We start from the raw sequence: 72,089 nt of genomic DNA, 5'->3' as shown, positions 1-72,089 counted from the left end.
TCCCCTCACAAAAGAATGTTTCTTTGTGTGCATCACGGTGCCGTCTTCCCTTTGACAAGGATGCATTTGGTCGGGGAGACCAGACTGGGGTGAGCAGCGGCCTCACACCAGAAAAGCAGACCGGCCCATTTGAGCTGGACGCGGTTGCAGCCGCACAGGGAGCGTACGACTGCATGATGGAGAAACCGCCACGTCTGCTGTCTTGTCAGCTTTCGTTATACTTGGACGAGCGGTCTTCTGCGTGGAGGATGCTGCAGCGCCGACTGGTGCTTTTGGACGCACGTTTTTGTGGGTCTGAGTGAGAGAATGACGTTTTGATGTTCTTATAGGGACGGGGAATATTCTTTTCCACTCCTACTTCTTTCCCACCCACCTCCCTGTTTCCCCTAAATGAAACCCTAGCTACCGCCTTGTCTCCTCTTCTCACCCACCCCGCCGCCGCAGAAGGAAGCCGCCGGGCACACCTTGCGCTATAGGAATCCTTGTGGCTGGAGCGTTGCGGCGACTACACACACATCAGTGGAGATCGAATGTCAGGGTGGTGGCTCCAGACATGTCGACGATGGCCATGTTGCAATGGTTGCGAGGGCAATGAGCTAGCCAGTCGTGGCGTCAATGACGACGACGGTGATTTGTGGTGGAGGCCTTCCATTTCCCCATTCGCGGCGACGGTGAATTTTTCTAGTCTTGTTTTCTGATGATGGTGATGACGACACATCTTCATTGTCCTTGTATGGAAGTGATTTTACATACTGGTGTAGTTGCATGCACAATGGTTTATTTTCCTTCCGACGGCATGACAATGGATTTTAGCCTCGGTATTGGAGGTTCCCGGCGGCACGCTCAGGTAGTGTTTTTTTTGAGTGTAGGGGCTCAAGTGGCATCAAAACTCTAAGTACAACCTTCATTGATTGAACCTGGCAATGTCATCGTTGATGTGGAGTTCCCATGTTGAAGACATTGTATAGAGTTTGGACTCCTCTTCGAGATGAAAACTCATGATCTATCCTCAATGTCAGATTCATTGATGAGAGAGCTTGTGCGTCGTATGTTGGAGGATCTGTCCAGTGGCAACTTATCATTGATGGTTGTTAGAGGCCGAGTACCCGGTCCCGCCAGACATGCGGGTGCCCGGGGCGCGGAGGATCAGCGCCGACGGGGTTCCGGTGCCACCACCGCCCACCGGAGCGGCGCGGCGTGCGGAGATCACACGTATCCGCGCCTCTCTGCCGCAGGCGGCGAGGGAAGGTCCACGGTACGTCCCCGACAGCCCGCTGTGGGAGCCCTACTTCCATCGCCGCCACGCCGAGCAGCTCGACGCCACCAACGGCGTCGTGCCCTCTAGGAGGCTCTACTCCGAAGGCCGCCGCCGATGGTGGGGCGTGCCCGGCCGCACGCTGGAGTCCGTCCTCGAATACATCGAGGGCGGCAACACGCCCAGGCTGGAGTACCCCGCTCCACCGTCCTTCTCCCGCCGGCATGGGAGCTCGTGGACGCCGAGGCACATGGACCCGGGGGCATCCTCCTCCTCGTCCGGCCGCTCGACCGGCTCTCCCTGCCTCCACCCCGTCAAGTCGGAGCCCCAGCACACGCCGGTCAGCCACCGCACCCGCAGCGCCGGCGTCCGCATCGCCAACCCCTCCCCCACGTCTGGACGCCTTGTCCTCGTCAGGCCGAAGGCGGAGCCTGGCCTCCCCGCGGAGTACGCCATAGCCCGGCGCGGCTTCTCCAACGAGGAGGCCCTAAAGTGGGCGCGGGACGACTACCTCCGCGACGAGATGGTCCGGCAGCGCCGAGCCCTGGAGGAGATAGCCGCCCGCAGGCGTGGGCGCGAAGACGAGCACGGCGTGATGATCCTCGACAGCGACGACGACGAGGACGCCCCCGGATCGTCCAACCCGCTGCACCAACCTGGGGAGGGGTGCAGCAGGGACGGCCGGCGCGGAGGCGACGGCGAGGACGACGACGGCGGCGGCGGCGACTACACGCAGTTCTACAGGCGCCTCGGCATGTAGAGCTTCAAGGGCGCGCAGGCGGCGAGGAGCGGCGAGGGCGACGGCGGGCCTAGTAGGGTTTTTTCTTCTTTTCTGTAAAATATTTTAAATATGTATGAACTCGCCGAAGTTTGGTTGAATTTAGCCGTGTTTTAAACGAACTCGCCGAACATTTTCTTAAAAAAAAATAGACGCGCCTGGGGCGGCCCTGGGGCTGGCGACTGGACCAACTCGTCCCCAAGCCGGTTTTTTGCGCCGGCTCGCCCCCAGACGGCGATTTTAGGCGCCTCCTGGGGGGCCAACGGCTGGAGATGCTCTTAAAGAGGAGCCGAGTTTCGTCCTCGTGAAGGTGGCGGAGGCCGAAGCCGTTTGCAGCCGCGCCGTCGCCTGGGAAACGCTCGGCCATGGCTGAATTGGAGATGGCGAGGGGAGAGGGAGTAACGGGGAAGGAGCGGGCGTCGGCGATGCAGTGTCTATGGTCACCGGCGCGCTGGGGGCGGCTTATATAGGCGGAGGCGCCGCGCGTACGCGTGGCCGCCGTGTGTACACGTGGCCGGCGAGGAACGCGCGTCGTCCGGTCTTCACTGCGCCGCCCGTGAGGCATCAATGAAGGAGGCTGACCGGCGCGGCAGCGCGCGGTAGCTTTGGCATTATTCGCCGCGGGAACTGAGACGATGAGGACGACGAAGCGGCGAGAAGAGCCGAGTCGCTGCCAAGGAGGGCCCGCCGGTTTCCGCGCCAAAAACGTTTCGGCCGGCGCCCCAAGCGCCCCCAGCGCGCCAGGTTCGGCCTGGGTCCGCCGGCGCCAATTTCGGTCCGAGCCGGCGAAAATGGGCCTTTGGGGGCGCGACTGGACCGTTTTCTCGGCGCCGGCGCGAAAAAATCGTCTGAGAAGGCCGTTCTGGGGGCACAGCTGGAGATGCTCTTAGTGTTGTTTGTTGCGGTTGTTTTGCTGATTACATCTTTTTTACCTTTTTTAATAAAGTGGCAGCGTGCATCCTCGATGTCTTGAGTCGTGTTGATGTAGATGCGAGTGTAACTGATATATTGTCGATATTAATATTTTTTAATAATAATAAAATAATAATATTCCTGCTGTGTGCGAGAATGGTTGAGCATTATTTAGATAGTGAAAGAGTGGCATCGAGGGTGTGTCGACCTGTGGTTGATAGCTACGTGTGCAGCCTGCGGGCAGCAGCGGCAGTCGGCTCAGCACGGGCCAAATCATTTCAGTTTTGACGCTTGTAGAGTGATTTTTGGACCGATAGTTACGCGTACGAAGGACTGCAACGTGCGCGGGTATCCTTTCCACGGGGAAAATATCAGGTGCTCCCGGAGCACCTAAGCTTAGGTGCTCCGGTGCGACCTTGATCGTCGGATCGTGATCCAATGGGCAGCAGCATGGGGGATCTGGACCAAAGCATCATTTCAGAAATGTTTGAGGCGTCTTCTGCAAAACATTTATGCTGGATTTGTTTTTTTTATCTCAATGTTTATTTCGAATTTTGATTCGAATTTTTTAGGGATAGTACACTCATGTGATGTGAATATCCACAATCGTTTTTGGAATTTTTTGAAACATTTAGATGCGCATTTTGAAAATTTGGAGCACGGGAGCACCAAAATGAATGGGAGCACTAGATATTCTCCCCCCTTCCACGTTCATCTCTCTCAGCAAATGCTGGCCGCAAGCATGTGCGACAGTGAGGGCAGTCCTAGCTCGTCGGAGCGTCATGGTTGTTCGCGTACCTTTTCATCGCTGCCAACGCAAAATGCAAACTGAGCGAGTAAATCGTTGGAAACCATCACATTTGTGGATCATAAACCGAAAACCACCATGTTTTTTTCTTGCAAAAACCGGTCACTGACAGTTTGTGAAAAATGTTGATTAAACAATGAGAGCAGTTTGAGTAAAAATCTAACAAATGTGTCCCTTTGTCAGGTGCCACGTGGCCTTGGTGACGACGGGCTCGACACAGCGCCGTTAGATGGCATCTACATAGTGTTGAGTAAATAAGCAATTTTTTGATTAAATTAATCAAAAATAGATCATTGGCATGACATAAACAACATTAAGCACATACTGATAATTGACTATATTACCGCGTATTAGACAGAGAGTAGAAACATATACGCAAATCACTAGTACGGCTAAAACAGTAATAACAAGAGCGGGATAAGCGAGTTATACCCTTCGATCGGCCAGGCAGTGGCCGCGACGGCGGCGGCCTCAGTGACCTTCTTCTGGGCTTCAAGCTTCTCAGCAGTGGCACGGTCGCCTTTGTTGGCGGTGGGCATGGTGACGATGAAGACGACGCAGACGTGGACAAACGGCGGCGAGTAGGAGACGCTCCCAAAAAACCTAGTCGCCCTTCTCCCATACAGGATTCAGAGAGGCGGGTTTTCAGAGGTCTGCCCTCCCCTCAACCGTGTACGCGGTGGACGGGATGGGATCACCGGCGGTAGGAGTAGCAAAAGAAACAACGGTGGGCGCGGAGGCAGATACGATCTGTTTTGTGGCGGCTAGGGTTGGTCGGCGCCTCCAATATATAGGCGCGGATGTGTGGATAGACGTGGGCTGGACCCATGTTCGGATCGGTAATAGCCCACGATTTGACATCTCAGATCATGGCTCTTCTGTTAGGGACTCTCCATTTCTGACCGGCAAAAATAAGCGCATACGTGTGACCTCGGCTAGGCTCATTCCCGCAACCCGTTGTGACGAGATGTGGCGTGGTGAGGCGGGCGGCGGAGGAGGAGCGCACGTGAACCACATCTCTTCTCAAGCTCCAATAGCATGTGGAAGAGAATCCCTTATAAGGAGGTCCAAGTCCTCTCCAACTAGTAATGTGGGACTAAACTTCCCATCATACCCATTTGCCATAAAACCCACATGGGCTGTTGAAGATTTTCTGAAATTGTCAGATGGGCCCGAGGCCCACCCTCATATTTCAACAATCCCCCGCTAGATTTCAAGGACCCATTTTGTCCTTTGTTGCAAACACTGTTTTGATACACCAGTATTTAAGGGGTGATCTGTTAAGGTTAAACTCCACCTAGAGCAAGTAGCTACACTCCTTCACAATTGAACAATGGACTATGCATTGAATTATCAATTTGGTATAAAGAAGTTTCACCACATGTATTACTAGTACTAAACTGCCGAAGGCTGACCCCTCGGGTGGAGCATATTAGTCACACTCTTAGCCTATTCATGAGCTTGCTTGATATCACCCCAATCTCATAGACAGTGACCAACAGTCGGGCTCATATAGGTGTGTTCCTCCAAAGATCGTTCCGTAGGAAATCATCTTGCTTGTGAAGCTTTGAAACACATTAAAACAGTAGTCAACCTACCATATAGTTTTCGAGAGTATTGCATCTCCAACGGAGTGGGTTAGTAAAGTTACTGTCCTTAGTTCACCACTGATTTGTTTTCCAAGGTCCTACTTCAAGGGATCTCCGATCACATAGGTTGGGTTACCGCCATGGAAACTCATATGGGTCTCATACCCATCTCCCTCGATGCATTTTCTATCACAACACGTGATAGCCCTTTAGTAAAGGGATCTGCCAGATTCTTAGTTGTTTGGATATAATCCAACGCTATCACTCTGTAGTTTCTTAAACATCTGACAACTTTCAGTCTCATTATTATATGTTTGTTGGACTTCATGTTGCTCTTTGAACTCTTTACTTTGGCAATAACTGTCTGATCGCCACAATTCATAAGGAGAGCCGGAAACGGCTTCTCAACCACTGGCAAGTCCATCAAAAGATCTTGAAGCCATTCTGCTTCGACACAAGATGTGTCTAATGTTGTTAATTCTGTTGCCATTGTCGGTCTAGTTAGGATTGTTTGCTTGCCATACTTCGAGGAAACAACGTCACCTCCAAAAGTAAGCATATGCCCAGTTGTGGCCTTCATTTCATCACCATCAGAGATCCAATTTGCATCACTATACCCTTAGTACCGACGGGTATCTAGTATAGTGAAGTCCATAGTTCATAGTACCTTTCAAATAGCACATAATTCTTTCAATAGCATGCCAATGTACATCACCCGAATTGAAAACAAACCAACTATAGGACCTTGAGAAGAGGTGTCTAGAGGGGGCGGGGTGATTAGACACAAAGTACCAAAGTTGCACTTTTTAACTTCTTTAAGTTTAAGTGAAGTTTAGGCACAAGTTTAACATTCACATCATATAGCAAGCAAGCATGCAAAGAGTATATGAGCAACGGAAAGTAAAGCATGCAACTTGATATAATGTAAAGGGAAGGGTTTTGGAGGATTCAAACGCAATTGGAGACACGGATGTTTTTTGCGTGGTTCCGATAGGTGGTGCTATCGTACATCCACGTTGGTGGAGACTTCAACCCACGAAGGGTAACGGTTGCGCGAGTCCACGGAGGGCTCCACCCACGAAGGGTCCACGAAGAAGCAACCTTGTCTATCCCACCATGGCCGTCGCCCACGAAGGACTTGCCTCACTAGCGGTAGATCTTCACGAAGTAGGCGATCCTTGCCCTTACAAACTCCTTGGTTCAACTCCACAATCTTGTCGGAGGCTCCCAAGTGACACCTAGCCAATCTAGGAGACACCACTCTCCAAGAAGTAACAAATGGTGCGTTGATGATGAACTCCTTGCTCTTGTGCTTCAAATGATAGTCTCCCCAACACTCAACTCTCTCTCACAGGATTTGGATTTGGTGGAAAGAAGATTTGAGTGGAAAGCAACTTGGGGAAGGCTAGAGATCAAGATTCATATGGTAGGAATGGAATATCTTGGCCTCAACACATGAGTAGGTAGTTCTCTCTCAGAAATAGGATGCTGGAAGTGTAGGCTTGTTCTGATGGCTCTCACCACGAATGAACATGAGGTGAAGGGGTATATATAGCCTCCACACAAAATCTAACTGTTACACACAACTTGCCAAACTCGGTGGGACCGAATTGGTAAACTCGGTCGGACCGATTCAGCAAATCTAGTGACCGTTAGGATTTTCGGTGGGACCGATATGCAACTCGGTAGGACCGATATGGTTAGGGTTAGGGCATCACATAATCTCAGTGAGACCGATTACACAAACTCGGTGAGACCGAATTTGGTAATTAGCTAACCAGAGAGTTGGTGAGGCAAACTCGGTGGGACTGATTACTCAAACTCGGTGGGACCGATTACTCAAACTCGGTGGGACCGATTTTGGTAATAAGTTAACCAGAGAGTTTGCATTGTAATCTCGGTAGTACCGATTACACAAACTCGGTGAGACCGATTTTGGTAATGGACATACACAGAGAGATTACAATCCCATCTCGGTGAGACCGAGATCCCTATCGGTGAAACCGATTTGCCTAGGGTTTGTGGCAGTGGCTATGACATCTGAACTCGGTGGCGCGGGATAGAAAGAATCGGTGGGGCCGAGTTTGACTTTAGGTTTAGGACATATGTGTGGAAGTGGGAAAGTAGTTGAGGGTTTTGGAGCATATCACTAAGCACTGTGGAGCAAGAAACTCATTAAGCAACACCTCATCCCTTCTTGATAGTATTGACTTTTCCTATAGACTCAATGTGATCTTGGATCACTAAAATGTAAAATGAAGAGTCTTGATCTTGAAGCTTGAGCCAATCCTTTGTCCTTATCATCTTGAAGGAGTTCCCACATCCTTTAGTCCATGCCACTCCATTGTTGAACTTATCTGAAATATACTAGATAAAAGTGTTAGTCCAACAAGAGATATGTTGATATTAATTACCAAAACCACCTAGGGAGCACTTGTGCTTTCAGTCTCCCCCTTTTTGGTAATTGATGGCAACATACATCAAAGCTTTAGATAAAGATATAAAGAATAGCAAGTAAAGCTTTGGAAAGACATGTAACAAGCATAGGCTCCCCCTACATGTATGCAATCATGTGAATATGGAATATAGAAGCATGTGAGAGCATAACCATGACAGAGTAGGCAAAGTGTTACATGTATCTTGGCCATATGCATCAGAGCAAAGAATATTAAAGAAAATACCTTCATGCCCATGAGTCCTTCTTGCAAACAGTAGGTACATCAGCAAGAATTCCTCATACACATGATTGTGATGCATATACTTACCTTGTAGTCTTGAGTTGGCTTAGGATGGAATGAACCTGCGTAAACAAGGTTAGATAACACAGGTACATCTACTAGCCAGAGCAAATAGAAGAAACCACAAGAATTCCAAGACTGGGATGACATGTAGAGAGTGAGTACTAAGTACCACATTGGATTAGACATGTCCCCAAGAGTAAAGATATGCAATGAATTTAAATGATTTCTTTCCCTTAGATGTCTTGCTCCCCCTGAATCTAGCATGGGATACTGGGAGAAGATAGGGAACAGAAAATCAGAGCTGAAAGATATAAATGAACTGAGCTAATGCAAACTAATGCAAATAAGCACATATGAACATGTCTTTTCTCCTCAATAAGACATGTGGCATCTCTCCTCTTGAACACCAAGCATCTGGGATCCTTGAGAAATACTTTCTACTTGAGTATTCTCTCCCCCTGGAGATCTCTTTATCCCCCTGAGGAGGTGATACTATTCCTCTCTGATGTGATCTCTCTAAGTGATAATCTTTGATGTGATCTCTCTCTCCCCCTTTAACATCAATTTCCAAGAAGGGCTTGATCCTTGAGTCACAGCACAAAGCATTTATATAAATGTGATGCTTGTAGAGGACAAGATTCATGGAGTGGAGCTGGATCAGAAGAAACACAGAATAAGTGGCAAACTGTTTTTCCTGTTGTGAAATCGGTGGCACCGAGTGGTATGCTTCGGTTGTACCAAAAGGATTCGGTTGGACCGAAAACAACAAGTCGGTGAAACCGAGTTCATCGCAGAGAAAACACTTGTCACCTCAACTCACTAGACTAGTAAGATCTCACAAAGATTTTCAAGGAATTTACTGAATGATATGCAATGAATTGGATGCAGAAAATGCAGAGCAAACAGAAAGAAATCTAGATGAAGTTTTTTTAAGGGAAACAAATATGCATGAGACAAATGCAAAAGTACAGAAAAGAACATAAGAGAACTTCATCTAGAGATGGTCGGCGACAAGTCACCTATGTTAGAGTATATTGACTTAGGAGTCAAGTGAGATCACTTGATCATAGGTCATACTCATCGTTCAAGCTCAAAATGGGGTTGCCATTTTTCGTTTAAGCATCTTGATGTATTCACATCTTGTCGAGTTACTTTAGCTCATGACTTGGAGTAAAGCTTCTCTAAGATGGAATACATACCTTGGTTGGTGGTGTTGAATATGTAGTTGAACTTATGTGGGTTGCTCAAGGTTGATGTAGCTCATCAAGAGTTAGGAGCACCACTTGGAATTTGAATCCATCTACCTACATGGGTTAGTTCTTGCAAGGAAGAGCACTTGTGTATCCAAAAATGACGATCATGAAGCTCAACATAGAATTTGTCAAAGGATATGTTTGAATGGTTTCATGCTTCCTTGTCTTCAACCACCATTGTGTAGAGACTTGGTGATGTAGGGATTGCTCAAGATATGAGTAGGTTACAATCTCATGGAATTTGATTCAACCAAGTACCTACATGGGTTAGATAACATGCAAGATACAAATATATCCAAGACATAAGATTTTCATCATAAGAGAAAAAAAATCAAGGATTAGTCATAAGCTCATGTCTTGCATGTATCCAATGGAGTTTCTACTCCAAATTTGAAGCATCAATGATGTTCAATTCTCCTCTCAACCTGCAAAACACTTTCTCATCAAGAGGTTTAGTGAATATATCCGCTAATTGCTTTTCGATGCGAACATGCTTAAGATCAATGTCACCCTTAGCAACATGATCTCGAATGAAATGATGACGAACTTCAATATGCTTAGTTCGAGAATGTTGTACGGGATTATGACCAATTTTGATAGCACTTTCATTGTCACAAAGCAATGGAACATGTTTCACATATATCCCATAATCTTTAAGAATTTGGGTCATCCAAAGTAATTGAGCACAACATGAACCAGCGGCAATGTACTCCGCTTCGGCGGTAGATAAGGATACCGAGTTTTGTTTCTTGGAGGACCAAGACACAAGAGATCTACCAAGAAATTGACAAGTACCCGAAGTGGACTTTCTATCAACCTTGTCTCCGGCATAGTCCGAGTCGGAGTAGCCAACAAGATCGAAAGAGGCCCTCTTAGGATACCAAATGCCAAAATTTGGTGTATGGATTAAGTATCTCACTATCCTTTTCACGGCCTTAAGATGACATTCTTTAGGAGCAGCTTGATATCGTGCACACATGCACACACTTAGCATGATATCGGGACGTGAAGCACATAGATATAACAATGAACCAATCATAGAGCGATAAACCTTTTGATCAACCGGTTCACCATCTTTGGTCAAGTCAAGATGTCCACTAGTAGGCATGGGTGTAGACATACCTTTGCATTCTTGCATATTGAACTTCTTGAATAAGTCCTTGGTGTACTTCGTTTGAGAAACAAAAGTACCTTCCTTAGTTTGCTTGATTTGCAACCCAAGAAAGAATTTGAGTTCACTCATCATAGACATCTCAAACTTCTCCGACATTAGCTTCCCAAACTTTTCACTAAAATGAGGGTTAGTTGAACCAAATATAATATCATCAACATAGATTTGGCACACAAATAGTTCTCCATTAACCCTTTTAGTAAAAAGTGTGAATCAATTTTCCCAATTTCAAAGCCTTTTTCAATAAGGAACTTGGTCAAGCATTTATACCACGCTCTAGGAGCTTGTTTAAGACCATAAAGGGCTTTGTGAAGTTTGTAAACATGATTTGGTTTCTTAGGATTGACAAAGCCGGGAGGTTGCTTAACATAAACTTCCTCCTCTATTTCACCATTTAGAAAAGCACTTTTAATGTCCATTTGGTACAAGGTGATATCATGATGATTAGCATAGGCAAGTAAGATGCGAATGGACTCAAGTCTAGCAACGGGAGCATAAGTCTCACCATAGTCCATACCTTCGACTTGTGTGTAGCCTTGGGCGACGAGACGTGCTTTGTTGCGAACTACTTGTCCATCTTCATCTTGCTTGTTGCGAAACACCCATTTGGTACCGATGATGTTGTGGTTGTTGTCGGGCTTCTCAACCAATGTCCAAACTTGGTTCCTCTCAAAGTTGTGTAGCTCTTCATGCATAGCATTTATCCAATCCGGATCTTCCAATGCTTCTTCGACCTTCATAGGTTCAATGCTAGAGATGAAAGAATAGTTTTCACAAAAGTTAGCTAAACGAGTTTTAGAGCGAGTGATTCTCCCGGTTTGAATATCATTGTAGATTTGCTCGACGGGATGGTCTTTAGCAATTCTTGCTCGAACTCGTGAAAGCTTTTGCTTGGTTCTTGGTTGAACTTCTTCTTCATCTTGTTCTTCTTCTTGGCCTTCTTCATTGTTGGCGTTGTCGTTCTCTTGTCGTGGTGGAGAAGGAGGTTGTTGACGTTCATCTTGATGCACTTCCTCGTTTTCTTCATCTTGGTGTGTCCCACTTGTGGATGCTTCCGTATCAACTCTTGGTTCACCTTGTCGTGAAGTAGAAGCTTCCACTTGGACGGACGAGGTACTCTCCTTCACCTCCGTTGGACGAACCTTGCCAATAGACAAGTCTTGGATTGCTTCCGAAGGATCTTTGTCTCCTACATCAATTGGCAATTGCTCTACTTGCGAGCCGTTAGATTCATCAAACTTCACATCTACCGTCTCTTCAACCTTTCGGGTGAAATTGTTGTAGACACGGTAAGTGTGAGAGTTTGAGCCATAACCTAGTAGGAAACCTTCATGAGACTTAGGAGCAAATTTAGAACGACGATGCTTATCAAGAATGTAGCACTTTGAGCCGAATACTCGAAAGTATCCAACTTGGGGTTTGTTACCGGTGAGGAGCTCGTATGCCGTCTTGCCGAGTAGCTTGTGAAGATACAAGCGATTTGTTGCATGACAAGCTGTCTCAACCGCTTCTGCCCAAAAGTGCTTCGGTGTCTTGTACTCATCAAGCATCGTTCTCGCCATTTCGATGAGCGTCCGGTTCTTCCTCTCAACAACTCCATTTTGTTGAGGTGTGTACGTAGCCGAGAACTCGTGTGAAATCCCTTCTTCGTCAAGAAAGGTGTCCACATTTGCGTTCTTGAACTCCGTTCCGTTGTCGCTGCGAACCTTCTTGATCTTCACTTCAAATTGATTTTGGGCCTTCCTAGCGAAGTTTTTGAAGATCTTTTGGACCTGCGATTTATCATCGAGAAAGAACACCCACGTAAATCTTGAAAAATCATCAACTATAACTAGACCAAAAGAATTTCCACCGAGACTCTTGTAAGAGTTGGGACCAAAGAGATCCATGTGAAGTAGCTCGAGTGGCCTCCTTGTGGTCATGATGTTCTTCACGGGATGCCTTCCTCCAACCTGTTTACCTGCTTGACAAGCACTGCAAAGTCTATCCTTATCAAATATGACATCGTTAACACCAAGGATATGATTCCCTTTAATAAGCTTGTCAAGGTTTCGCATACCAACATGACCTAGTCGTCTATGCCATAACCAACCTTTTGAGGATTTAGCAATGAAGCAAGTTTTAGGTTGAGCCTTTTTAGTGAAATCAACAATGTATAGATCACCTCTACGTATACCGGTAAAGACCATTTTATGATTGTCTCGACGAAACACTTGGCAATCTACTTCAGTAAATAGGACATTGAAACCGAAATCAGCAAGTCTAGATACTGAAAGTAAGTTGTAGCCAAGAGATTCAACGAGCATAACATTTTGTATGGAGCTATCATGTGAGATGGCCACCTTACCGAGGCCAACCACCTTACCCTTTGAGTTGTCACCGAAAGTGACATACTTTCGAGGACTATCATTTTCAGCAAGCTCACGAAACATGTCTTTATCTCCGGTCATGTGATCGGTACATCCACTATCAAGAACCCATTCCTTTCCTCCTGACATATATGCCCGAAGATTTGCCATAAGACCAAAGTGTCTCATTGCATCATCAAGATCGAAGTCACTATCATCATCCTCATCATAGTATCCATGTTCAACATCGTCATGTGGTGGATCAAATCCTAGAGAGGGTGATTCGTTAGAGTGAGTTTGACAATGATCTTGCTTATGAATTTTATAGCTTCGGAAATAATATCACCAATAATTCCAACATCTCCTTTGGCACGCATAAGGTTTGTAAGTTCAAATAGACGATCACCAAACATAGGATCACTAGTATTCATCTTACTCAAGCAATAGACTTATGGAGAATTTCATCTAGATTTTTCAAGGAATAATTTGGAAATCGTTCCTCAAGAAATTTCCATATAGTGTAGGCACACTCAAGAGTAGGCAAGTTTATAATCAAGTTTCTAGGCAAGCCTCTAGTGATAAGATTAACAGTTCTAAGATTCCTAATCATGTCAATTGACTCATCAAGAGTAGGATGCATAGGATCAACATGAGGTGCACAAGGGCTAGCAATGTACTTGTTCAAATGATATTGATTGAAAATTACAAGCATCTCATTTTTCCACTCATGAAAATACTCTCCATCAAGAATAGGCACTCTATGTCTAAGACTCCCCAAAGTAGACTCATCCATCTTCCTCCAATGGTGATTAAACCAAGGCAATGGAGACCAATGCTCTGATACCACTTGTAGGACCTTGAGAAGAGGTGTCTAGAGGGGGGGGTGATTAGACACTAAGTACCAAAGTTGCAGTTTTTAACTTCTTTAAGTTTAAGTGGAGTTTAGGCACAAGTTTAACATTCACAACATATAGCAAGCAAGCATGCAAAGAGTATATGAGCAGCGGAAAGTAAAGCATGCAACTTGCAAGAATGTAAAGGGAAGGGTTTTGGAGGATTCAAACGCAATTGGAGACACGGATGTTTTTGGCGTGGTTCCGATAGGTGGTGCTATCGTACATCCACGTTGATGGAGACTTCAACCCACGAAGGGTAACGGTTGCGCGAGTCCACGGAGGGCTCCACCCACGAAGGGTCCACGAAGAAGCAACCTTGTCTATCCCACCATGGCCGTCGCCCACGAAGGACTTGCCTCACTAGCGGTAGATCTTCACGAAGTAGGCGATCTCCTTGCCCTTACAAACTCCTTGGTTCAACTCCACAATCTTGTCGGAGGCTCCCAAGTGACACCTAGCCAATCTAGGAGACACCACTCTCCAAGAAGTAACAAATGGTGCGTTGATGATGAACTCCTTGCTCTTGTGCTTCAAATGATAGTCTCCCCAACACTCAACTCTCTCTCATAGGATTTGGATCTGGTGGAAAGAAGATTTGAGTGGAAAGCAACTTGGGGAAGGCTAGAGATCAAGATTCATATGGTAGGAATGGAATATCTTGGCCTCAACACATGAGTAGGTAGTTCTCTCTCAGAAATAGGATGCTGGAAGTGTAGGTTGTTCTGATGGCTCTCTCCACGAATGAAGAGGAGGTGGAGGGGTATATATAGCCTCCACACAAAATCTAACCGTTACACACAATTTACCAAACTCGGTGGGACCGAATCAACAAACTCGGTCGGACCGATTTAGTAAACCTAGTGACCGTTAGGATTTTCGGTGGGACCGATATGCAACTCGGTAGGACCGATATGGTTAGGGTTAGGGCATAACGTAATCTCGGTGAGACCGATTACACAAACTCGGTGAGACCGATTTTGGTAATTAGCTAACCAGAGAGTTGGTCAGGCAAACTCGGTGGGACCGATTACTCAAACTCGGTGGGACCGATTTTGGTAATAAGTTAACCAGAGAGTTTGCATTGTAATCTCGGTAGTACCGATTGCTCAAACTCGGTGAGACCGATTTTGGTAATGGACATACACAGAGAGATTACAATCCCATCTCGGTGAGACCGAGATCCCTATCGGTGAGACCGATTTGCCTAGGGTTTGTGGCAGTGGCTATGACATCTGAACTCGGTGGCGCCGGATAGAAAGAATCGGTGGGGCCGAGTTTGACTTTAGGTTTAGGACATATGTGTGGAAGTGGGAAAGTAGTTGAGGGTTTTGGAGCATATCACTAAGCACTGTGGAGCAAGAAACTCATTAAGCAACACCTCATCCCTTCTTGATAGTATTGGCTTTTCCTATAGACTCAATGTGATCTTGGATCACTAAAATGTAAAATGAAGAGTCTTGAGCTTGAAGCTTGAGCCAATCCTTTGTCCTTAGCATCTTGAAGGAGTTCCCACATCCTTTAGTCCATGCCACTCCATTGTTGAACTTATCTGAAACATACTAGATAAAAGTGTTAGTCCAACAAGAGATATGTTGACATTAATTACCAAAACCACCTAGGGAGCACTTGTGCTTTCACCAACCATGCTCAGAGCAAAGCCGCTAGGCCTCATGCACTCGTACCATGAGTGAACAATAATTTGGAGTTATCCACAACCAGTTCTTATGACGTCAAATTACGGGTCAACAGCAGATCAAATGTGTTTGCCAATTTTGATCATGATCAAACGCAAAAATTTGAAGCACTAAGAGAGCAAAGTGAGTACCGGCCTCATCATGTAAGGTGCTTGATGTTCACGATAACATGGCCATCCAACGTCGTGCACTCAAATTCTGAATAGAAAATGAGGCTGTACCTCCTGCAAGTAACTTTGGTGGTTCCAAAATTATGTGAAACATGACACTATCTCTTGCTCCCACCACGACGATAGTATACACATTTGTCAGTTTCATTAACAATGAAGCCAATAGATGTCAGAGTTGTATTAAATTTCTCATGCCATTGGTTAGGTGCTTGTCTCTAGCCATATAAAGATTTCAGCAACTTACACACCTTTCCCTCCTGACCATTTTCACAAGCCATCTGGCCGTTGCATGTAGATTTCCTTATCTAGCTCTCCATGCAGGAAAGTCGTCTTAAGATTCATCTAGTGGACAAGAAGACCATGTGAGGCATCCACTGAGAGTAATACTTGAATGATAGTTAGTCTGGCCATAGGTGAATAAGCATCAAAGAAATATTCTTCTTATTTCTAGGCATAACCCTTGGCCACAAGCCTTGCCTTGTATACTTCTCAATCATACCGTCGGGCCTAAGCTTCTTTTTAAACACTCACATACCAATGGTTTGCAACCATATGGACGTTCAGTAATTTCCCATGTCCTGTTAGCCGTGATGGAATCCATCTCGCTACAGCAATTCTCCAGTAGTTCATTGGGTGTTAAGCTTCGAATCGAAGATCATGGAGGGCTAGGAATGAAAACAACCGAGGATGCCTCGGGCCCAACCATTGGACTAGCCTCGTGAAGGGAATATGCCCTAGGAGGCAATAATAAAGTTGTTATTTTATATTTTCCTTAATATCATGATAAATGTTTACTATTCCATGCTAGAAATTGTATTAAACCGGAAACTTGATACATGTGTGGGATACATAGACAAAACACCGTGTCCCTAGTAAGCCTCTACTAGACTAGCTCGTTAATCAAAGATGGTTAAGTTTCATAACCATAGACATGTGTTGTCATTTGATGAATGGGATCACATCATTAGGAGAATGATGTGATGGACAATACCCGTCCGTTAGCATAGCATATTGATCGTTCAGTTTTATTGCTATTGCTTTCTTCATGTAAAATACATATTCCTTCGATTATGAGAGTATGCAACTTCCAGATACCGGAGGAATGCCTTATGTGCTATCAAACGTCACATCGTAACTGGTTGATTATAAGGATGCTCTACAGGTATCTCCGAAGGTGCTTCTTGAGTTAGCATAAATCTAGATTAGGATTTGTCACTCCGAGTATCGGAGAGGTATCTCTAGGCCTTCTTGGTAATACACATCATAAGAAGCCTTGCAAGCAAAGTGACTAATGAGTTAGTTGCTGGATGATGTATTATGGAACGAGTAAAGAGACTTTATGGTAACGAGATTGAACTAGGTATGAAGATACCGACGATCGAATCTCAGACAAGTAACATACCGATGGACAAAGGGAATTACGGATGTTGTCACAATGGTTCGATTGATAAAGATCTTCGTAGAATATGTGGGAGACAATATGAGCATCCAGGTTCCGATGTTGGTTATTGACCGGAGAGGTGTGTCGATCATGTCTACATAGTTCTCGAACCCGTAGGGTCCGCACGCTTAATGTTCGTTAATGGTATAGTATTATATGAGTTATGTGATTTGGTGACCGAATGTTGTTTGGAGTCCCGAATGTGATCACATACATGACGAGGAGTCTAGAAATGGTCGAGAGGTAAAGATTGATACATAGGATGATGGTATTCGGACACCAGAAGTGTTCTGGAGGATACCGGGTACATATCGGGTCACCGGAAGGGGTTCCGGGCGCCCCCGGCAAAAGATATGGGCCTAATGGGCTAAGAGGGGAAACACACCAGCCACTAGGGGTTCGTGCGCCCCCCATATGGGTCGAACCAGAGGAGAAGGAAAGAGGGGAAGGGAGAAGGAAAGGGGGGGGGGGATTCGGCCTCCCCTTCCTTCCCTCCTCCCTCCTCTTCCCCCCCCCTTCCGGTAAATAAGGAGGGGGGGGGGGGCTAGGAGGAACCCAAGTAGGATTCAGTCCTACTTGGGGCGCCTCCTGGCCTCTCTCCTCTCCCTCCCACCTATATATATGTGGGGGGCGCCCCCTAGCACACACCAGTCAGTTGTTAGCCATGTGTGGCACCCCCTCCACCGTTTACGCCCACGGTCATATCTTCGTAGTGCTTAGGCGAAGCCCTACGCGGATCACTTCACCATCACCGTCACCATGCCATCATGCTGACGGAACTCATCTTCTACCTCGACATCTTGCTGGATCAAGAAGGCGAGGGACGTCATCGAGCTGAACGTGTGCATAACTCGGAGGTGCCGTACATTCGGTACTCGATTGGTGGATCGTGAAGAAAGTTCGACTACATCAACTGCGTTGTGAAATGCTACCGCTTACGGTATACAAGGGTATGTAGACACACTCTCCTCCTCGTTGCTATACATCTCCTAGATAGATCTTTCATGAGCGTAGGATTTTTTTTGAAATTGCATGCTACGTGCCCCAACAGTGATATCAGAGCCATGTCTATGCGTAGATGATATGCACGAGTAGAACACAAAGAGTTGTGGGCAGTGATAGTCATACTTCTTACCACCAACGCCTTATTTTGATTCGGCGGTATTGTTGGATGAAGCGGCCCTGACCAAGCTTACATGACCATGTTCATGAGACCAGTTCTACCGACAGACATGCAACTAGTTTTGCATAAAGGTGGCTGGCGGGTGTCTGTTTCTCCTACCTTAGTTGAATCGAATTTGACTGCGGCCGGTCCTTGTTGAAGGTTAAAACAACAAACTTAATAAATCACCGTTGTGGTTTTGATGCGTAGGTAAGAACGGTTCTTGCTAGAAGCCCATAGCAGCCACGTAAAACTTGTAACAACAAAGTAGAGGACGTCTAACTTGTTTTTGGAGGGCATGTTGTGATGTGATATGGTCAAGACATGATGTGATATACATTATTGTATGAGATGATCATGTTTTGAAAAAGTTATCGACAACTGGCAGGAGCCTTATGGCTGTCTTTTTATTGTATGAAACACAAACACCATGTAATTGCTTTACTTTATGAAATACAAACACCATGTAATTGCTTTACTTTATCACTATGAGTTAGCGATAGTTGTAGAAGCAATAGTTTGCGAGACGACCACGACGCAACAATGGAGATCAAGGTGTCGAGCCGGTGATGGTGGAGATCATGACGATGCTTTGGAGATGGAGATCAAAAGCACAAGATGATGATGGCCATATCATGTCACATATTTTGATTGCATGTGATGTTTATCTTTTATGCATCTTATTTTGCTTAGTACGACGGTAGCATTATAAGATGATCCCTTAAGAAAATTTCAAGGTATAAGTGTTCTCCCTGAGTATGCACCGTTGTCACAGTTTGTCGTGCTGAGACACCACGTGATGATCGGGTGTGATAGGCTCTACATTCACATACAACGGGTGCAAGACAGTTTTGCACATGCGGAATACTAGGGTTAAACTTGACGATATTGGCATGTACAAACATGGCCTCGGAACATTGGAGAATGAAATGTCAAACGTGAATCTATAGTAGATATGATCAACATAGAGATGTTCACCATTGATGACTACCCCATCTCACGTGCTAATCGGACATGGGTTAGTTGATTTGGATCACGTATCATTTAGATGACTTGAGGGATGTCTATCTAAGTGGGAGTTCTTAACTAATTTGATTAATTGAACTTAATTTATCATGAACTTAGTCCTGATAGTATTTGCATATCTATGTTGTATATCAATGGCCCGTGCTACCGTTCCCCTAAATTTTAATGCGTTCCTAGAGAAAGCTAAGTTGAAAGATGATGGTAGCAACTACACGGACTGGGTCCGTAACTTGAGGATTATCCTCATTGCTGCACAGAAGAATTATGTCCTTGATGCACCGCTAGGTGAAAGGTCTGCTGTAGGAGCAGATGCTGATGTTTTGAACATCTGGCAAGCTCGATCTGATGACTAGTCGATAGTTCAGCGTGCCATGCTTTACAGCTTAGAATCGGGACTTCAAAGACGTTTTGAACGTCATGGAGCATATCAGATGTTCCAAGAGTTGAAGTTAATATTTCAAGCAAATGCCCGAGTTGAGAGATATGAAGTCTCCAATAAGTTCTATAACTGCAAGATGGAGGAGAACAATTCTGCAGTGAACACATACTTAGAATGTCTGGATACCATAATCACTTGACTCAACTAGGAGTTAATCTTCCAGATGATAGTGTTATTGAAAGAGTTCTCAAATCACTGCCACCAAGCTAAAAAGGCTTCGTGATGAACTATAATATGCAAGGGATGGAGAAAACAATTCCCGACCTTTTCGCAATGCTCAAAGCTGCGGAGGTAGAAATCAAGAAGGAGCATCAAGTGTTGATGGTTAACAAGACCACTAGTTTCAAGAAAAAGGATAAGGGAAAGAAAGGGAACTTAAAGAAGAATGGCAAGCAAGTTGACACTCCCGAGAAGAAGCCCAAAGATGGACCCAAGCCTGAAACTGAGTGCTTCTACTACAAAGGGACTGGTCACTGGAAGCAGAACTACCCCAAGAATTTGGCGGATAAGAAGGATGGCAAAGTGAACAAAGGTATATTTGATATACATGTTATTGATGTGTACCTTGCTAATGCTCGTAGTGGCGCCTGGGTATTTGATACTGGTTCGGTTGCTCATATTTGTAACTCGAAACAGGAGCTATGGATTAAATGAAGATTGGCTAAGTACGAGGTGACGATGCGCGTTCGGAATGGTTCCAAGGTCGATGTGATCGCCATCGGCACACTACCTCTACATCTACCTTCGGGATTAGCTTTAGACTTGAATAATTGTTATTTGGTGCCAGCGTTGAGCATGAACATTATATTTGGATCTTTTCTAGTGCAAGACGGTTATTCATTTAAATCAGAGAATAATGGTTGTTCTATTTATATGAGTAATATCTTTTATGGTAATGCACCCTTGAAGAGTGGTCTATTTCTATTGAATCTTGATTATAGTGATACACATATTCATAATATTGATGCCCAAAGATGCAAAGTTGATAATGATAGTGCAACGTATTTGTGGCACTGTCGTTTAGGTCATATTGGTGTAAAGCGCATGAATAAACTCCATGCAGATGGACTTTTGGAATCACTTGATTATGAATCATTTCATACTTGCGAACCATGCCTCATGGGCAAGATGACTAAAACTCTGTTCTTCGACACAATGGTGCAAGCCAATGACTTATTGGAAATAATACATACCGATGTATGCGGTCCGATGAGTGTTGAGGCACGTGGTGGATATCGTCATTTTCTAAGCTTCACAGGTGATTTGAGCATATATGGGTATATCTACTTAATGAAACACAAGTCCGAAACATTTGAAATGTTCAAAGAATTTCAAGAGAAGTGGAGAATCATCATAACAAGAAAATAAAGTTTCTACAATCTAATCACGGAGGCGAATATTTGAGTTACGAGTTTGGCCTTCATTTCAAACAATGTGGAATAGTTTCACAACTCGCGCCACCTAGAACACCACAGCGTAATGGTGTGTCCAAAGTCGTAATTGTACTTTATTAGATATGATGCGATCTATAATGTCTCTTACCGATTTACCACTATCGTTTTTGGGGTTATGCATTAGAGACAACTGCATTCATGTTAAATAGGGCACCGTCTAAATCCGTTGAGACGACACCGTATGAACTGTGGTTTGGCAAGAAACCTAAGTTGTCATTTCTTAAAAGTTTGGGGATGCGACGCTTATGTCAAAAGGCTTTAGCCTGATAAGCTCGAACCCAAATTAGAGAAGTGTGTCTTCATAGGATACCCTAAGGAAACAATTGGGTACACCTTCTACCACAAATCCGAAGGCAAGATCTTTGTTGCCAGGAATGGAACCTTTCTAGAGAAGGAGTTTCTCTTGAAAGAAGTGAGTAGGAGGAAAGTAGAACTTGATGAGGTAATTGTACCTTCTCTCAATTTGGAAAGTAGCTCATCAGAGAAATCTGTTCCCACGATCCCTACACCAACTAGAGAGGAAGCTAATGATGATGATCATGAAACTTCAGATCAAGTTACTACTGAACCTCGTAGGTCAACCAGAACACGATCGCCACCAGAGTGGTACAATAATCCTGTTCTGGAAGTCATGTTACTAGACCATGGTGAACCTACAAACTATGAAGAAGTTATGATGAGCCCAGATTCCGATAGATGGCTTGAGGCCATGAAATGTGAGATAGGATCCATGTATGAGAACAAAGTGTGGACTTTGGTGGATTTACCCAATGATCGGCGAGCCATAGAGAATAAATGGATCTTCAAGAAGAAGACTGACGCTGATGGTAATGTTACTGTCTATAAAGCTCAACTTGTCGCAAAAGGTTTTCGACAAGTTCAAGGAGTTGACTACGATGGCACTTTCTCACCCATAGCGATGCTTAAGTCTGTCCGAATCATGTTAGCAATTGCCACATTTTATGAAATCTAGCAAATGGATGTCAAAAATACATTCCTTAAATGGATATCTCTAAGAAGAGTTGTATGTGATGCAACCAGAAGGTTTTGTCGATCCTAAAGGTGCTAACAAGACGTACAAGCTCCAGCGATCCATCTATGGACTGGTGCAAGCATCTCGGAGTTGGAATATACGCTTTGATAGTGATAAAAGCATATGGTTTTATACAGATTTACGGTGAAGCCTGTATTTACAAGAAAGTGAGTGGGAGCTCTGTTGCATTTCTAATGTTATATGTGGATGACATACTGTTGATTGGAAATGATCTAGAATTTCTGGATAGCATAAAAGGATACTTAAATAAGAATTTTTCAATGAAAGACCTTGGTGAAGCTGCTTACATATTGGGCATCAAGATCTATAGAGATAGATCAAGACGCTTGATAAGACTTTCGATGAGTACATACCTTGACAAGATTTTGAAGGAGTTCAAAATGGGTCAGTCAAAGAAGGAGTTCTTGCTTGTATTGTAAGGTGTGAAGTTTAGTAAAGACTCAAAACCCGACCACGGCAGAAGTTAACGAAAGAATGAAAGGCATTCCCTATGCCTCAGCCGTAGGTTCTATAAAGTATGCCATGCTGTGTACCAAACCTGTTGTGTACCTTGCCATGAGTTTGGAAAAGGGGTACAATAGTGATTTAGGAATAGATCACTGGACATCAGTCAAAATTATCCTTAGTTACCTTAAAGAGGACTAAGGAAATGTTTCTTGGTTATGGAGGTGATAAAGAGTTCAACATAAAGAGTTATGTTGATGCAAGCTTTGACACTGATCTAGATGACTCTAAGTCTCAATCTAGATATGTATTGAACGTGGGAGAAATTAACTAGAGTAGCTCCATGCAGAGCATTGTAGACTGATACGTGTCCAATGTATCTATAATTTATGAAGTATTCATGCTGTTATTTTATCATTCTTGGGTGTTTTACAATCATTTTATAGTGAATTTATATCATTTTTGGGACTAACCTATTGACCCAGTGCCCAGTGCCAGTTGCTGTTTTTGCTTTTTTTTACATCACAGGAAATCAATATCAAACGGAGTCCAACCACCGCGTAGCTTTTTGGAGATATTTTATGGACTAGAAGGAACCCAATGGGCCGGAGCTGCACCCGGGGGGTGCCCTGAGGGGGGCACAACCCACCAGGGCGTGCCAGGGCCCCATGGCGCGCCCAAGTGGGTTGTGCCCACGTCGGTGGCCTCCCGCACCCCCTCTTTTCACTATAAATTCCCAAATATTCCGAAACCCTTCGGGGTTAACCTAGATGAGAAGTTCCTCCGCTGCAAGGTCTCTGTATCCGCAAAAACCAATCTAGACCCCGTTCCGGCACCCTGCCAGAGGGGGGAATCATCTCCGATGGCCATCTTCATCATCTCGGCGGCCACCACGATGAGGAGGGAGTAGTCCACACTCAGGGATGAGGGTTTGTACCAGTAGCTATGTGTTTGATCTCTCTCTCTCTCGTGATCTATATCATGGGCTTTGTTAATATAGTCGGATCATATGATATTTCTCCCCTCTATACTCTTGTTATGATGAATTGAATCTTTACCCTTCAAAGTTTTGTCTTGTTGGATTGAATATTCAGAGATGAGAACACATGATATATGTCTTGCAATATGAATACTTGAGGTGACAATGAGGTATCTTATTGATTCACTTGATATGTGTTATGGCATTCAACTTGCGGATTCCCGCGGTGATGTTGGGGTAATCTATGCATAGGGGTTGATGCACATTTTTCTCCGACGGAAACTTTGAGGTCTCTTTATAGTTCTTTGGTGGATTGAGTATTATGAATATGAATTTGCTTTGGTGTTATTCTAGTACGAACTCTAGGATAGATCAAATGGAAAAAATAGCTTTGTGTTATTTTAGTATGAACTCTTGAATAGATCGAACGGAAATAATAGCTTTGAGGTGGTTTCGTGACCTACACACAATTCCTATCTTTTGTTCTCTGCTAATAGGAACTTGGGAGTGATTCTTTATTGCACATTGAGGGATAATCATATGATCCAACTATGTTAGCATTGTTGAGAGGTTGCACTAGCAAAAGTACGGACCCTAGGCCTCAGTTTTAAGCATTGCAACACCGTTTTTGTGCCCGTTTACTATTTGCTACCTTGCTGTTTTTATTTATTCAGATTATAAAAATATATTTCTACCATCCATATTACACTTTTATCACCATCTCTTTGCTGAAGTAGTGCACCTATACAATTTGCCATTGTATTGGGTGTGTTGGGGACACATGCGATTTCTCGTATTTGGTTGCAGGGTCATTTGAGAGAGACCATCTTCATCCTACACCTCTCACGGATTGATAAACCTTAGGTCATCCACTTGAAGGAAAATTGCTACTATCCTACAAAACTCTACGCTTGGAGGCCCAACACGTGTCTACAAGAATAAAGTTGCGTAGTAGACATCAAGCTCTTTTCCGGCGCCGTTGCTGGGGAGGTTAGGAAACTGGCACTTACACTCCGGCAACGAAGCTCTTTTCTAGCGCCATTGCCGGGGAGGTGAGTGCTTGAAGGTATTTCTTTAGATCTTGTAATCGAATCTTTTAGTTTCTTGTTTTATCACTAGTTTTGTTTATAAAAGAAAGCTGCATAAAAATGGAATTGAGGTTGCATCATATTATTGATCATCTTTATAATGTCTTTCTTGAAAATGATGGTTCGGAAAATTCTGCTCAATTGATAGAAGAAGAATTTAATAAAATGATTGGCATGAATGATGAGCATGATCGCAATGTTGTTAGTGTGAATTCTTTGAATATCCAAAATGCTAATGATGAGTGCACTAGCCATGATAATGATGTCTCCTATAAGAATGTCAATTTTTGTGGAGTAAATTGGGAGTGCACACACACTCCAAAAAGGGAAGATAGATTTTGCAAGAGGCATAAGTATTTAGAAACTAAATGGTTGCAAGAGAGGCTAGATGTTTGTGATGAAAATTTAAATTTTCTTAGCCATCCTTGTGAACTTTGCAATGAACATGGTCATTTAAATACCCAATGCAAATTGTTTCATGATCGAATCGTGTCCAAAAATTGTGATGACTTGATTTCCCCTGCGCATCACAATGAACTTAGTTTACTTCTGGGCTATGAAGAAATGAAACGTATAACTAAGGATATTCCAGAATTTGTCCTTGAGAGAGTTCTTGATTTTGATCTAGAGGAAATTTATATGTTTTGTGCGGTAATTGCTTTGAGAATCCTTATGTTGCCAACTATCTGAAGAAATGAAACTAAATAGAATATGAAGAGAGTACTAATGAAAGGGAAAATATTTCCCAATACCCTCCTAGTGTATCTTATGATGAATCAAGTAATGAGGAGGAGCTTCCTATCCAATCAATCTCTTCAACAAGATGCTCGGAAAAAATGATTAAACCGACACGTGAGGTGGTGAAGAAGAAAAAGAAAAGAAGAAAAAGTAGAGGTAAAAAGGTAACTCTCCCAAGTAATATTGCTCCTATCACCATTGTACCTCATGAAAGTGAATCAAATATGTTGATGGAGGATGATGATATTGAGTATGATTTTGTGATGCCTACTACTTGTTGTGATGATTATGATTGGGAAGACAATGATGTCTCTTATGACCTTGAAGATCTTTTTGGCACTTGCTTGGAAGAATATGATAATAATGTTTGCTGTACTATTGGTGCCATTCATGCTATTGATAAGAATGATTATGATTATATGCAAAACCACAAGCTTGGGGATGCTATGTTTAATGAGTATGACATGTTTGAAGATTTATTTGCTGGAAATAATGCTTGTACTAAGCTTGGGGATGCTTTGCTTAATGATTATGATCCTTTGATTCCTTCTACTTTCGATAAGAAAATTTATTATGATGATAGCATGCCTCCTATTTATGATGATTACATTGATGAAAGTGGGTTTGGAAGAGTGTCAACTCTAGGTAGTAGTGATCCCACTATTTTGGTGGGTGTTGAATCTTATTACAATATTGATGAAAGTGGATTTGGAGAGGTCATGACTTTATTTAGTGATACATCCACTATTTTGGAAGAGGTTTCAATTGACTATGACAATACAGTTGCTATCTATGGTGATTATTATGATGACATGTATGCCATAAAGAGTAATAAATCTTCTATGCTTGTGCATCATGAAAAGAGTGCTGTATGTGATAGTTATATTATTGAATCCATTCATGATACCTCTGAAAATTTTTATGAGAGAGGAACTTGTGCTCTCACATATCTCAATAATATCAAATTTCTTCTCTATGTGTTGATTGTTTTGAAGTTGCACTTGTTTTGCCTTCCTACGCTAGTTGATTCTTGTTCCCATAAGTTGTTTTCTCACAAAACCCCTATGAATAGGAATTGGGTTAGACCTAAATATTATAGTCATATGCTTCATGATGCTCTTGTTATGTTTCAATTCATATCTTGTATGCGAGCATCATTGATATCATCATGCCTAGCTTAAAAGGCATTAAAGAAAAGCGCTTGTTGGGAGGCAACCCAACACTTTTACCTACTGTTTTGTGTGTTCACATTACGAGGCTACTGTGGTAATCATGTTTTATTGCTTTTGTTTCAATAAAGTGCCAAGTAAAGCCTTTGGGATCATGTTGGGTGATAGTTGATTTGATCTTGCTGAAAAATTGAAACTCTTGCGCTCATGAAAATAAGTCTCATTTTTAACAGAAGAGTGCTTTTGAGTTGATTATTTTTTAATAAGATTAATATACAATTTATCATGTGGTACAATTTTTTTCATAATTTTTGGAGTAGCAGAAGTATGGTTTGAGTACAGATTACTACAAACTGTTCTGTTTTTGATAGATTCTGTTTTTCAATGCATAGTTTGCTTGTTTCCTTGTTTCTATGGCTTATATTGCTCAATATAAATTGTGGAAATGATATGCTACAGTAGGAATTGTGTGGAAATAATTTTGAATCTTGTATTTGACAGTACCAAAAGTGAAATGGTTTGCTCTTTATCATACTAACCTATCTCACAAGGTTCCATTAAGCTTTGTGTGATTGAAGTTTTCAAGTTTTGGGTGAGATATCGATATGAGGAGAATAAGGAGTGACAAGAACCTAAGCTTGGGGATGCCCAAGCCACCCCCAAGTTAATATTCAAGGAAGATCCAGGTAACTAAGCTTGGGGATGCCCCGGATGGCATCCCCTCCTTCGTGTCCAACATTATCGGTAACCTCACTTGGAGCTATGTTTTCATTCATCACATGATATGTGTTTTGCTTAGAGCGTCAATTTATTTTGCTAGGATTTGTTTGCTATTATTTATAATAATGTTTTGCATATTTTGTTTCAATAAAATTGGCAATGATAGCCTTTGCCATGCTTATTTTGCAAGTATACTTGTTGCTGTTTGAAAACAGAAAGTTTATCGATGTTGCAGAAATTCCCTAGAAAATTAAGAATATGATAAATTATTGAAACTTTTTGAAAAATAAGATCTGATAAATTTTCTACAGTGTAATATTTTTCTCATATTTTTTGGAGTTAGGGAAGTATGATGAATCTTGCATTCTTTACAAACTATACTGTTTTGGAAGATTGCTGTTATGGTTGCATTGTTTGCATATGTTTGCTTGTTTAGTGATTCTATTTGAGGATAGGAGTATTAAATATGCCGAGGCATTTAGTATGCAATGTTGAATAATAATTTTAGTAATTTTCTATAGTATAGAATGATAAGGTTTTGCACCAATTTATACTAACTTATCTCACGAGTTCTTGTTGAGTTTTGTGTGGATGAAGTTTTTGAGATTTTGGGAAACTGTGATATAAGAGGAATTAAGGAGACACAAAAGCTCAAGCTTGGGGATGCTCAAGGCATCCCAAGATAATATCTCAATAAGTTTCAAGCATCTAAAGCTTGGGGATGCCCCGGTAGGCATCCCACCTTTCTTCTTCAACAATTATCGGTTAGTATCGGTTGAGCCTAAGTTTTTGCTTCTTCACATGAGTTGTGCTAGTCTTGAAATGTCATTTTATTTTCATTTTGATTGTTGTTTTAATAAAATACTTAGATCTGAAAGTTTTTGAATAAGAGAGAGTCCTCAAATAGCTACCTATTTACTTAACTACTCGCATGATCTTCACTTATATCTTTTTGGAATAGCTTGCCATTTACTCTTGTGCTTCACTTATATCCTTTGAGTAACTTGTTAAATGAATTGAATATCATGAAGTTGAAATTATAAAATCATATCATGCCTAGTAGTGGCTTCACATTGTGTTTAGAAAGTGAAAGCTTTTGAGGCTTGACAATCACAATATTGGTCATACAAGCAATTCACGAATAATTAGTATAAGAAAGAGAACTTTCACATGCAAATATACTATCTTGGAAATCTTTTGTGATTGTGAGCCCCCATCAAAATATTATATGCCAAAATTGTCGACGTTGGACAAGGAAGACAACGTACTGATTTATGTTTGTTCATATTCACGTAGAAGTTATATTGTCATAGATCCTTCAACATTTGGTGCTTGCCCCCCATCTTTGCTAGCCAAAAATTCCGCACCAAGTAGAGATACTACTTGTGCATCCAAAACCCCTTAAACCCAAATCTTATTTTCAAGAGTCCACAATACCTACCTAAGGATTGAGCAAGATCCTTCAAGTTGTCATCGATGCAAAAAGACAATAAAAATTGCTTCTAAAAGTGTTAGACCATTTAGTGTAAGAGAAAACTAAGTGTTGTATGTACATGTGATGGCAAAGAATAAAAGCGATAGACTGCATAATAAAGGTTGCTATAATAAGGGGAAATATAACGTGACATTGTTTTACACTAAGGGATTGAGCATAAAACAAATAAGCACATGGCAACCTCTGCTTCCCTCTGCGAAGGGCCTATCTTTTACTTTTCAGTATTTACTTTTATGCAAAGATTCAAAGTTTTTCTCTCTATTCCTTTTTATTTTTCTCTTTTGGCAAGCATCATGTGTCAGCATTTTGGGAATGGGGGTCCCCAGACTTGCCTGCCTGCGGCCTGCGGCGTGGCTCAAGGAGTGGCCTAGTACGGCCCATCTTCATCAACTCAAGCTCAAGACCCTTGCGAGGGGCCAAGCCTCGCGGGGCGGACGATACAAGGCTTCCTCAGGAATACCCTCACCAGGCAGGCTCGCGAGGAGGCGGAGAGATCAAGGAAGGGGTACCTTGCGAGGTGCTCGTGACGCAAGCCATGACGATTGAGACCAGGTGGGCGCCAGGCGGGCGCCGGCCTGCACAGTGTCCTTGTTTACTGTTTGGTGCAAAGGGGGCAAGCGTAGGCGCGGAGTACCGAGGCATCAAGCAAAGGTTACCATTTCGGTGCAATGAGACAAAGACCCGCAGAATGGTAGGACGGAGGTCACCGTGGAGCCCAAGACGGCGTCATCGCCAGTGCCTTTGGCAGCCGAAGAACAACTTTAGTCAGGATAACTTGTACTAGATGTTCCCCTTCAAAATGGCCCTTGTTGGCTCCCTTCCCGCTCAATATTTGGGAAGAGGACCAAGGCATCTATATATAGAGATAGCCACCACAGTAGAGGGCATCTCATAGAGTTCTCATCAGATCCAAAGGCGATCGAACTCACACAAGTAGTTCACCACACCAGCCCAAGAACACCTCTCACGAGGCTGTTCTTCCTCTGTACTGTTCATCATCAGCCCCTGAGGCAATCCACCATACCACACACTGGATTAGGGTATTACACCACAACGGTGGCCTGAACTAGTATAAACCTTGTGTCCCTTATGTTGTTCATCCTATAGCTTAGACTCACTGCAAGGCGTTGGGACGTGGATCGGTAGGGGAAAGATCTTCGCGCGCATCCCAGAGTTCGAACCTTAAGGGTTTTGCCGGAACCCGATATACGACATTTGGCGCGTCGGGTAGGGGTGTGCCAGAATCTTTCTTCCGCCATCCCACGTTCCACCACTTCGTCGCCTGCATGTCCGGCGACCCAACGGCAACGCCGACCGCTGGGCGGCATGGCCCGCGCACGCCGCGCCGCCTGCCCAAGGTGACCTCAACTCCGCGCCTCAGGCAGCCGGCGCTCCACAAAACGCTGCGGGGCGCGGGCGACGCGGTCAAGCACCGCCTGCCCTCACCCCACGGCAGGTACGATCAACAGCAAGGGCCTGAAACCACGCCGCAGCCACATCACCGCACACCTGATGGGAGCAGGCGAACATGAAGGATGCGCTCGCGGTGGCTTGGGAACTGCTATGATGCTGGCTACAGGAAAGTGGCCACGACGTGCTGCTGGAGCACATCGCTGAGCTCCTGGATGCCGCTGCTTCAGGGGCACCTCCATTCTGCATCCAGCTTCCGCCCCAGGCCCCGGGCGGATCGCACGGCGGGCCCATCCATGCCCGCGCTCCCCCAGGCGTACCGCGTGGGGCACTATGGCAAAGCCTTTGGAGCGGCAACCCCGGAGGCTTACGTTCCCCACATGGTGGATCAGGAATACACACTGGAAGAAGACGACGACTCGTTCCTCGGGCCAGGCTGGGAGGAAGAGACGCTAGAAGCTGAGCCCTTCCAGGAGCCTCAAGGAAGCCTCGCCAACCGCGCCAGCGGCAGCAGCTATCGGGTACCGCTAATTCCTCAGGAGCAAGCTTATGCTAACCATGGGTCGCAGGAAGTCCAGGTCACTGCAGCGGAAGGCTGCCCTAGTGCGGCAGCCTCCCTCCCCTCAGGAGGAGGGCACTGGGGGCTGGAGGAGAGGGGTCGGGAGCCAGGCCCCTCCCCACGGCGCGCGGAGCAAGGTGTTCCTCGGAGGTAGGCCCTCTGCTGGGGAGGTGCCGCAAGGCCTGCCCCTGGCAGAGGACCCGTGGTCGTCGGGGGAACCGCTGGAGTCCCCTTTTCCCCATTGGTGCCGTCCTTGGTTTCCGGTCGCCGTCAATGGTGGTCAAGGGTGGCGCAAGGTGGGCCCCTCATCTGGTGATATGAAGCAAGGCCGGTACCTGTGAAGAAGGCCCAGTGCCTGTGAAGCTCGCCGCCTGTGACACTCTCACGTAATAATGAGTTGGGGCTGTACACGCCCGGGAGTCTCCAGACAGCCACCCTCGGGCCTCGGGGGCTCCCTCCCATGCCCAGTGGCAACACTTAGCTCCGTGTTGGTGAGAAGACATCAAAGACTAGACTAGGTGCCAGACACGGCCTTTTGCTTTTGCTTCCTTTTGTGTGGTCAAGCTTTCTTGTTTCGGATCTAAGCTGAAGTTGAAATTTGTGTTTGCGTATGCGGGGAGGGGTGTCTTGTCTTGTTCGCGTGCTTTCTCGTGTTTCGGTTTCTGCTCAAAGTTGGAATTCGCACTAGCTGCCTCCCCCTTGCGAGCCCCTCGTGGCAGGGCTGGGCCCAGCACACACGCGCATGCTGTCCCGCGGCCGGCACTCGTTCTCGCAAGGCTCTTGTCACATGGTCAACAGGTCTCCCGAAGGACCCTCAGAGAGTCGCCACAAGCCCACTCGAAGCTCGCCCAAGATAAAGGTAAAATCATGGCAACCAACTCATCGCGAAGCCCATAACATCATACAGGCGCCCATTCGGTACCGTCCTTAATGATGCGTGGACAACAATCCTTTTTACATGAGGGGCTTCCCCTCCCAAAATGCTCTTACAACCTTCAGGGCCACGCCCGAGCTTTTTCCGTGCAGGATAAACAACAGGAAAGTGCAGGATCAGTCGGAAGCCACCTCCTCTTGGTCGCCTCCGGAAGTGTCGCTGGCGCCACTGTCGCTGTCACTGGCTTCGCATTCGCCGTTGTTGGTGCCGTCTTCGCCGCTGTTGGCCACGTCACCTTCATCCGCAGCGACTACCACCCCGCCATCATCAGAGGTGAAGGCCCGAACGAGCGCATCCACATTGTCCTCCACCCACCGCGCCAGGTCGCCTCGGATAGCCTCGGGCACCGGAGCGATGGCAACATCAAAGTCAAAGTGGGGGTCGGTGTTCTGAAGATGGCTGAAGACACGGGAGAACGCACGCGCGAGCAGGCCACGGCTCCTCTCCTCGATAAGCTGGCGAGTCCTCTCAGAGCGATTCTCCAGATGCGTCACCATGTCAGTGAAGAACCGGAGATTACCGACATAGTTGGTCACGTGAGGTTGCTCAGCGACTGCATCGCAGATATTGCCCAAGGCCGCGTTGGCCCTTTCCCTGAGCGTTCGGAGCATGGGACCATGCATGTGCTCCAGCGTCTGCCGCTGGCGAATCTCATCTTCGTTCCGCCGCGCGACGGACTCGGCATCATCAACCCTCCGTTGGAGGAGGAGCAGCTCGGCGTGGGAGGAGGACAACTCAGCCTGCGCCGCGACTAAGGCGGCTGCAGTGGCTTCAGAGCGCTACGTCGCCTCGGTCAGCTTGGTCCTAAGAGCGGCAGTCCTGGCCACAACCTCGGCCTTGATCAGATCCAACCTCTCTTCATACTCGCGCTCAAGACTCGTGCGAGCTTCCGCCACGTGGCGGTCGATCTCTTCTTGGATTCGGACCTCTCGCGCGCCAACATCATCCTCCTCCTGGGTAACCTGGCGCTTCCTCATCTCCAACCGTTCAAGATCGAGGTTGCGCTCGGCAGCCTCCAGCGTCAATGCTTCCTCATGCTTCTGAAGCTCCTCCTCTTCGACGGGCGTCCCCTTCAGCGACGCAAGGGTAGCTTGGCGCAGCTCCACTTGCTGCTCCAGGGAATCGCACCAGGCTTGGAGCTCCCACGCCCGCTCCTCCATGATCTCATGTCGTCAGTCTACCTCTTGAGCCTCCTCGATGGCTCGGGAGCAGTCCTTTCGTGAGGCCACAAGAGATGCTTCAGCCTTTGCGTTGTCAAGATCACGCTGGTGCCGCGCAAGACTGACGACCACCTTTAACTTGCGCCGCTCCTCGACCAGCCGGAATACCTTCAGCTTCAAGACATACATCTGCATCTGCGAGCTCTCCATCAAGCTGGCTCATCGCGTCCGTCGCCTTTCGGAGAAACTCTCGACGGATGGTGTTGTGCTCCCGCGCACGCTTGAGCACGTCGTCAATGTCGTCCTCTGCCGCTGGCATCGGCGGAGGGCCCTTAAGTGGTTCGCCCCTCCTCGGCAGGGGGCTGGGGGCTGGCGCCCCCATGATCGCTGAACGGGTCCCGCAAGGGACCCAGCCCAATGCTGATCCATCCCTAGAAGAGGAGCCGAAGATCGACTTCAACCACTCGCCGTCCATGATCAGGGGAGGAACCTGGGGCAAGCTGGTTGTGCCCCGGGAAAGCTCGCGAAGGAAGAGCGGCGAGCGCAAAGGCTCAAGGCGCACCGTGGGTCGGCCCACCTCTCCAGCCAAACTCGCGTTAGGGGTGGCGCACGGGCTCGGGACGCTCAAGATCAACAATGAAGATAAAGCCCGAGGAGGTGGCTTCTTGGCCGACTCCGCAGGCTCGGCAGAAGGGATCCTGAAAGGCCACAGTCAGCGAAGGGAACAACAAACAAGGAGTTACAAGAAGGAGGAACTTACTTGTCCATGGCTAAGTACTTGCTGTGCTTCAACGGGCGGCAGGGGCGATCGCTGCCACCAAAAGCCTCCTTCCTCTTGCGGAGGGCGTCGAAGTCTATGCGGAACCGACCCATGCTCTCGACGTGAGGGCCGGCGCGTGGCATGGACAAAGAAGCACCAAGGCGACTTGCATCTAGGGCGCCAGGCTGGAAGGAGCGATCAGGTACCACCTCTTGGTGGCCTGCCGAGGCCTCGGGAGTTTTGGCCTCGGGAGCCGCAGGTTGCGTCCCTCATCAGCTACCACCTCGGGGCAGGTTTCGCAAGCTCCGGAGGAAGACGCCTCGGGAGCCCGGTGTGACATCGGCGTCTCGACACTAGATCCCCCGGCTTCCGGTGATGCTTGCCTCCCTGCACCACCTCCTGAGGCAGGATCGACGTGGGCGACGAGGGGAGGAGCCACGACAACTGGATTCTCGCGGGGCCCCACGAGGTCAGCTGGGCGCAACCCCCATTCGTTGAAGCGGGGCATATGCCTCGCGAACTCGGCCCTGCCTAAGCAAAGATACAGGAGGCCGCCCCCATGCCGGATGACGCCCAGAGAGGGGTCACCTATCAAGACCTTCAGCACCTTCCTCAGTGTTTCAGGCGCAAGATCCCCCTCCTGAAGCCTCATGCAGTCTTGATGCCCAGTCAGGCTCCACATCGGTCGAGAGTGGCGCTGAAGAGGGGCGATGCGACACTGGAGGAACTCCTTCACCACCTTGGGTGCAGTCACGCCAAGCTTCCTCAGCCTCTCGAATCGGTGCCAGATAAAAGCAAGCTAGGGGCTCGTGAGCTTCTCGTGACCCCAGCCTGGATTGCGGATAGCAGGCAATGTCGGATGCGCGAGCAGGGGGCTGGGCACCCCAACATCCATGTACAGCCACCGCTCCTGGAACCCGCTCATGGAAGGGGGAAGGCCGAAATCGATCCCCGAGGCGGCCGTATCTGGCACGTCCTAGAAGCTCACGCACCCCAAGCACTGCAATGGGTCGGCCAGGCGCAGGGAGAAGAAGTGGCACATGAGAGCAACGGAAGGGGAAATGCCCACCATGGCTTCATAGACGAAGGCGAAGACAACAAGAAGAATAATGGATTGGGGACCGAGATGCATCATATGGATCTGGTAGTGGGAAAGCACCACATTGAAGAAGGCGGAGAAAGGGGGAACCAGGACGCCCACAGGGCGTCGGTGAAGAATCGAACCTCCGTGACGATCCTGTCAAAGGAGGCATGGGACGCGGGACAAGCTGTCATCCTTCCGCACTCATTGAAGCTGGAGGCGAGGGCGGAGCGGACCTTGTCCAAGGCTTCCGGATTGAGTATGAGCGACCGGTCGATGGCAGGCGCAGCCGCCGGAGGCGAGCTGGCCGAAGGCGCGAGCTTCTTCCCTTTCTCCTTTTTTGTTGGAGCCATGGCAACGGGAGGGCGACAGAGCTCAAGAAGGATTGGAGGCAGAAGCAGAGGCTCAAGGAAGAAAGGGGAACAGGAAGCACACGGACAACAAGGATAGAATAACTGTGTACAGTTTCGTGGCCGCCTAGCCAGGCGGATATTGGGGGAACGTGGGGAAGCGGAGACGCCCACGTCCAATCAACCGCCACGTGGTGACAAAGGCTGCAGGCTATTGGGGCCTGTGGCGCTTCGCACTTGCCCTTTCGCTTTGCTGCCAAGCCAAGTCCGAGCGCGCCTTGGGCCCGGGGGCTACTGTCGACGTTCTGGGAACGGGGGTCCCCAGACTTGCCTACCTGCAGCCTGTGGCGTGGCTCAAGGAGTGGCCCAGTACAACCCATCTTCATCAACTCAAGCTCAAGACCCTCGCGAGGGGCCAAGCCTCGCTGGGCGGATGACGCAAGGCTTCCTCAGGAACAGCCTCACCAGGCAGGCTTGCGAGGAGGCGGAGAGATCAAGGCAGGGGTACCTCGCGAGGTGCTCATGATGCAAGCCATGACGATCATGACCAGGTGGGTGCCAGGCGGGCGCTGGCTTATGCAGTGTCCTTGTTTCCTCTTTGGTGCAAAGGGAGCAAGCGCAGGCGCGGAGTATCGAGGCATCAAGCAAAGGCTACCATTTCGGTGCAACGAGACCAAGACCAGCAGAGCGGCAGGACGGAGGTCACCGTGGAGCCCAAGATGGTGTCATCGCCAGTGCCTTTGGCTGCCGAAGACCAACTTTAGTCAGGATAACTTGTACTAGATGTTCCCCTTCAAAATGGCCGTTGTTGGCTCCCTTCCCGCTCAATATTTGGGAATAGGACCAAGGCCTCTATATATAGAGATAGCCACCACAGTAGAGGGCATCTCATAGAGTTCTCATCAGATCCAGAGGCGATCAAACTCACCCAAGTAGTTCACCACACCACCCGAAGAACACCTCTCGCGAGGCTGTTCTTCCTCTGTACTGTTCATCATCAGCTCCTGAGGCAATCCACCACACCACACACTGGATTAGGGTATTACACCACAACGGTGTCCCGAACTAGTATAAACCTTGTGTCCCTTATGTTGTTCATCGTGTAGCTTAGACTCACTGCGAGGCGTTGGGACATGGATCGGTAGGGGAAAGATCTTCGCGCGCACCCCAGAGTTTGAACCTTAAGGGTTTTGCCGGAACCCGATATCCAACATCATGTGGTGAGGAAAGATCTAGGCGCATATATCCAGCTAAATATGGGTAGCATGAGTTATTATTGTTGACATCACCCAAAGGTGAATACGTTGGGAGGCAAAATTATAAGCCCCTATCTTTCTATGTGTCCGGTTGATACATTTTGCTCATGTGTATGCGGTGAGTGTTAGCAATCATAGAAGACTATAAGATGGTTGAGTATGTGGAGCTCTTACTTAGACTCTGTTGAATAAGTTGAATTGCAATTACTTTGTGACTGAGAACATAGGTTGTTGAGTTTCAAGAGACTTCATTGTTTGAACCTTAACATGTGAATTGGTTGCTACTATAACATGATAAGTTTTACAAGAAAGAATTGCTATTATGATGCTAGAAAAGTGATTGAAATTATCATTGATCAAACTTATGCACTTTGCTAGCATTCACACTTCATAAATTATATCTTTTATCATTTACCTACTCGAGGATGAGTAGGAATTAAGCTTGGGGATGCTGATACGTCTCCAACGTATCTATAATTTATGAAGTATTCATGCTGTCATTTTATCATTCTTGGGTGTTTTACAATCATTTTATAGCAAATTTATATCATCTTTTGGGACTAATCTATTGACCCAGTGCCTAGTGCCAGTTGCTATTTTTGCTTGTTTTTTACATAGCATGAAATCAATATCAAACGGAGTCCAAACACCGCATAACTTTTTAGAGATTTTTTCTGGACCAAAAGGAACCCAATGGGCCTGAGCTGCACCTGGGGGGTGCCCTGAGGGGGGCAAAACACACCAAGGCGTGCCAGGGCCCCTTGGCGTGACCGGGTGGGTTATGCCCACCTTGGTGGCCTCCTGCACCCCCTCTTTGCACTATAAATTCCCAAATGTTCCGAAACCCTTCGGGGTTAACCTAGATCAGAAGTTCCACCGCTGCAAGGTCTCTCTATCCGTGAAAACCAATCTAGACCCCATTCCGGCACCCTGCCGGAGGGGGGGAATCATCTCCGGCGGCCATCTTCATCATCCCGACGGCCACCACGATGAGGAGGGAGTAGTCCACCCTCGGGGGTGAGGGTTTGTACCAGTAGCTATGTGTTTGATCTCTCTCTCTCTCTCTCTCTCTCTCGTGATCTATATCACGGCCTTTGTTAATATAGTCAGATCATATGATGTTTCTCCCCTCTATACTCTTGTTATCATGAATTGAATCTTTACCCTTCAAAGTTTTGTCTTGTAGGATTGAATATTCAGAGATGAGAACACATGATATATGTCTTGGAATATGAATACTTGAGGTGACAATGAGGTATCTTATTGATTCACTTGATATGTGCTATGGCATTCAACTCGCGGATTCCCGCGGTGATATTGGGGTAATCTATGCATAGGGGTTGATGCATGTTTTCTCCAACGGAAACTTTGGGGTCTCTTTATAGTTATTTGTGTGGATTGAGTATTATGAATATGAACTTGCTTTGCTGTTATTCTAGTATGAACTCTAGGATAGATCAAACGGAAAAATAGCTTTGTGTTGTTTTAGTACGAACTCTTGAATAGATCAAACGGAAAGAATAGCTTTGAGGTGGTTTCTTGACCTACAAACAATTCCTATCTTTTGTTCTCCACTAATAGGAACTTGGGAGTGATTCTTTATTGCACTTTGAGGGATAATCATATGATCTAACTATGTTAGCATTGTTGAGAGGTTGCACTAGGGAAAGTACGGACCATAGGCCTCATTTTTAAGCATTGCAACACCATTTTTGTGCTTGTTTACTATTTGCTACCTTGCTGTTTTTATTTATTCAGATTATAAAAATATATTTCTACCATCCATATTACACTTTTATCACCATCTCTTCACCGAGCTAGTGCACCTATACAGTTTGCCACTATATTGGGTGTGTTGGGGACACAAGAGATTTCTTGTATTTGGTTGCAATTTGAGAGAGACCATATTCATCCTACACCTCTCATGGATTGATAAACCTTAGGTCATCCACTTGAGGGAAAATTGCTACTGTCCTACAAAACTCTGCGCTTGGAGGCCCAACACGTGTCTACAAGAATAAAGTTGAGTAGTAGACATCAAGCTCTTTTCTAGCGCCGTTTCCGGGGAGGTTAGGAAACTGGCACTCACACTCCGGCAACGAAGCTCTTTTCTGGCGCCGTTGCTAGGGAGGTGAGTGCTTGAAGGTATATCTTTAGATATTGTAATCGAACCTTTTACACTACAAGAAATATGTCAACTTATGACCACCACTATTGGTCACTGAATGGTCACAAATTTCCATTTATGACCTTTTTGTGACCAAAAACATAAGGTCAAAAGCTGGGCGTCGTAAACTGACTATAGCGACCTTTCTTCTGGAATGGTCGCAAACGTTTATGACCAAAAAAAAGGTCGTAGATTTAACGACCAACTGTTTTGGTCACTAGCAATCCGACCACACCACGTCAGATCCACCGTGGCAAGCTGACGTGGCAGACTTACGACCAAATGAAAAGGTCGTAAAATAGAATCAGCCCGGTCCATTTCAGCCGTCTTGATGGGCCAAGCCCAATAATTCAACACATTTAATTTTTTCTCTCTTTATTTTGCTTATCTGCATGGGCCTGGCCCAATAATTTGGCCTTTTATTTTCTGGGAATGGAGCCTTTTTCTGATGATTTTTTTATATTCCACTATTGTTTTGGGCCATAGCCTTTTTAGTCTAGTTCGAATTTGGGCCTCGGCCTTTTTATTTTCTGTTATGCAGCCTTTTATATTTTTTTCTTACAGTCATTTCTTTTTTTAGGCCCAAGCCTTTTTGGTCTAATTCTTGTTTGGGCCTTGGCCTTTTTAGAGCCCAGGTTCTCATTTTGCATAACTATAAACAGAAAGGCCCAGGTGCACAAGTGATCCACAAGCCCAGGTGCACAAGTGATCGACATAACTTCACAGAAAATAAACAAAATGATCCACATAACTTCACAGAAAGGCCCAGGTTCACAAGTGATCACATAACTTCACAGGATCCATGTGCTCTACTTTAAACAGCAAAATGCAACAAAATGCAACAGCTCTCAGCTCAGCTCCCAGGTTCACAGGTTCAAAATGCAACAACTACCTTAGCTCAAAGACAAAGAGGTTCATAGCACAGCCATCAAACTACCTTAGCTCCAAAGAGAGCCATCAAGTGGGCTAACTTCTCTTCCTGTTCTTGAGACTTCTTGCGCAGTAGCTCAAGTTCCTTGTCGCGTGCAGCTTCAGATTCTTCTGCCTTCATCTTGATTGCCGCCAATTCTTCTTGCACCAGTTCAGCTTGAAGCTCGGACCTCTCCAGCTTCTGCTCAAGGTCACGAACATGAGCAGCAACTTTGCCGGAGTTGTTCCTAGATGACTGGAGCCCAACATTCCTGAGGAATGTGCTTTCCTTGGCTTTGGTCTTGAGGACTTGTTCGACAATTTCAACAGCAGACTTTGGCTCTTCACCTTCTGGTACCGGCGCTTCCTTCAGTTTTTCCATCTCAAGCTAGCATATGTAGGAAAATGATAGCCATTAGTGGGAGATCTATTTCACATTTTGCAAACCAAACCAAGCAAGAGAAACCAAACCAGCACACAAATGGATTATTTGAAGTAATCAAACCAGCACACAAAATCTATACAAGAAGATGATGACTAGTGACCTGGAGACATGCAATTGGAACAATATGATCACTTCATTAAGCCTAGAATGGTGGTTCTATATAAGATGGCTTCCCGAGTGAGACGATCATCAAACTAACATTCAGATCAAATTTCATCATATCATAAAAAATGCATCAAATAGCTACAACAAGTTCTGATATCTTTGTTGAACTATCAAACAACATCAAAGCATGGAACATAGCATGTGTTCTTGACTGGCTCCGAGTCAAACAACATCAAATCATCAAAGCTTCAAAGCTGGCTGTGAATCAAACAGGGCAAAGCATGGAGTGACTTACTATAGCAGTCTTGACTGGCTCCAAAAACCCGTGCTTCTTGCTGTTGTGGGTGGCCTTAAACAAGTCAATCGCAGACAGCTCCTCACCCTTACGCTCTTCTTTCTGAAATATTTTTCAACAAAAATCAAAATGTTATTCAGCAAGAATCAGAAATGTTATTCAGTGAGGAACCAAAGGTAAGGTCTCTAGAGAAGAGTTCTCACAGTGGCAAAAATGTGTGTTGTGTAGTGCCTGGAACCAGTTCTTTGATTGTACACGACTTTTTGTCGATTCATCTTGTTCGACAAACAGGTTTCCTACAAAAAAGCATACTGTCAGCATGATCTAGCACTAGCATATCATGTGCAGAACATAAAGCATCAAACAAAGAAGAGACAAACCTTGTGTCTTGGGGTAGACCACATCTCCACCAGAGCTTGCCATTCACCATCTGTTAGATTAGGCACCGGAGACTTAATGCTGACTTTATTTGCGGCTACGGTATCAAAATACTTCTTCTTGATCTGATGGCGTCTGTTCTTTGAATATTTCTGCAGAATATCTTTGCACGAGGTCTTGATGGTCTCCGAGTCCGTGTTCATCTCAAAATTTGCCTACCAAGATAGCAAACAAGGTAGGAACAATATTAGTGATCATGCATAGGTGTAACAGAAAATAGATAGCACATTAACTATGAAACAAGTAGCTTATAACAACTTTTCCAATGTAGTTCTCCAATAGACTAGCATTTTTTTGTATAGCTTGAAGTGAGGAAGAACCGGAAGATGGCTTTTTGCAACGAGTCCACACTCAGAAGCAAGCTTTGCTGCCTACAGAGGCTTCTCTGGACGAATCATCCCTTCGGCAATTTGGATAGGCACCTTGCTACCAAGCGACTTGGTGATCCTCTCTAGCCCTCTGCCCTTTCTAAGTCTAGTCTTGGGAGTCATTGCATCTGAAAATGAAACTGAACTCATAAATTAGAATAGAAATCGACAAATGCAGGAATCAACAAAAGCATACATGATCATTCCATTTGGAAAATGCACTAGTAAAAGATAGCATTGCAAAGGTCAACTTGCCTGATTGAAGCACAAGCTGCTGTTCTTCTTCATTGATGACAGCGTTCCTGTCAATAGAAGGTGCAACAGGGCTGAGGTCTGTGTGGACAGTGCCTGCTTCATCAATGCAGATGGTTCCTGCTTCATCTAGGCAGACAGTGCCATTTCCATCCATGCTGAGAGTGGTTCCTTCATTGATGGGCGGCAACTCATCACCCGTTTGCACCGAGGTCTGAGAGTCCATGAGCAGCATACTTTCCTGATGGTCCGTCGCAGTCGCCATCCTTTCTTTCTGCCTTGTGACTCTATCAAGGGCAGGTTCATCAGGTTCCAGGATCCTCTTTTTTTGTCCTGGAGCTGGGGCCATCACCCTTCCTGGAGGCATTGTAGGAGATGTTTCTGAGCTCTTGTGCTTCTTGCTGACTGTCTTCTTAACAGCAGGCCTCTTTGTCCTAGATTCCTTCAGTGCCTTGTATAAACAGCACGGAAAAAGCATTAGATCACAAGAGAAATATGTGAGCACAAGGAATAACATAGAATAACAGAACCCCAACCCTCCAAGCAAGACAGAGTTTGCACCTTAACAATCCTGTTGACTACAACATCATCCACTTCCTCTCCATCAATAACTTCATCCTCCTTAGGATTGTACTCTGGGTCATCATTGATAACTCCACTACCCTCTTGAACCTCATCACTTCTACCTTCTTGTACACCATTTGTTTTCCTAATCATCGACGCTATTGCACCGATGCCAAGGGACTGGAACATCCGATTGTTCCTCATGATATTTCTAGCCCTAACCTTCTCGTACTCGGTGAGAGGCTCTTCTTTGCATGATACAGGAAACATAACTATTAGGTGAATGTTTGGAATGCATGGACAGGCAGCCAAACATATCTTATGAAATTTTATTATCATTTAATCCTAGTTATTCAGGTAAGGAAGACTAACAGCACACAGGCACAATTAAGCCAGCTTATTCAGATTGCAGCAATACATTTCACTTAGCATATTAAGACACAAATTTTATGAAACTGGCCACAAGGAGCAAGTTGCATACCAACGGTTGGCCTCATGCTTGACCTTGTCCTCCTTGCCATGGATGATCTTGAGGTGGTGCTTGCAAAATAGAATAAACAACAATCAGATACAACAGGGATAAAGTAAAATGATGCACTTGTATCAATAAAGGAAAGCATTTGTACCATCATGCACATACATGTAATACATGTGAAACAAACTTGATGGATAAACAATACAGTGATCTAGTGTTATTAATTAAGAAAACATGTAAGTGCACCAAACAAGCATGCATGTATACTAGGAGCAAGTAAGCAAAGTGCATAAGTGCTACTAATACAATCAAGCAAGCAAAGTGCTACTGATAGAAACAAGCAAGCAATGAAGGAAAATGAAGAGAAGGAAGCAAGTACTATTGATACAAACCCTAATTAGTAAGCAAGCAAGTAGATTCTTCTCCAAGTGCTAGTGATACAAGCAAGTAATGCTGATGGAAACCCTAATTAAGCATGTATGCCAGCAAGCAACATGTATGCTAGCAAGCAAGCAACATGAACTAGTGAATTGGTGTCATGTACACATGCTTAGACAGTCTGACAGGAAGCTAGACGAGTATATCATGAGGACCTTCAAAACAACTAGATGTTGCCACTGGTAAAGCACGAAACAACTATACTTGGAGCAGTACAAAAGCAGATGAAAAAACTATACTCAACTATTGATTATGCTGTCTCTACACACCAAAAATGGCTACAGACTAGATGACACAAGTTAAGACATTTTGACAATTAGAATCAACCTTGTATATTACAGCAATCAAAATTATCTAGCACCAATCTAGTATATATTAAAACTAGTCATACTGCCTTAACACAATAGGAATTCCAATACCACAATAAGTACTAAGCATTCCCGTGTTCACTGGAAAGAAGAACACAAGCTTCATGCACATATCGTGAAAGAAGAACACTGCTACAAACCCCAGTAGTGCTACTGATAGCAAAGTGCTACAAGCAATCAAGTACATGTTCATACTAACCCAAGTTGCAAGCAAGCAAAGTGCATAATACAAGCAAGCAAGCATGGAAAGTGCTACTGATAGAAACAAGCATAGTGCTACTGACAGTAACAAGCAACCAAGGAAGGAAATTGAAGGGCAACAAACAAGAAAGTACTGTTGATACAAACAAGGAAGCAAGTAGCTTCTTTTCGAAGTGCTGTTGGAAACCTAATTCACCATCTATGCTAGCTGAGTAATTGAACCATACACAAGCAAGTACTGATACAAGCACCATCAACCAGACATCATCCACTTCCCCATCCATCCCCATCTGCAGCCTCGCCGTGAGGGAGGGAGATCCGGCCGAAACCCCGACAGAATCACACCTTGTTTGTCTCCCCCTGCAGCCTCGTTGGCTCCGCCCAGCTCTTCTTCTCTGACCCAGCCCAACCCTCTTCTCCACTCCAAGGCTGCTGTTGATCCCCTAAAATCATCCACTTCCCCATCCATCCCCATCCCTAAAATCATGAACCCTAAACCATGAAGCGGACCAAACGAACCACCAGGAGGTCCATGAACTAGAGGGAGATCATGAACTAGAGGACCAAACGAATCACGAACCACCCTGACCCCATGAACCCTAACCCTAACCCCGTGAACTAGAGGGAGATCATCCCCACGCAACAATAAACGAACCACCCAAACCCTAGAATATCCTAACCCATGAGGGGGATCTACTAGAGGGGAGATGGATCCACCAGAGGGGAGGTGGATCCACAAGAGGAGGGGAGATGGATCAAGGGGAGAAGTACCTAGGGGGAGATGATGTTGACGATGCAGTGGTGGTCGTCGTCGATCGTGCCGTCGTCGATGTAGCCACCGTCGTCGTTGATGTAGTCGATGTGGCCGCCGTCATCGTCGATGTAGTCCGTGGCACGGAGGAGGGGAGGGAGTGGGAGCGGGGCGGCACGGAGCAGGGAGGTGCGGGGCGGAGCAGAGGAGGGGCGGCGCTATGGTGGGGAGGTGGGGAATGGAGGGAGTGGGAGCAGGGCGGCGCGGAGCAGGGAGGGAGAAGCTAGGGTTCGTCGGGGAGAGGGGAGGGGAATGGGGAAATTTTGGGAGGGGAGGGGAGGGGATCCCGCGTGTTAGTGGGAGAGGGAGTGGTGGGTCCTGCCTGGTAGTGGGAGAGGGAGTCGAGGGAAATTTTGGGAGAGGGAAATTTTGGTGGAGGGAAAATTTTGGTGTGGGAGGGAAATCCTTTTGGGTTTGGGTGTAGAAAAAATAGGGTTTTTTTGTAAACTTTGTAGAAATCATGGTTAAAATCATACCGAGTAGCTCAAGAAAACGCCGGTATTGCAAGTTTAGTATTTTTGCTAGTTGGTAGGCCACATTTGATGATGTGACGTGGAGGTCTCCCATTTTTTTGATTTTTTTTGAATTTTTTACGGTGTTTTCAAAAATCGGCCGATTTCGTCGCGGCGACCGTCCGTGGCTAGGGTGTGAGCCGTGCAAATCTGTTGTCGATTCTGTGATGGAATGCCTACCTGTGAAGCTAAAAAGCATTTTTAGTGAAAATAACGGGCAAGCTATGGAGGACCCGCAGTTCAAATTCTAGCCGGTTCCAGCTGAATCGGCCGAAGGTGGTCCGAATTGCCGGGAGTAGCTACGAGGGTCGGAAATGCATGCTTTTTGGCGACCGTCTGTAAAATAGGGTCTACTTTGAGATAGACATGGAATGGCGCCGTTTGGGGTGCCCCTCCTTGTAGCCGCTTCACAAAAAATGCATGTCTTTTGCATTCAAAAAATGAAAAACGGTTTTTTTTGTTAAACAAGTTGGAACCTCGCTTTGGCAACATTGTTTGCCATCACAAGACGGAGGCATGCGCCCAATTTGGGCATATTATCAGAAACTGTTCAACGGATGCGGCCATATCATTGCTAGTTTGGCTTGAAAGGCATGAATCTTCGTTCGTGGTAGGTCGTTTTTGAGTACACTTTTTCAAGAAAACGCCGGTATTTCAAGTTTAGTATTTTTGCTAGTTGGTAGGCCACATTTGATGATGTGACGCGGAGGTCTCCCATTTTTTTGATTTTTTTTGAATTTTTTTACGGTGTTTTCAAAAACCGGCCGATTTCGTCGTGGCGACCGTCCGTGGCTAGGGTTTGAGCCGTGCAAATCTGTTGTCGATTCTGTGATGAAATGCCTACCTGTGAAGATAAAAAGCATTTTTAGTGAAAATAACGGGCAAGCTATGGAGGACCCGCAGTTCAAATTCCAGCCGGTTCCAGCTGAATCGGCCGAAGGTGGTCCGAATTGCCGGGAGTAGCTACGAGAGTCGGAAATGCATGCTTTTTGGTGACCGTCTGTAAAATAGGGTCTACTTTGAGATAGACATGGAATGGCGCCGTTTGGGGTGCCCCTCCTTGTAGCCGCTTCACGAAAAACGCATGTCTTTTGAATTCAAAAAATGAAAAACAGTTTTTTTTGTTAAACAATTTGGAACCTCGCTTTGGCAACATTGTTTGCCATCACAAGACGGAGGCATGCGCCCAATTTGGGTATATTATCAGAAACTATTCAATGGATGCGGCCATATCATTGCTAGTTTGGTTTGAAAGGCATGAATCTTCGTTCGTGGTAGGTCGTTTTTGAGAACACTTTTTCAAGAAAACGCCGGTATTGCAAGTTTAGTATTTTTTCTAGTTGGTAGGCCACATTTGATGATGTGATCGGAGGTCTCCCCTTTTTTTGATTTTTTTTGAATTTTTTACGGTGTTTTCAGAAACCGGCCGATTTCGTCGCGGCGACCGTCTGTGGCTAGGGTTTGAGCCGTGCAAATCTGTTGTCGATTCTGTGATGAAATGCCTACCTGTGAAGATAAAAAGCATTTTTAGTGAAAATAACGGGCAAGCTATGGAGGACCCGCAGTTCAAATTCCAGCCGGTTCCAGCTGAATCGGCCGAAGGTGGTCCGAATTGCCGGGAGTAGCTACGAGGGTCGGAAATGCATGCTTTTTGGCGACCGTCCGTAAAATAGGGTCTACTTTGAGATAGACATGGAATGGCGCCGTTTGGGGTGCCCCTCCTTGTAGCCGCTTCACGAAAAACACATGTCTTTTGCATAAAAAAATGAAAAATGGTTTTTGAATTTTTACGGTGTTTTCAAAAACCGGCGGATTTAGTCACGGCGGTCGTCCGTGGCTAGGGTTTGAGTCATGTTTTTAGCATTCAAAAAATGAAACTTATATTGTTTCATACAGGAGCATGCACAAAAACCCATAATTTTATCTTTCATCCATGAGCATGCATAAAAATTTCAATTCCCATCAATTACCAAACTGAATATTCATTGTTAAAAACATGACTTGTTTAGATGACACTGTCATACAACATCCATGAGCATGCACAAAATTAAACCTGACATACTTAACATTTACATGTTCATATTACACTAACAAGCTTAAACCTAACATGCTGAACACCTTCTTAACATCTTCACTCCTCCTTCTTCTCCTTCATCAACCTGATGCGCTCAGAGTGGCGAATCCCAACGCGGATGTACTCCTCTACCACAATTGGCATGGTCCTGTCGCCAAGCTGTGGGATTGCAGGCACCGCCACCATCGCGAGGTCGTCGTCCGCCACCACCATAGCAAGGTCGTCGTCCGCCACCACCATAGCAAGGTCGTCGTCCGCCACCACCATAGCAAGGTCGTCATCCGCCACCACCATAGGAGGGTCGTCGTCAGCCACCACCATAGCATGTTCGTCGTCAGCCAGAATAGGCTGCTCCTCGTCATCCCCGCTCTGCTTGTCATCCCCGCTCTGCTCCTCGTCATCCCCGCTACTGCTCCCATTCCCTGGCCAAATGCAACAAAGTGTGAACATGGTGTTGTCGTCGTGCAGGTAGAGGAAGCCAAAAGGACAGGAAGAAGAGAGGCAGAGAGCTTACTGGCATCGTCGTCGTGCTGGTAGTACATGCGGTACATGGTGTTGTCGAACATCTTCACGGTGAACATGGCGTCGCCGTCATAGCGGAAGACAAGGAAGTACCCGAGCTGTAGCTCATGGGCGCGGGCGAAATGCTCCCAGCCGGGCCCTAGGTACATGTGGCCTTCACCATCAAACACCACCAACACTTCCCACAGCCTGTGAAGCCCGCTGCCGGCCTCCCGCAGCTTCACTTTGTGGGGCTCCCGGCCGGCGAGCATCTTCGCAAACTTGTCAGGCAGCCTCTGCAGCGAGGGTCAAGCAGTGGTTAATTGTGGCAATCAAGCACTAGACAGCAGAGTGATGATAAAGAAATGAGTGATGATAAACATACCTGCCTACTGCAAGATTTCTCAATTATGATCTCGAAGAACTCGAAACCTTCCAAGCCAGCCATCTCACTTATCTGAAAAGCAGCATTGTAAATTAAACAAGCACATCAACATCAATAGCATAGTAAACTAACACTAAAACAAGCACATCAACATCAACATCAACAACAACATCATCAGGTGACCACCAACAGCAACAACACTAAAATCTACTATAAATTGACCAGAACCATATCTACTATAAATTGACGAGAACCATATCTATTATAAATGGACCAATAGTGTACAGCAAAACAACAGTTTCAATATTACACAAGAAAGAAGTCTCAGGTTTATCAAGCACAGCAAAACAACAGTGTGACTGAAGAAAATTATAGCAGGAAATACTTCATGCATCATCAATAGAACCATACAGAATTTTTATGATGCCTCCAGTTTCTCAAGATAAAACTAGCAGCATCCAACATGCTTTGGCATTCATCTCTTGATCGTCAAAATAAACCATATAGAATTCCACAAAAAAAAATTCAGAGACCACAGCCCATGATTCTAGGCAAAAGAAACAACAATGTGTACAGAGACAAGCTTCTTTTCCACTTAATATTCAGAATATGCCAGATACACCCAAGGACAAACATGCATTACAACTTATCTTAAGAGAATTAACTACTGTACAAATGCAGTTCATACTAGATCCACCAACAGAGCATACCTAGTATGCATAACAAATACTAGATTCTCAAACCCTAGAGCAGAAGAGAAAGGAGAGAGGATATGAAGTGGATGGCTTACCGCGGCGGAGTCCGAGAAGAAGTGGTCGCCGGCAGCGTAGGGCAAGCTGCACGGGAGGCGTCGGACCAGTAGAGGCGCCGGGGAGGCGTCGCCGTCACCCTAAAAAACATCCTAATCAAACCCTAATCCGGCGGCAAGAACCCTAATCTATCATAACAGTAGATAGGAAGAGGAAGAGGAAGCGGATTCATACCCACGGTGACGGAGAGTCGGCGACAGAGAGAAAGTATGCGGCGGCGGTGGGAGAGGAAGAAGCCGGTGGCGGCGGAGAGGAGGAGCGGGTCGAGTGGATAGGAGGAGTGGAGAGGGGGAGTGGGGAAAAGAGTGGATAGGAGGAGGAGTAGGCCCAATTGTCAGCGAGTTGTTTGATACATTGAAAAGGCTGGGCATAGAGTACAAAACCAGCAACCTCTTCCTAGCCCAGTGGTAGAAACATAGTGAAACAAGCGTATGGTCGTGGGTTCGAGTCCCCGCTGGCGCATATCTTTTTTCTCACAACGAAATGGGTTAAAATAGCGCAAAATTCAGTTAAAATTCAGTTGAAGCAAAACCAGACATCAGCTTTGCCATCAGCTTTGCCATCACAAAAACCGGACAACATTTTGACAACATTCTGAGCACAACATTCTGAAATGGGTTAAAATAGCGCAAAATTCAGTTAAAATTCAGTTGAAGCAAAACCAGACATCATCCACTTTTCCATCAGCTTTGCCATCACAAAAACTACAGCCATCAGCTTTGCCATCACAGAAACTACATGATCACAAAAACCGGACAACATTTTGACAACATTCTGAGCACAACTTCATTTTGCCATCAGCTCCATGCTATAAGACCACACCACTACATCCATCAGGATCACACCACTACAGCCATCAGGATCTTCAAGCATTTTGCTACCTGGAGATAAAAGACCAAATTTATAAGACCACACCACTACAGTACATCAGGATCACCATGCATATGCACAAGAAGGAAAACTATAGAGAGTTAAAAGGATCACCAAGGAGACCAAATTTACCTTCATGTCCATTCGCTACTCATCGTCGTCGATACGAAAACAAGGAACTCTATGCCCACTCCTGTTTTCCTCATCATCACTACAATATTGCAGCATAGTATGATCAGTCCGGTTTTCCTCATCCTCGCTTTCATGTCCATCCTGTACCACCTTTCTTCTTTTCTTGACTGTTGCAGCACCAACGATCACACGTTCCCGGTCCCTTCGCACTCTGCTTTGCACCGGAACTTCCATAGAGTCATCATCAGCTTGCAACGGAACTTCCGTAGAGTCATCATCTTGGTATGTTAGTCCACCATCACCGGGGCCCTTTTCCACTTCAGTTTCAGTCACACTCCACAAGTGTCTGTGCTGAAAGTTTTGCACAACTCGCCATTTTCCGTGCAAAAGAGTGTTTGGCAGATAAAACACCATTGTTGCTTGTGTTGTTAGAATAAAGGGATCACTCTTATACCAGCATCTTGCAGTGTTGATGCTTTTGAAGTGGCCATCATATTTGACAAAAGAGTCTCTCCTCTTCTTGCTACCAAGCTCAAACCAGTCACAGCGAAATAAGACAACCGAGCGATGGATGCCTCCACTAGAGTTGTACTGCAACTCTACGATGCTTCTCAACTGACCATAGAAGTCAATGATCTCACCATCATGTGACCCCTCAGTGACGATTCCACTATTCTGTGTCTTCCTTTTTTCCTTGCGGTCAACGGTGTGGTACCGGACACTGTCAGCAATGCATGCTGAATACACTCTCACTCGCTTATCCGGTAAGCATGCCAAAGCAAATAGATCATCACTGACCTTCTTCTCCTCATGCAACTTTCCAATCTGCACAAATAAACCATTTAGCAAACAATGGTATTTAACAATGGGTGAATAACATAGAAAACATAAAACATGTGGCTAAAGATCTCACATGATTCTTAAACCAATTAGCAAACACCTTGGCAACCCTTTTATCAACATTGATATTGCTTTCTTCTTGATTTAACTCTTCCTTGCATTTCCTACAATGCCAACAAAACATATGAATTAAAACATTAGGCTGGTGCCAACCCAAGCAAAAAATATATATATATATATATATTATATATATATATATATATATATATATATATATATATATATAATGAGTGCACAAGATATAACATACTCGATATATGGTAGAACCTCGACGCAATTGCTGAGCACAAACCAAACCATCTTGTCATACTCATCACCAACCTCCAAGTATTGTGAGGCTCCAAGAAAGTTCACACCATGGTTGAAAACAGAGACATCACCACTTTGCGAGTTAGACCGCTCTCTATTTCTGCCCAGCCGGTTCCATCTTGTTTCCACATCACCAAAGTATCTAGAGCAAAAAGTCAAGCACTCGTCAACGACATATGCTTCAGCAATAGAACCTTCAGGTCTTGCTGTGTTTCGCACATAACACTTACAAGTAAGCAGCCTTCTTTCGATTGGGTACATCCAACCGTATTGCACATGGCCTCTAAGCATTGCCTCTTTGGGTAAGTGCACCGCCAAATGGATCATCACGGTGAAGAAAGCTGGAGGGAAAATCTTCTCGAGCTTGCAAAGAATAATTGGGATTTCTTTTTCAAGTCTTTCCAAGACAGTTAACTTGAGGGTTTTGCAGCACAGTTCTCTAAAGAAATTTCCCAGCTCAGCAACCGCTTCATATATATCCTTGTGCATGGTTCCTCGAAGGCCCGCCGGTAAAATCCTTTGGAGGAGGATGTGACAATCATGGGTTTTCAGTACTGAAAGCTTGAATCCATCAGAAGTAACACACTTTGCTAGGTTAGCAGCATAACCATCTGGAAATTTCACCGCTCTTAGTAATTCACAGAATGCAAGCTTTTGTTCTTTATTCATTGTATACCATGCTCGTGGAATTTCAAATGAATCTTCATCTTCATTGTGCTGTAGATGCAAATCTTCTCTTATGCCCATGTCCTCCAAATCAAGCCTAGAACTAACTGTGTCCTTTGTCTTCCCTTCAATGTTCAGAAACGTCCCTAGCAGATTCTCGCATATGTTTTTCTCAATGTGCATTACATCGAGATTATGCCTTAATTTCAGATCAGCCCAGTATGGCAGGTCCCACAAACAAGACCTCCGGTCCCAACATTGACCTTCCTCACGCTTTCTTTTCTTCGCCAGCTTTCCTGGTCTCACATCTTTCACCTTTTCAAGTTGCTGCTCTAGCTCTTCTTTAGTGAATTCAGCTGGCTTGTCACGGGTTTCATTCTCACCATTAAAATCTTTGCTTCTTCGCCAGCGATGGTTTCGGGGAAGAAAGCGGCGGTGCCCAATATAGCATATCTTGCTCCTTATTCTCTTTGAGCAAGGGTCTTTATCACAATGGACACAAGCCTGATAACCCGCTGTGATCCTCCCAGACAGAGTGTGCAGAGCCGGGAAATCATGGATGGACCATATGATCGCAGGACGTAGATTGAACTTTTCTTCCGGACTCAAGGCATCGTCTGTAGGTACACCAGTCCAGAGTTGGAGCAGTTCTTCTACGAGGGGCTCCATAAAGACATCAAAATCCTTTCCTGGAGAATCTGGACCCGGGATAAGCAATGACATCATGAAGTTGGACTGATCCATGCATGCCCATGGTGGCAGGTTGTATGGCACCACAAAAACTGGCCACATGCTATAAGACGTGCTCATGTTCCCAAACGGATTAAACCCATCTGTGGCAATGCCAAGTTTTATGTTCCTTGGATCTGCAGCAAAATCAAAATGTATACGGTCAAACTCTTTCCATGCCTCTCCATCCGTTGGATGGCTCAGCTCATTGTCCACAGGTTGCCACTTCAGCTTGTGCCACTGTACCTCACGCGATGATTTCTTCGAGATGAACATCCGCTGCAGCCTTGGTATCAAGGGAAAGTGCCTCAGTACCTTCTCCGGTATTGACTTCTTCCCATCAGCATCTTTCCACCTAGATGCATTGCATTTTGGACAGTTGTCATGCTTTGCTAAATCCTTCCGAAACAAGACACAGTTATTTGGGCACACATGTATTGACACATAACCTAACCCCAGCCTACGGATTATGCTCAATGCTTCCTCATAAGATCTGGGAACACAACTGTCAGGGAATTGCAAGCTCAAAAGACGGAGTATTGCGTTGAATGCGGCATTGCTAATCCGGTAGAAAGACTTGATGTGGAGTAACTTCACGGTGAAGGTAAATCTTGAAAATTTACCCCCTTCATGAGCTGCACGCTTCGCCTCCTCTAACACCTCAGCAAACAACGATTTCTGTCCATCAGCACGATCTTCAGCATCGTACAAATCCTTCAACAGGTCAGGAATCCTATCATCTTCATGCCCATCCTCTTCCTCCAAAACAACATTATCTCGCAAAACCTTTTCCATGAAATCAATGCCAGCATCACCACCACCCATCATATGAGGGGCCTCTATATCAGCTTCAAAATGTTGAGGTTGTCTGTCTAAAGGTTCTCCATGATATATCCATCTATCATATGTGCTGGACATCCCATTAAGAAGCACATGATCTTCCACTCTTCCTTGAGCCATTCTTGGATGGTTGAGGCATTCACAACATGGGCAAAGAATGTGAGCATCGTTGGCAAAATTTGCCCGAACAAATGCCATGAAATCATCAACTCCTTTCATATGTTCTTTCGAAAACTTTCTAACTCCTTGTCTAATCCAGCTTCTATCCATCTGCCAAAGACAACAAATTGTTGCAACTTAGCAAATCAATCTAAGTGCATCAACATTAATTAATGAAAATGGATGGAAGTAATGGAAGCTAAAATTCCAGAAAATAAGGTAGGCACCCAAGTTTATATGCTAACTGCCTAAGCACAACATTCAGCTATTTCCAATTCCTCACTACTTTAGTCCAGTTCACATGGTTTACAGATTTCACATGGGAGCATTAAAAAGTAATTCAAATGGAAATACAGATTTCACATGGGAGAAAAGAAAAGCTAACTAAAACATGATGGTTCACAAAAAACAGAGGTGGTTAAACAACCAACAATAACAATATATGCTGCCACTAAGAACTATTTTGGTTAAACCACCAACAATAACACCACTGTCAATTTACATGAATGCCATTTCCAAGATTGCATAAAATCTACATCAATGAGAGTTTTCCTAGTTTACATCTAATCTACATCAATATTCAGGTCCTTTCACGGATTTGAGGCTGAAATTTCAGAGGTGTAACATCAAATCTACATCAACCCCAGGATCCTGTTTTAGGGAAAGACCAACTCGAGCTCTGTTCTATTGATTGCTGACAACATAATTTACCAATAACAATTGACTGAATTCCAAAAGAATTCTTAACAATTTCATCAACAACAATTCTCCTAATAATTTCATCAACAGAAATTCTCTTCACAATTTCTACCAAATTCATCAATGACATTTCCAAGAGATTTTTCCAAGCTTACAACAAACCTACATCAAATCACTCTGAAGATTCTCCTAACAAATCTACATCAAATCATTGACATCAACAGAGAGGAGAGGGGGAAGAGGAGGGGGAAGGAGAGGGGTGCATACGTGGGCGAGGTCTGCTTGCGGCGGTGGCGACTCCCCCATGCTCGCCGGCGGCGAGTCCCCCATGTGTGGGCGACGCGAGCGGCAAGGTCGCCGTTCCTGTCATGGGCCCCGCCCCCGCCCCCGCCTCCGCCCCTGCTGGTTGCTTCCCCTGCGAGGCCGTGGGCGAGGTCACCTGCAGCGAGGTCGTGGGCAAGGTGAGCGGCCCCTACTGGTTGCTTCGGCCGCCAGCCCCCGCCCGCCGGCCGCCGGCCGCCGGCCGCCGCCCACCAGCCCCGCCCTCGTCCGAGCGACGCTTGCTGGTTGCTTCCGCCGCCGCTCGCCGCCACCTGGTCGGAAGACCTAGAAAAACGCTAAGTGTTACTCTGTTCGATGCCACCCGCCGCCACCTGGTCGGAAGGTCCCACTTGTCAATGATACGAGAGAGCCGTAGTTCTATATAATGTATAGATAAACTCCCAGATGTGAGCAACTGTCCCTCTCTAGCCCAGCGGTAGCATGCGAGCCAACCAAGCGCGAGGTCGTGGGTTCGAGTCCCGCCTCGTGCATCTTTTTTGGGCGAATTAAGCGCTCGGCCCCATCTGTCAAATGGGTCCCACCTGTCAGTGTGTCCCCCGTCTGTCTGTTGAATATTAAAACTCAAGCAAAAATGACACCTAGACAGTGACACATAAGCGAGGTTGCTGAGGTGGCAGCCTAATCATCCTAATTCATTCAAACTCAAGTGTAGTGACCATTTTATATTGGTCGTTATCAGCTACGCATGAGGTAGTGGACAGTGCTACTAGCTTTATGACCATTTCCTCTAATGAAATTATGACCTTTCTGACCAAAATGGTCGTTATGGTTTAGGGTTTAGAGCCCCCAGACAGCTTTTGACCAATTTGTCTAAAATGGTCATAAATTTATGACCAATTCTTCGAGGGTCACTGACAGATGGTCATAAGTTGACATATTTCTTGTAGTGTTAGTGCTTGAATGTGTGGCTAGACGATGATGGATACCATAACATCAAGAGGGTCATAAGAATATTTCTCCATCATCGAAGGATAAACCCCAATCTTGAGCAATCTAGTCCCTTGTCATACTTTTCTGTGAACCTGTAAGCCACCGTAATAGCCATCATATTACATATGACGTTGAACAAACCCCAAAGTTCATGAAGGAAGTATGAAGGAACTCGATACTCTCATCGTCTAAGGATTATGCAAACTTAAAACACTTTCTGTGTTATAATCCATTAACTAATGAAGAATGTATCTCATAGCATAACATCAATTGGGTTATTCAACGCAAGTGTTCTTCTAACATTGTGCCCTCAAAGTTGCCACATAGCAATGCCCATGATCAGGAAAACGTAACCATCATGCAACACTTGAGCTAGTCTTAGAGGAACGACTAGGAATATATTTTACCATTTATTATTTCACACATGCACATGGGTTTTCCTTATATCCCTTATTGATATATAGGATCGAGGACCATTGCAATTTTAGCACAAAACATAAACATTAATTACAGACTTGGAGATAAATAACAACTATTATTATTGCCTCTAGGGCATATCTCCTACAGAGCTCACATGTTTACTTATTATTATGAGATTAATATTGCCCATGTTATCATCATGATTTATTCTGGATTAAATAAATCATGAAATTGCTAATTTATCCAAGATAACTAACATGGATGTTTAAAAGGATCGGATAACTCGATTAGCGACGGGAGTGGTCTGCTGTTCTGAATTGAAATGGTCAAATGATTGTATGCACGATGTGCCGGCATGTTTGCACCTAGCTTTCTTCTTTCCCCCAAAAAAGAGGGTAGGAAGGTGGAGAGTGAGGAATAGGAGACTATAAAATTTTAGCTTAACTTCCAATTTAGGGAAGTGAAGATAAAAACTTTATATGGTTCATGTGACAATATGCTCTTATTATCTAGAACTTTGAATGAGCGGACATATAGGGGCTTAACACTTCTTCTCGTTTCTTCCCGTAACCCTATGCATCTAGGGAAAACTTTCTTAGCCATACTTCACCGGTGAGCCTATAGATTCGCCTCTCATTTGCTCGCCTCGCCAACGGCTGGTGGTGGGGAGGGAAATCCTAGTGCCTCCGGTTCGGTTAGTAGCTTAAGTTCATTTTTTAGTCCTCGCAGGTGCAGCGATCGACCGGATGGCGATGTTTCTTCTTCGAGTTTATCTTTTAGGGTTCAACCCCCTCGAGTTCATCCGTTTAGATGTAGTTGATGGAGCTTCGTCGTAGATTCCTATAGTTTCCTTGGTGCAGTGAGGTTAGGGTTTGTCATCATGTGGCGAGATTTCAAGTCAGATGCTTCAGATCTATGCAAGAGTTCAATGACGATGACTGGGCTCCAGGGCACTGGTCCTTGATTGTTCCATGCTATTATATTATTTGGTTTGGATGTTTTATATGCATTAACAGGCTATTTTATATTATTTTTGGTACTAACTTATTAACCTAGTGCCCAGTGTCAGTTTCTATTTTTCCTTGTTTTTGAATTTTACAGAAAAGGAATATCAAACTGAGTCCAAATGGAATAAAACTTTTGCGATGATTTTTCTTGCACCAGAAGACACCTAACTTGGAGAGAGGGCCAGAAGATTCCCGATGGCTCCACTAGCCCTCAGGGTGCGCTCTAGGGGGGCGCCCCGTGGCTTGTGGGCCCCTTGGGTTGTCCATTGACCTACCTCCCAGCTCTATAAATCCCCAAATATTCCCAAACCACCAGAAGCGTCCACCAAAAATACTTTTCCACCGTCGTAACCTTCTGTGCCCGTGAGATCCCATCTTTGGGGCCTTTTCCGCCACCCTGCTAGAGGGGGATTCGATCACGGAGGGCATCTACATCAACCCTATTACCCTTCCGATGAAGCGTGAGTAGTTTACCATAGATGTACGGGTCCATAGCTAGTAGCTAGATGTCTTATTCTCTCTCTTTGATCTTCAATACAATGTTCTCCTCGATGTTCTTGAAGATCTATCCGATGTAATATTCTTTTGCGGTGTGTTGGTCGAGATTTGATGAATTGTGGATTTATGATCAGATTATCTATGAATATTATTTGAGTCTCTTCTGAATTCTTATATGCATGATTTGATATCTTTGTATTTCTCTTTGGATTATGGTTTGGTTTGGCCAACTAAATTGGTTCTTCTTGCAATGGGAGAGGTGCTTAGTTTTGGGTTCAATCTTGCGGTGTCCTCACCTAGTGACAAAGTAGGGGTAGCGAGGCACGTATTGTATTGTTGCCATCGAGGATAAAAAGATGGGATTTTCATCGTATTGCTTGAGATTATCCCTCTACATCATGTCATCTTCCTTAAGGCGTTACTCCGTTCTTATGAACTTAATACTCTAGATGCATGCTGGATAGCAGTCGATGTGTGGAGTAATAGTAGTAGATGCAAAATTGTTTCGGTCTACTTGACACGGATGTGATGCCTATATTCATAGTTATTGACTTTGATATCGTCATAACTTTGCGCTTTTCTATTGATTGCTCGACAGTAATTAGTTCACCCACCGTATGCTTTCTTTCAAGAGAGAAGCCTCTAGTGAAACCTATGCCCCCCGGGTCTATTTTCCATCATATATTTTCAGTTCTATAAACCAAAAAATCCAAAATACCTTGCTGCAATTTATTTTTTTCTATTTTGTTTTACGTTTTTAGTAATATTTTATATCTATCTCTATCAGATCTTATCCTTGCAAGTGATCATGAAGGGATTGACAACCCCTTTATCGCGCTGGGTGCAAGTGTTTGATTGTTTGTGCAGGTGCATAGATTGGAGACTTGCATGTACCTCCTACTATATTGATACCTTGGTTCTCAGACTGAGGGAAATACTTATCTCTACTTTGCTGCATCACCCTTTCCTCTTCAAGGGAAAAACCAACGCAAGCTCAAGAAGTAGCAGGAAGAATTTCTGGCACCATTGCCGGGGAGGTTCTACATCAAGCCTACCAAGTACACATTACAAACTCTTATCTCTTTCATTACATTATTTGCCATTTACCTCTCATTTTCCTCTCCCCCACTTCTAAAACGTTTTCAAAAAAACACAAAAATATTTTCCTTTTTATTCGCCTTCTTTCGTTCGTCTTTTCGTTTGCCTTTTATGTCTTGCTTGGTTTGTTTGCTTGTTCGCTTGGAATAATTGTGTATTTATTGAAAATCAGAAATAATTTTTTTATGGATCCTCATCCACTTGCTAATCTTTTTAAGAGATCCAATTATGATAAACCAATTGCTAGTGAGTTGAGTGTACTAGATTATCTTTATGATGTTTTGCTTGAAATCCGTGAATCTAAAAATTGTGATGAAGTGCTTTATGAAGTGATTCATGATAGATCCTTGAATAAAAAGCATGACTGCAATGATGTTATTATAAATTCTATTAATTTCAATTGTGCTAATAATATGCAAAACTCTAATCTTGGGGATGCTAATTTTGAGATGTTCACTACTTATTGTAATTATCATGATTGGGGTGATAATGCTTCTTATGATCTTGAGAATTTGTTTAAGCCTCATGATGAATATGATATTGATAATAATGTTTGAAATAATATTGAAAGTGGGTTTGGAAGAGTATCAACTTTAGGAAATAATGATCCCACTACTTTGGATAATGATCAACCTTATGGATTTTTTGATAAAAGTGGGCTTGATAATCCCACTATTTTGGAAGAGTGTCAACTTTGCATGCATGTGGATCATGAAGAGAAATTTTTATGTGATAGCTATGTTGTTGAATATTATTATGATCCCATGTGTAATTATTATGAGAGAGGAAAATATGGTTGTAGTAATTTTCATGTTACTAAATTACCTCTCATTATGTTGAGATTGCTATTGTTTCTTTCTTCTTCCTTGCATATGCTAGTTTTTGCTTGCTTGATAATTTGTTTGCTTATAAAATGCCTATGCATAGGAAGTATGTTAGAGTTAAACTTGTTTTTCACATGCTACATGATGCCCTGTTCGTGTTTCAATTGCTATCTTTCATGTGATCATCATTAAAATTACCAACGCCTAGATAAGAGCCTTTAACGAAAAGCGCTTGTTAGGAGATAACCCCATATTTTTCCTTTCTATTTTAATGAGTATACACATTATTACCTCCGTAGTAATTGTGTTTTGGTGTTTTTAATTAGTATTTGAGCCAAGTAAGACCTTTGGGATACTTTGGTATACCGTTGATTTGATCTTGTTGAAAAACAGAAACTTTTGTGCCTAGAAACTGAATTGATATGAGCTTCTGGAAAGTGATAAATTCTTGATTTGTTACACAAAATTGATATATGAATTGCCTCTGTGTCCTAATTTTTCAGAATTTTTGGAGTTACACAAGTATACGAATTTTACAGATTACTACAGACTGTCCTGTTTTTGATAGATTCTGTTTTCTATATGTTTTTGCTTATTTTGATGAATCTATGGGTAGTATGGGGGGGTATGAACCATGGAAAAGTTGGAATACAGTAGATATTACACCAATATAAATAAAGAATGAGTTCACAACAGTACCAAAGAGTGGTGATTTATTTTCTTATACTAACGGATCTCATGAGTTTTCTGTTGAGTTTTGTGTTGTGAAGTTTTCAAGTTTTGGGTAGAGATTCGATGAACTATGGAATAAGGAGCGGCAAGAGCCTAAGCTTCAGGATGCCCAAGGCACCCCAAGGTAATATTCAAGGACAACCAAGCATCTAAGCTTGGGGATACCCTGGATGGCATCTGATAACCCACAAGTATAGGGGATCGCAACAGTTTTCGAGGGTAGAGTATTCAACCCAAATTTAATTATATGACATAAGGGGAGCCAAAGAATATTTGCAAATATTAGCAGCTGAGTTGTCAATTCAACCACACCTGGAGATTAATTTCTGCAACAATATGATCAGTAGCACAGTAATATGATAATTGTGATAGCAACGGTAACAGTAGTAGTAATGGTAACAATGATAGCGATGATTTTGTAGCAAGTGTAACAGTAATAGTAGCAATAGTAACTTAGCAAGATCAATATGTAGGAAAATCGTAGGCATAGGATCGATGAATTTGTTGGATGATATTCATCATATAACAGTCATAACCTAGGGCGATACAAAACTAGCTCCAGTTCATAAATATAATGTAGGCATGTATTCCATAAATTGTCATACGTGCTTATGGAAAGAACTTGCATGACATCTTTTGTCCTACCCTCCTGTGGCAGCGGGGTCCATATGGAAACTAAGGGATATTAAGGCCTCCTTTTAATAAAGAACCGGAACAAAGCATTAGCACATAGTGAATACATGAACTCCTCAAACTATGGTCATCATCGGAAAGTATCCTGAATACTGTCACTCCGGGGTTTACGGATCATAACACGTAGTAGGTGACTATAACTTGCAAGATCGGATCTAGAGCATAGATATAATGGTGATGACATAAATGGTTCAGATCTGAAATCATGGCACCCGGGCCCAAAGTGACAAGCATTAAGCATGACAAAGTCATAGCAACATCAATCTCATAATAGATACTAGGGATCAAGCCCTAACAAAACTAACTCGATTACATGATCAATCTCATCCAACTCCTCACGGACCAGCGAGCCTACAAAGGAATTACTCACTCCTGGTGGGGAGCATCATGGAATTGGAAATCAAGAAGGGTTGGTGATGACAAAGATTGAAGACCCCCTCTCCAGAGCCCCAAACGGACTCCAGATCTGGCCTCCTGATGAAGAACAGGAGGTGGCCGGGGCTCCGTCTCGTGAAATGCGATAATTTTTTCTCCCTTATTTTTTTCTCCAAAAATAGAATTTTATAGTTGGAATCAGGGTCTGCGGCGCCACCAGGAGGGTACAACCCACCTGGGCGCACTTGGAGGGGGGGCCCTGGTGGGTTGTGCTCACCCAGGGGCCCCCTCCGGTGGTTCTTGGATCCAGTATTTTTCTTTTATTATATAAAAATTCTCCAAAAAGTTTCGTTCCATTTCGAGAACTTTTATTTCTGCACAAAAACAACACCATGGTAGTTCTGCTAAAAACAACGTCAATCCGGGTTAGTTTCATTCAAATCATGCAAATTAGAGTCCAAAACAAGAGGAAAAGCTAGCGTTAGGAAAAGTAGATACGACGGAGACGTATCAACTCCCCCAAGCTTAAACCTTTGCTTGTCCCCAAGCAATTCAGTTGATAAACTGAAAGTGAAAAAGAAAAACTTTTACGAACTCTTTTGCTCTTTTTTACATAAATAATCTTAAGTAGCACCCAGGTTTTCATCAAAGATTATAACTAACCATGTCAACAATAACTCTTAAAAATTATATTAACTCATATCAATGACATAATCAATGAGCATGCAATAATAAGGTATCTCAAATGACAACACTTTGTCAAAACATCCATGATATAATATGACAATAGTGGTATCTCGCTAGCCCTTTTTGAGACCGCAAAACATAAATGCAGAGCACCTCCAAAGTTCAAGCAGCGACTAGACATTGTAATTCATGATAGAAAAGATCCAATCATGATGCACCCAACATTAGCTATACACAATGCATAAGGATGACAATAGTGCTCTCAGATCTGGCACTTATTTGAGAAGGTGATGACATAAACATAAAAGTAAATAGATAGTCCCTTCGCAGAGGGAAACCGTGATTTGCAGTGGTGCCACAGCTCAGATTTTTTAAAACAAAGATAAATGAAAATTTGAGAAATGTACCCTTCCTGTTTGCTTCGCGACCATTAGTTATTGATATCTTCCATGCTAAACACATTAGTGGCGGATCCCAAGCGATAAAAGTAAAGGTTTATTCCCCCTCCACGAACAAACACACTCCACGCCTAGCCAAATCCACGTGTACCGTCCATACCAACATCAGTCCTGGGGGAGTTTTTTTTAATTATTTGCAATTTTGAATTCAGGACCGGGAATCCCTATTACCGCCCCTCTCGTGCGAGGACGAGTGAATAAACAGTCATCATGAGAATAACCTGCTTAGCATGGAAGATACCGACTACCTCCTATCACTCTATGAACAATCCAGGCACACAAAAATGGATGTTTATTTGAAGTTTTTTAGAGGTGGCACATGCAAATGTACTTGGAACGAGAGGGTAATACCACATATAGGTAGATATATGGTGGACTCATTTGGAATAACTTGGGTTTTAGGATTTTGACGCACAAGCAGCAGTCCCGCTTAGTACAGGCGAAAGCTAGCAAATAGGTTGAGAAGCGGACAGCTAGAGAGTGAAAACGGTCACGAACATGCATTATGCATAAGTAACATTGAATACTAGCATGAGTAGGATATGAACACCATGAACATAAATAGCATAGAGGCTATGTTGGTTTTGATTCAACTACATGCATGAACATGTGCCAAGGCAAGCCACTCGAACATTCAGAGGAGGATACCATATCATCATACTACATCACAATCATTTTAACGCAATGTTGACATCTAAGATAAATTATTATCCACTCCTAGCTAGTGAAGCATGACATGAGAAACTATAATCTCTAATGGTCATTGCAAACATGGTTAATTATAATAGGCTAAATCATGGATATTAGGTTAAACATATTTACAAAAATAGAACAAGTTGAGTTCATACTCATTTCTCTCTGCCATAGCCAGTTCATCAAATATCGTCATTATTGACTTTCACTTGCACGACCGAATGATATGAAAATAATAATAGTGCAAGAGTGCCGTGGACTAAGCTGGAATCTGCAAACATTTTATTCAAAAGGAGAAGACAAGGCAATTTGAGCTCTTTGTTAGATCAACAATAATGCATATGAGAGCCACTCAACATTTTCATCGTGGTCTTCTCCTAGGTATGACTCAATAAAAAGAAAAGAATTTCAGAGAAACACATTGAAATATTTTTGGAGTTTTTGTTTTTTCTTGAAGAAGGCAAATTAAGGAAAGAAAAAAAACGAGAAAACTATTTACACGGGAGAGATCCCAACAAGCAAAAGAAGAATAAGGAAAAAACCTTTTGATTTTTTTAATACTATAGCTAACTAAGCTAGAAAGAAAAACTGAAAAGAAGCAACAAATAATTTTTGGTTTTCTCAAAGTTTTTCAAACACACAAGAAGAAAGCGAGAAAATAAATCTAGCATGGATAATACAATGAAAAAGTGTGGACACCGACAACTGGAATGAAATGTGTGAACATGATTGTAATGTCGGTGGAAACACGTACACCCCCAAGCTTAGGCTTTTGGCCTAGCTTGGTAATCACCCCTCTTAGTATCCCTCCGGTCCCACGTTGAAGTGCTGCGGAGCGGGCACCTGAGCGTCCCACTCCTGAGGCTCCTCTGCTGCTACCGCCTGGCCGTTCCAGTAGGCAATGATGTAATCTGGCATGATCCCGTATCCGCCCTGGCAATAGAATCAAATAAAGTAGGTGCATGCAAGGGAATAATATCCCGGGTATCCTCACTGAAAATAAGGTTGTAGGGAATATGAATATCAGTGTCCTCGCCATCAATAAATTGATGAGCTGCCATAGCCTGGTGATACATCTCCAACGTATCTATAATTTTTTATTGTTCCATCCTATAATATTATCATTCTTGGATGTTTTCCAATCATTTTATAGCAACTTTATATCATTTTTGGGACTAACCTATTGACATAGTGCCTAGTGCCAGTTGCTGTTTTTTTGCTTGTTTTTTACTTTGCAGAAAATCAATACCAAACGGAGTCCAAATGCAGCAAAACTTTTTGGTGATTTTTTCTAGACCAGAAGACACAAGTTGTGCCGAGGAAGTACCAGAGGGGTGCTACTTCTTGAGATTGTGTTTGTTCTTCCCTTGAAGAGGCAAGGGTGATGCAACAAAGTAGAGATAAGTATTTCCCTCAATTAGAGAACCAAGGTATCAATCCAGTAGGAGACAACGCACAAGCCACCAATACCTGCACAAACAATCAAACAACTTGCACCCAATGTGATAAAGGGGTTGTCAATCCCTTCACTGTTACTTACAAAAGTGAGATGTGATAGAGATAGATAAACAAAAGGTCAAATATTTTTGGGTTTTTTGGTTTGTAGATCTGAAAGTAAAATATTGCAAAATAGTAGATAGGAAACTAATATGATGGAAAATAGTAGATCGTAAACTAATATGACGGAAAATAGACCCAGGGGCTATAGGTTTTACTAGTGGCTTCTCTCAAGATAGCAAATAATACGGTGGGTGAACAAATTACTGTCGAGAAATTGATAGAAAAGGGCAAAGTTATGACTATATCTAAGGCAATGATTATGAAATATAGGCATCACGTCCGTGTCAAGTAGACTGACTCCTGCCTGCATCTACTATTATTACTCCACACATCGACCGATGCCTGCCTGTATCTAGAGTATTAAGTTCATGAAGAACAGAGTAAAAAATTAAGTAAGGTGACATGATGTAGAGGAATAAACTCAAGCAATAGGATGTAAACCCCATCTTTTTATACTCAATGGCAACAATACAATACGTGCCTTGCTACCCCTACTGTCACTAGAAAAGGACATCTCAAGATTGAACCCAAAGCTAACCACTTCTCCCATTGCAAGAAAAACCAACCTAGTTGGCCAAACTAAACCGATAGTTTGAAGAGAATTACAAAGATAATAAATCATGCATATAAGAATTCAGAGAAGATTCAAATAATATTCATAGATAAGCTGATCATAAATGCACAATTCATCGGATCTCGAAAACACACCGCAAAACAAGATTACATCAGATAGATCTCCAAGAACATCGAGGAGAACATGGTATTGAGAATCAAAGAGAGAGAATAAGCCATCTAGCTACTAGCTATGGACCCGTAGGTCTGAGGTAAACTACTCACGCTTCATCGGAAGGGCAATAGAGTTGATGTAGAAGCACTCCATGATCGAATCCCCCTCTGGCAGGATGCTGCAAAAGGCCCCTAGATGGGATCTCACGGGTACAGAAGGTTGCGGCGGTGGAAAAGTCTATTCGTGGATGCTTCTGGTGGTTTGGGGATATATGTTAATATATAGGACGAAGAAGTAGGTCGTTGGAGTCACAGGGGGGGCACAAGGCAGGTGGCACGCCCTACCCCCTTGTGGCTGCCTCGTGGCTCTTTCGACTTGATCTCAAGTCTCCTGGGTGTCTTCTGGTCCAAGAAAAAAATCATCGTGAAGGTTTTATTCCGTTTGGTATTCCTTCTCTGCGAAGCTTAAAAAGAGGGGGAAAACAAAAACTGCCACTGGGCTCTAGGTTAATAAGTTAGTCCCGAAAATAATATAAAATAGCATATTAATGCATATTAAATATCCAAAACAAATAATATAATAGCATGTAACAGTCAAAAATTATAGATACGGTGGAGACGTATCAAGCATCCCCAAGCTTAATTCCTGCTCGTCCTCGAGTAGGTAAATGATAAAAACAGAATTTTTGATGTGGAATGCTACGTAACATATTTATCCATTGAATTTTTTATTTATTGTGGCATGAATGTTCAGATCCATAAGATTCAAAACAAAAGTTTAATATTGCATACAATCAATAATACTTCAAGCATACTAACAAGGCAATAATGTCTTCTCAAAATAACATGGCCAAAGAAAGCTATCCCTACAAAATCATATAGTCTGGCTATGCTCCATCTTCATCACACAAAATATTCAAATCTTGCACATCCCCAATGACAAGCCAAGCAATTGTTTCATACTTTTGGTGTTCTCAAACTTTTTCAACTTTCACGCAACACATGAGCGTGAGCCATGGACATATCACTATAGGTGGAATAGAATATGGTGGTTGTGGAGAAAAAAAAGAGGGAGATAGTCTCACATCAACTAGGCGTATCAACGGGCTAGGGAGATGTCCATCAATAGATATCAACGTGAGTGAGTAGGGATTGCCATGCAACAAATGCACTAGAGTTATAAGTTTATGAAAGCTCAAAAAGAAACTAAGTGGGTATGCATCCAACTCGCTTGCTCACGAACACGTAGGGAAATTTGAGGAAGCCCATCATTGTAATATACAAGCCAAGTTCTATAATGAAAAATTCCCACTAGTATATGAAAGTGACAACATAGGAGACTCTCTATCATCAAGATCATGGTGCTACTTTGAAGGACAAGTGTGGTAAAAGGATAGTAACATTGGCCCTTCTCTCTTTTCCCTCATTTTTTTATTTTGGGCCTTCTCTCTTTTTGGGGCCTTTTTTTTGTCAGGAGTGTCATCCCGACTTGTGGCGGAATCATAGTCTCCATCATCCTTTCTTCACATGGGACAATGCTCTAATAATGAAGATCATCACACTTTTATTTACTTACAACTCAAGAAATACAACTCGATACTTAGAACAAAATATGACTCTATATAAATGCCTCCACCGGTGTACCGGGATGTGTAATGAATCAAGAGTGAAATAATTATGAATGGTGGCTTTTGCCACAAATATGATGTAAACTGCATTATCATGCAAAGCAATATGACAATGATGAAACATGTCATAATAAACGGGACGATGGAAAGTTGCATGGCAATATATCTCAGAATGTCTATGGAAATGCCATAATAGGTAGGTATGGTGGCTGTTCTGAGGAAGGTATATGGTGGGTGTATGGTACCGGCAAAAGTTGTACGGTACTAGAGAGGCTAGCAATGGTGAAAGGGTGAGAGTGTGTATAATCCATGGACTCAATATTAGTCCTAAAGAACTCACATACTTATTGCACAAATCTATTAGTCATTGAAACAAAGTACTACGCGCATGCTCCTAGGGGGATAGATTGGTAGGAAAAGACCACCGCTCGTCCCCGACCGCCACTCATAAGGAAGACAATAAATAAATAAATCATGCTCCGACTTCATCACATAACGGTTCACCATACGTGCATGCTACATGAATCACAAACTTTAACACAAGTATTTCTACAATCCACAATTACTCACTAGCAGTACTCTAATATCGCCATCTTTATATCTCAAAACAATCATAACACTACTAGGAAAAGGGCTATAGATGGGATGGGCACTAATGGCGCACCTGTCAGGTGGTGCGCCACTACTATATACTAATGGCGCACCATTTGGTGATGCGCCATTAGTGTGGAAGACACTAATGGCGCACCAGACAAACGGTGCGCCACTAGTATTTTTTTCAGTTTTCCATACATACTAATGGCGCATCCGAGCGAAGTGCACCATTACTAGTTCTAACTAGTAATGGCGCACCAGGCAGAGAGTGCGCTAGTACTGTATTCTTTTTTTTATTCTTTTTTTTGCAAAACTACTAATGGTGCACTGTGTCACAGTGCGCCATTACTAGTTTAAACTAGTAATGGCGCACTGTGACTCGGTGCGCCATTAGTATATATATATATATATATATATTTTTACTTTTTTGCAAAACTACTAATGGCGCACCACCTGCAGGTGCGCCATTAGTAACCAGGGTTACTAATGGCGCATTTGCAGGTGGTGCGCCATTAGTAACCTGGGACCCCAACAAGATATTTTGGACAGCCACACCTACCCACTCACTTTCCCCACTTCATTCCCTCCACCTCCTTCTCCAAGCTTTCGGCTGCCTCCTCCTCCTCACCTCATTTGCACCATAGATTCATCAAAATTAAGTGGTGAAATTACCTTTTTTTGATAGGTAAGTAAGGGGAAAGCTATCTTCATGTTGTAGATCTACTTTTTTTTCTCCCTAGCTCGCTCCAACAACGTGCACATGCACTTTTTGTGGCCTAGCTAGATCTATGTATGTTTGCTTTGCAGGTACCGGTATTTGAAATGCGATAGTTGCCAATATTTTGCCGGAATGTTGATTCATTTCCGTTTCGGTGAGAATTTTGGCACTATGCATTCTTTTAGGCCCTATTTTTAGGGAAGGTCATGCCAAACTTTTTCTTGGTTCTAAAATATCGTTTTGCTCTACCCCGCAGGCGACCATGGTCTGTACGATGACCGAAGGCATCGTGAATAGGTTTTTGAGCTCCGCGAAGGCCGAGATGCTTCAAAAGAACGAGCTGGAGATAAGATGTCCGTGTCGAAGATGCAAGCTGAAGGGCCTTATTGCGGACCCAGATTTCGGGCAGGTGCGGGACCACCTGCTCTTGCATGGTTTCATGGATGGCTATCGGTGGCAAGGTGATGAATATGACTATGAAGTCGTCCATGGGGGCCGGGCAAGAAATGAGGAAGGGCAACAAGACAACCACCACGGTGAGGGCGGGCGAGAAGACGAAAAATCTCCAGAACATGATCACGACGGTGATGCTGTACACAGTCATCATGTAGAAGATGTCGTACATGATGATGAGGAAGATCAAGACGAAGGGCATGATCATGAAGATGAAGATGCTGGAGCAGACGACGATGGAGGCTGGGTGCAGGACCCTCATATTCAAGAGCTGCTTCTCAAGCAGACGGATAGCACAAGAGCTACCGCCCGAGAGAAAGCCAAGCTGGATCAACTGGAGATAGACGCGGTTACTCCATTTTATGAAGGATGCAGGCCCGAGGATACCCGCCTGAAAGTAACACTCATGGCTCTGGAGATGAAGGTAAAACACAAAATGACCGATGCATGCTTCGACGAGAACATGTCATTCTGGCACGAATGTCTTCCCAAGGGGAACAAGTGCCCGACCAGTTTCGAGGAGGCGAGGAAAATCGTGTATCCTCTGGATTTACCGCACGTGAAATACCATGTGTGCATGAACAATTGCATCATTTATCGGGACAAGCACGCAGAGTCTACCATATGTCCGGTGTGCGGCGTCACTCGATACAAGAAGAGGAAGAAAGCTCCTCGAAAATCGGTGTGGTACTTTCTGATCACTCCTCGTCTGCAGCGGTATTTCGCGGACCCTACGGTAGCAAAGCTCCTGCGTTGGCACGTGGATAGGGAGGAGAAGAAGCAGGAAGATGATGGAAATGATCCGGAGATAAATAAAAAAGACAAGATGCTGAGTCACCCTAAGGATGCGAGCCAGTGGCAAGCGTTGAACTTCGAATACCCAGAATTTGGGAAGTATCCAAGGAACATCGTGCTGGGCACGAGCACTGATGGAGTCAATCCGTTTGGAAGCCAGAGAAGCACACATAGCACCTGGCCTGTGTTTGTGTGGATGTACAACCTTCCCCCCTGGTTGTGCATGAAGAGGAAGTACATTCACATGAGTATGCTAATTGAAGGGCCGAAACAACCAGGGAACAACATCAATCTGTATCTGGGGCTGCTGAAGGAGGAGCTAGACACGCTGTAGAAAACGCCAGCCAATACGTGGGACGCTGCAGAGAAAAAATATTTCCCTATGAGAGCCGCACTGCTCACGACGGTGCACGACTATCTCGGTTAAGGATATCTTGCGGGGCACGTAGTCCACGGATTTTCTGGATGCGTAAGGTGCATGGATGACACAACATATCGCCAGCTAGATAGAGATCCTGGGTCTTCGAAAACCGTGTTCATGGGACATCGAAGGTGGCTTCGCGATGATGACCCATGGAGGAAACGCAAGGACCTATTCGATGGTGAAACCGAACCCCGAAAACGCCCGCGTACGAGGAGCGGCAAGGAAATAGACGAGCTGTTGAAAAATTGGAAAGATTGCCCACTGTCGGGAAAGAAGCAAAAGGCACCAGAGCCGGCAAAGAAGCGAAAGGCGCCAGAGCCGCTGCTGAAGGTATGGAAAACGAGGTCTGTTTTCTGGGACTTGCCGTACTGGAAGATCCACCGTGTGCCTCACAGCCTTGATGCCATGCATATCACGAAGAACGTGTGCGGGAGTCTGCTTGGTACCCTGCTCAACATGCCAGAGAGGACCAAAGATGGGCCGAAAGCAAGGGCAGACTTGAAATCAATGGGCATCAGGCAGGAGCTTCAAGCTAATGATGATGATGATGATGATGATGATGATGATGATGATGATGATGAGGCGAAGCAAGACACAGAAAGTCGTCGCGAAGGAAAAAAGGCCAAGAAGACCGGAAATGACTACCCTCCCGCGTGCTTCACTCTAAGTCAGGAGGAGATCGAGCAGTTTTTCACCTGCCTCGTAGGAGTAAAACTTCCTTACGGTTACGCGGGGAAGATAAGCAGATACCTAGACCCAGCGAAGCAGAAGTTCAGCGGGATGAAGTCTCACGACTATCACGTGCTGAAGACGCAGATACTTCCAGTTGCAATCCGTGGGATCATGGACGCGCACGTCCGTGAAATGCTATTTGGCCTATGCAACTTTTTCGACGTCATCTCTCGGAAGTCGATTGGCGTGAGGCAACTCAGAAGGCTACAGGAAGAGATCGTTGTGATACTATGCGAGCTTGAGATGTACTTCCCGCCCGCATTCTTCGACGTTATGGTGCATCTGCTGGTCCATATCGTGGAGGATATCATCCAACTCGGGCCGACGTTCCTGCACAGCATGATGCCGTTCGAAAGGATGAATGGTGTCATCAAAGGATACGTTCGCAACATGTCACGTCCAGAGGGAAGTATAGCCAGGGGCTTTCTGACCGAAGAGTGCATCTCCTACTACACGAATTATCTAGGCATCGAGAACCCCGTTGGTCTGCCCGTCAACAGGCAACTCGGCAGGCTCGCTGGATGGGGTCACCGTGAGGGTCGCCGCGAAATGCATGTCGACTTCGAGGGTCGACTTGCCGACTTTGAAAGAGCAAACCTAGTCGCGCTACAACACATAGACATGGTCGATCCTTGGGTGGTAGAGCACAAAACCTTTATTGAGAAGACGTACACTGACCGAGGCCAACAGAGGACGGATGGAGATATAATCAAAGAGCACAACTCATGTTTCACGCGTTGGTTCAAGTAGAAGCTTCTGTCGTACCCTTTACATGAGGATTCTTCCGCGGAAGAACAACTCATATTCGCCTTGTCACAGGGCGCCGAGCACAACCTGATGACCTATGAGGCATACGATATCAACGGCTACACATTCTACACCGAGAACAAGGACATGAAGAGCGATGGTTATTAGAACTCTAGGGTAATGATGGAATCCTACACCGGTAACGACAAGGACAGATACTACAGAAGGATCGAGGAGATCTGGGAGCTGAGCTACGCTGGAGAGAAGGTCCCGATGTTCCGTGTCAGATGGGCCAAGAGCGTCCTAAAAGAAGACCGATATTTCACCACCATGGTTATACCCGAAGCCAAATCCAAGACCGCAGGCGCAAACGTCACTGCGAAAAATGAGCCATGGGTACTGGCTTCCCAAGTGGACCAATGCTTCTTCATTACCGACCCGCCAAAGCCCAGTCGTGTTGTCATGAGGAGAGGCAAAAGGAAGATCATAGGAATGGATGGAGTAGCCAATGAGCAAGACTTCGACAAGTACGGCGACCCGAAGATCGAACATGACGACAACGATGAAGTAGCAGCACACACCACAAGAAGAAGCAGGACCACCCTACCTAAAGGACGTCCGTTCCACAGAAGAACTCCATTTGCGAAAAAGAAGGGCAAGAAGATTGTGAACAGATAGCTAGCTAAGATCGATTGTATTTAAATCGTAGTCTTCATTTCTCGGGCACTTTTTGATATCATGAATATTTTTAAATTTCATGGGCACTTTTTGAATTCATGAATATTTTTTCAAATTTGATGATATTTTTTCATATTCAATATGAAAAAATATTGAATATTCATGAGGACACTCGATCTCGACCCCCTCCCTCTCTATAGCTACCCCCCTCGCCAGATCCCCCTCGCCGCCAAGCACCCCCCGCACCCTCCCCCGCTCCACCGCCGCCGCTGACACCCCGCACCCTCCCCCACTTTTTGATGATATTTTTAAATAACAAATTTGATGATATTTTCAAATAAGAAATTTGATGATATTTTCAAATAACAAATTTGATGATATTTTCAATTAAAAAAATTGATGATATTTTCAAAAAAAAAATTGATGATATTTGATGATATCTTCTGTTCTAGTCCTCATGAAAATAACAAATTTGATAAAAAACAAATTATTAGATGCAACAAGAAATAATGAAAAAAAATG

Source organism: Triticum aestivum, chromosome 4B (genome assembly GCF_018294505.1).
Source record: "Triticum aestivum cultivar Chinese Spring chromosome 4B, IWGSC CS RefSeq v2.1, whole genome shotgun sequence".
Taxonomy (NCBI): domain Eukaryota; kingdom Viridiplantae; phylum Streptophyta; class Magnoliopsida; order Poales; family Poaceae; genus Triticum; species Triticum aestivum.
The sequence above is the reverse complement of the archived record's forward strand: the minus strand, read 5'-3'. Positions refer to the sequence as shown.